General features: G+C 26.9%; 4 protein-coding genes across 6 annotated transcripts; 2 read left to right on the top strand and 2 right to left on the bottom strand.

Moving 5' to 3' along the window:
- Positions 1 to 7665: 7665 nt before the first annotated feature.
- LOC136092236 (uncharacterized) lies at positions 7666 to 10561 on the top strand. Its single transcript, XM_065820006.1, has 2 exons — positions 7666 to 8557; positions 9561 to 10561. Exon 2 carries the CDS (start codon positions 9645 to 9647, stop codon positions 10275 to 10277), a length of 633 nt encoding a protein of 210 aa, XP_065676078.1. The 5' UTR covers positions 7666 to 8557; positions 9561 to 9644; the 3' UTR covers positions 10278 to 10561.
- A 12553-nt stretch (positions 10562 to 23114) lies between these two features.
- Positions 23115 to 46207, bottom strand: LOC100215618 (uncharacterized). Of its 2 annotated transcripts, none has more exons than XM_065820284.1 (9): positions 46094 to 46207; positions 38512 to 38983; positions 32999 to 33238; positions 32559 to 32695; positions 32273 to 32490; positions 26333 to 26493; positions 26159 to 26222; positions 24007 to 24152; positions 23115 to 23684 (listed from the first exon to the last, which is right to left on the bottom strand). In XM_065820284.1, the coding sequence occupies exons 2-9, from the start codon at positions 38972 to 38974 to the stop codon at positions 23410 to 23412; spliced, it is 1704 nt and encodes a 567-aa protein (XP_065676356.1). In that variant the 5' UTR covers positions 38975 to 38983; positions 46094 to 46207; the 3' UTR covers positions 23115 to 23409. The 2 variants fall into 2 exon arrangements, with proteins under 2 accessions (XP_065676356.1, XP_065676357.1); XM_065820285.1 differs by having other exon boundaries at positions 46106 to 46207.
- A 1303-nt stretch (positions 46208 to 47510) lies between these two features.
- Positions 47511 to 52091, bottom strand: LOC136091481 (uncharacterized). 2 transcript variants are annotated; one of them, XM_065819101.1, is made up of 4 exons: positions 51312 to 52091; positions 51114 to 51231; positions 50593 to 50879; positions 47511 to 50192 (listed from the first exon to the last, which is right to left on the bottom strand). In XM_065819101.1, exons 2-4 carry the CDS (start codon positions 51171 to 51173, stop codon positions 49640 to 49642), a joined length of 900 nt encoding a protein of 299 aa, XP_065675173.1. In that variant the 5' UTR covers positions 51174 to 51231; positions 51312 to 52091; the 3' UTR covers positions 47511 to 49639. The 2 variants fall into 2 exon arrangements, with proteins under 2 accessions (XP_065675173.1, XP_065675174.1); XM_065819102.1 differs by having other exon boundaries at positions 51123 to 51231.
- Positions 52092 to 61259: 9168 nt separating this feature from the next.
- Positions 61260 to 66165, top strand: LOC101238201 (dolichyl-diphosphooligosaccharide--protein glycosyltransferase subunit dad1). Its single transcript, XM_065819789.1, has 2 exons — positions 61260 to 61576; positions 66013 to 66165. Exons 1-2 carry the CDS (start codon positions 61360 to 61362, stop codon positions 66141 to 66143), a joined length of 348 nt encoding a protein of 115 aa, XP_065675861.1. The 5' UTR covers positions 61260 to 61359; the 3' UTR covers positions 66144 to 66165.
- Positions 66166 to 72089: the final 5924 nt, after the last annotated feature.

Below are 72089 nucleotides of genomic sequence, written 5' to 3'. Positions count from 1 at the left end.
GGATTAATTTATTTTTTCGAAATAAATAGTAATAAAATAATAAATTAATTGATAACTGCTTTCTTTTTTTTAATATAATATCATTTAAATAATAATATGAGCAAAACAGTATGAGAAAATGGCTGCTCCGAAACACGATAATCTATTCGCAGACCCCAATGATTCAGAGACCGTTGTAAATACTTGTTATATATCAAAAAGTCATAACAATCATATTTACAATGTGATTCTATAGATGACATTTAGATTTTGGAGCTTCACAATTTAGATTTGCTCTAGGGCCCTGAGCGAGCTTGGAGCACCCTATATATGTGTTTGTGAAAATCATAAACATTGAGTAAGCAAAAGAAAAAAATATTATTGAAATACATAATCGTAAGATTAATTAGGTATAAATAATGCAAATATGCAAATTGTATAAAACTTTAAGAGAGTAAACAAAAATTTAGGTAAAAGTTATAATAGTACATAATATTGTTATTTATTACACAAACAATAATTAAAGATTGAAAAGTTCAATTGACTGAAAAAATATGAGAATTTTAAGATTTTTATTTGACAAAATCAACTTTTAGTCAATTAGTAGGAAGTTCATAGTCGATTAAATTGATTTTTAGTTTAGACAAAATCGACTAATTTCGACTTTCGACTAGTTGACTCTTTGTCGATTTAGTCGAAGTCAATAACAACACTAATTACTTTTGTAAAACAATAAAAAGTAGATGCTTTCCGAGTTGTTTTTTGAGTTTGTGTATAACATATTTCTAGTTTTTACTTCTCTCTGAGAGAAGTGAAAGCTAGAAAAAAATACTTTTTATTAAAGTGTATTTTTATTAAAATGTATATAAAGCTAGAAATAATGTATTTTGTGAATATTTTACATTGTAGCTGCAGCTACAATGTAAAATATTCACAACATACAAAGAATAAAATCTTTTTATAATTAAAAAATTTTATTGTATATTATTTTTGTAGAGTGTTTTAAAGAAACAAAGATTTTTTATGTGTAAAGGTTGCATACAAAGACAATTTTAGGGGAAGGGTGTGTGTGGGAAAGGGGTGTTTCACCCCCACAAAGAAGGTGACTTTCAAGTTATAGTCGATTGACGCCTCTTCCCCCCTCAATTTAATCGTAGAAACGTCACTGATTGTATATAAAATTTTAAAAAATATAAAAATTGTAAAATACTGTAAATATTCAATCAAGTCTTTTTATATATAGTTTTACAGTCTTTTGGAATTTGTAGGCCAATTTAATAGATAATAAAATATGCCCAATCACTTTTAGGGACGGGAGTGCAAATTATGTTTAGCCCTTAACAAAGCTTGCTATTGCAATGAATATCAGTATGCTTAGCAAATAACACAATAAGATAGTTATAGAAAATTTTGAAAAAAACTTATAATAGTTGCTGCTTACTAGGGAGTTTTGTCACGTGACATTTTATCGCGGAAAAAAATAGTATATACGTACATGTTGATGTTATTTTTTTTGAAAAAAGGTTGTACTACAATAATTTGTTTGGGGACGACGTTTTGGTTTAGAATTGATAAAGTTATTTAGTTTTAAATCTTTCAGTTTTGTTAAAATACAAGTAAGTTAAAATAATTCTTTCGTCCCCACGTAAAAACAAATTCTGCAACTATTTATTTATTAAGTGAATAAGTTTTTTTTTTTTTTTTTGTAGTCTTATTTTTTTGTTTTCTAAGTAAAGATTATTATAATTTCCCCCGTCTTTAGATGTTTTTGGTAAATTTGCCGTTTCTTCTTTTACTTGACTAAAGACTTTTGCACACGTTGAATTCAATATTTTATATAGCTGAGATTTTATTATAAATTTTTACTAAAGGTATTCTAAAGCGAGTTGGTTTTGTGTTGTTAATGTGGTTTTTGCTAACCATTTGGTAATTGAATCACAGCAGTTTATCAGTAAGTCTTATTTGTAACTTACAATTTTCTTTTTATACAATTTACTTAGTTTTTAAGTTTATATATATATATATATATATATATATATATATATATATATATATATATATATATATATATATATATATATATATATATATATATATATATATATATATATATATATATATATATATATATATTAGGTACGTGAGTAAAAAATTTCAAATTGTTTGAATACTATAATGTTATATATCATTAGAAAGAGGATTATTACAGTATTTTAAAGGTGAAAAAATTATCAAAATCGAACAATTGGTTCAAAAGTTATGACGGTTTAAGTAGCGATTTTTTCTATATATGGATTTGTTGAAGAAACTGTGGTCAAAATAATGTTTTTCTTCACTTAAATTGTCATAACTTTGCCAATTTTTATCGAAATACAAATATCTTGGTGTCAAAAGATAGGTGTAAGAGTGGGTTACAACTTTATGTTAAACTCTAACCACCGGGTGTATCGGATGGACAGAGGGGGCACCAAACCACCACCTCGCCCGTATAAAACTGGACACTTTTTTCAGAAATTTTTTTTTTTTAAATACATAAGCAATATAAATACACAAAAAAGTTATTTTAAATTTATAGTAAACCACCAAAATATACGAGAGGTGAATGTTAGCAATAGAGGTGGGTGTGGTGGCGATTGGTGTATCACACCCTACGATCAAAAACGACTTGTTTTTATAAATATTTATATCTTTACTATAATGAGTAAAATTAGTACACAATATAAAATTATGTTATACAATCTTACGTATAAAAGTGGTGTTTCTGTTACAAAGGGGTGTATGCCCACCACCTGCCTACCCCATCCCCCACCTCTCCACCCAACCTAAAAAAAAAAAAAAATTTTTTTCAAAATTTGAACAATAAATTTAAAAAATAAATTAAAAAATTGGAAATAAATTAAAAAATAAATTCATACCAGACAACCACCAAATATGGGAGGTTAATGTAAAACTCACAGTAGATATGTTGATGATGTTTTAGTACTATAATATCAAAAAATGTTTCAATTCTTGAAATATCTGATTGAATATTTAAAGTACAACAACAAAGAAGTAAAAAACATATTTCACTAGATTAAAAGATACATTAGTGGTGCATCCATGGTCATAAAAGAGTGGAGTTTAAAAGAGGGCGTATCCAAATATGTCATAAGAAAGAGGCATTCTAATGCCCTTTCCACTTCTTACCAAAAATTATTATTTAATTGGATATATATTACAAAAAAAATTATACAACTACTAATGTGGGGCTATAAGTCAATTGGCTGTAAAAAACATGTCATCTTTCTAACCAAGTATAGCAAAAACCTATAATAAAGTCTATTTGTGATTATTACATTAACAGAAGTAAGGACCATACAGTATAGTTAACGAGCTAGCCATTTTGTTTGGTTAACAAACAAATTTTCAGTTTCAAAATAAAAAATAAATAAAATATTAAAAAATAATAGTAATGATATAAAACTATTTTAAAGAAAATACAATATATTTTTGTCCTGGCTTTTAGTGAATGATTAAAATAATTAATTCCAAAAATGAAACTGTTTTAACCATTTTTAACGATAGACACCACGTGAAGGTAAGCCAGAGCCGTCTATCAAAAAATTTAACAAGTCACAACACTTGCTGTATTATTTAGGCAAGTCACAACACTTGCTGTATTATTTAGGCAAGTCACAACACTTGCTATGTAACTAGGCAAGTCACAACACTTGCTATATTATTTAGGCAAGTCACAACACTTGCTATATAATTTATGCAAGTACAACACTTGCTGTATTATTTAGGCAAGTCACAACACTTGCTATATAACTTAGGCAAGTCACAACACTTGCTATATTATTTAGGCAAGTCACAACACTTGCTATATAATTTATGCAAGTCACAACACTTGCTGTATTATTTAGGCAAGTCACAACACTTGCTGTATTATTTAGGCAAGTCACAACACTTGCTATATAATTTATACAAGTCACAACACTTGCTGTATTATTTATGCAAGTCACAACATTTGCAATACATTTTTGGCAAGTCACAACACTTGCAGTGTTATTAAATTAATTAAATTGTAACTCACCGGAAACAACATCAGCAGCAAGCTGGATCTTTTTCATGCAATAGTCAACAGCTTCATTATCAGTTTCATCATCTTTCCAGTAAGAAATGGTGTAAATGAAGTCATTTTTTCTTTTATTAACTTTTTTTACTCTGCCGCGATATAAAACACTTTTGCATGTCTTTGGATCCTACCATTCATGTTCTAGTTTCTTCCCAACAATTCTATCTGACATGACATCTTCTAAATCAAATAGTTGGTCATTGGATAAGTGCTTATATGAATTATATAATAATCTCTTCAAAATTTAATTTAGATAGGTCACGCTCTAACTTTCTTTTTTCTTTTTCATCCATTTTTTGGCGCTTGATTTTTTGTCTTTTGCAAATCTCATCTCCTACTTTGCATCGATAGAGTCGATTTGTAAATCTGTTTTTACGTGCTACATTAATTGACCATTTAACAATCTTTTCTCTTAAACTTAAATCTAGAGTGTCTAGATAGTCGACAGTCCTATTCTTTTTTGATCTAAGTTTGCAAGAGATATAGCAAGTTGTTGCATTAGTAGCCCGTACTTTTGCATCACTAAACATACCCATTAACTCTTCACTATCTATATTGTGAAGCCTTGCGCTAGCTGTTTCCTCTTTAAATGTCTCTGTCACAGTTAGTGAAAAATATCTACTATATTGTCTATTTAAAACATCTTTCACTGCAATAAGACAGGCCAAAGTCATTTTAAGAAGCTCTTCATCAACAGAGCATAAATTTGTTACTGATTCTAAAATATTTGGCTCTAGCGGTTGTTCAAAAAAATCTGTCTTTCTGCAAAACAAACCAGCTGGATTGGATTTGCATGTTTGAATTGTTTGTATAACACTTTTCACAACCTGGATACCATCAACATGATCAAAAGTTGCTTGCTCTGATGTAACATAAAACTTTTTCATCCAGGGTCCAGTAAGAAGTTTTCCAAATACTGCAAGTACACACATTTGTTTGATTGCAGTTGCACTACAAAATACTGTTCGAAGAGTTTCTTGTAAACGTTTACACTTTACTGTTCCAATTGTAAGATATTGTTTAAATTTACTGTGATGCTTCATTAAAATAAAGCAAGTATGGAAAAGAATGTGAAGTCTGTTTCCACGATACCTAGGAATGATACCTCGTGGTAAATCATTATTATCTAAAAAATTTACAAAACCTTGTGGATCGCCTTTAACATCTTTAAATCTCATTTTGTTTATAGCTAAAATAATCAAGGTTGCCATGCAGTCATTTCCAAACAATTTGCATTTCTCATTCTCTAGAGACTTCAATGCTGTACGGCATGATATGGCAATTGTATCAAGAGGGTGCAAATGGCAGTTCAGCTCATTTAGAGTTTTCCCCCAGGTTGCACATACTTTGCTTATGGTAAGATGATTAACAGTAACTCGGTCAGACATTGTGTTAGAAATATTATTAATAATTGAATTACAAGATTCGTTACAGCTGCACAAGTGAAAATGAGAATAAATAAAAGCCATATGATCGATGGCATTACATATATGGTTTTCATAATCATCAGCTGTCCCACCAGGTAGTTGCAAAGCAAGTTCATCTAAACAAATTAAATTAACTTTATTTTCACAAAGTAATATAAAAATTTGCATATAGTAAGTCATTTGTATATATATATATATATATATATATATATATATATATATATATATATATATATATATATATATATATATGTATATATATATATATATATATATATATATATATATATATATATATATATATATATATATATATATATATATATATATGTATATATATATAATAAAAATAACTACCGAGCTATTGAAAAAAGAAAGTAACTAACTGATGTTGTTGGCTGACGCCATTTCACAACTTAGAGCATCTAAAACAGCGAAAGAAATATTTAAGTTATACATAAAGGTTTAAATAATGGCCAAATAATAATTTAAAATTAATTTAATGAATTTATATAAAAATAACTTATTTATTAGTTATAAATTATAATCTAAAGGCTTTCCTTGTTAAATAAAGACAACGTTCAAACTTCAAATTAGATATGATTCATAACTAATTTGATTCATATATAAACTATATTATGAATATGATACAAAATACTATGTGAAACCTTTATTTTCTTTCTCCATTTTGTTTCTAAATGAAATATAAAATTTAAGTCTTATTTTATTATTTACTAAAAATCCTTTTAATAAAACAATTTTGTTTAAATTTACATATTTTTAAATCATATTTTCACTATAAAGTATCTAGGTTTATAATATCAATTTATGAAATAAGTTAAATATTGCTAATAATATTATTAATATGAATGTTATATATAAAAAAAATATATATATATACAAATAATCAATGGACCCCTCTGTCTCCCGCGCTAACAACAGGGAAAATGTAAATTAGGTAACAAAAGTGCAGCAAGAAATAGGGTGACTGCTACATAATATTTTTCAACGAAATTTGGCAGGTGCATAGATAAATGAATAACTTAAAAATAAAAATTGAATAGATAAAATATAGACTATATCCTGGACATTAATTTCACCACAGAAGTACAACTAAAACTTTGACATCAATAAACTCGGTAATATATCAATTGAGTATAATTAAAACCAAATTAATAATGAGCTTCAACTATTCTTCTTTCTAAAAATACTCTATGTTGATAACGAATACTAAAAAGTTATTTCAGAAAGCCTTCCTAAAGCACGCTAACTTTGAAGAGACTGCGATAATCGTGGCACAAAATTTTAGCACAATATTCGGTTCCTTAAAACGCAATTGTCACGTACCTATATATATATTTATATATATATATATATATATATATATATATATATATATATATATATATATATATATATATATACATACATACATATATATATACATATATATAATAAGTAAAAGACTTAAAATAATATATTTATATGTTTATATATTTTTTCGAATTGATGACTGGAAAATCTTTATTTATTTAGATAAAATGATAAATGAAAGTATTTATGATTGGTATTTGGCTTTAAAAGATACATCTTATGATGCAATATATTGTAGATATTGTGTGGATTTTAAAGTTGAACTGTTCTGCTGCAAGAAAGCTTTAGCCAAAAAGATAAATAGATTAGTTGACACCATCAGAAAATTAAAGAAACAACGAAAAAATAAAAAATTAGCATTGTTATTAGGTAAAGCCTTTTTTCCACCTGTGGCAAATTTTTCTGATAATACAGTGAATGCATCCGAAATTCTTAAAGAAACAATACTGATAAGCGAAAACAAAATGCTTAAAAAAGAAAATAAAATTTTAAAAAGGAAAATGGAATCTATGATGGATTTACAAATGGATTATTTTACACATCTAAAAGATTTTGAAGATATGTCAAACAATCTAAAAATACTTATTTCAAAAAACTCTCTAATAGAAGCTGAATTAAACTTTATTAAAAAGTGTTATTGTGAAAAAGAAGAAAAGCTTAATAATATCGAAAACAAATTAGAGCTATTAAAGTCAAAAAAAAAATCATTTAATGTTAGAAATTTGATTAAAAAAATAAAATATCATGATACTCAGCTAGAAATAAAAAAGAATAAAATAAATTCGTTAAAAAATGAAGAAAAAAAAATAATATTGCAATTAAAAAAATAAAATAACAGATATTAATTCAATTCATGAAAACTCAGACATAAACATTTCTGAATTAAAAAACGAAAAAATAAAGCTGCAAAAAAAAGTGAGTAATTTAAAAGTTATTTTGCAAAATAAAACCAACTATATTAATGACAACAATATGAAAGATGTTATAAGTTTAGAGAAGGAAGTTGTTTCGTTATATAGTAAGACAAACATTTTAAAAGAGGAGAATCTAGAATTTCAAAAATTGGTTTCTTTGCTGGATGATGACGAAGTAATAACATTTGAAGATGGCAGATACAGTGATGACATTCGAGAAACAATAATGAAACTTCTTTCAATGAACGTGAGTATGAATAGTGTCAACGAAGTCATAAAAGTAGTTTTAAACAAACTAGCCAAAAAGAACATATCTAGACTGCCATCAGCCGCTGTAAAATGTAGGTTAATGCAGGAAGCTTCAATTTTAGGTCAATTTCAAGTTGCGGAAGCAATGCTTGATAAATAAAAATTTTTTATTTATCAAATTATTGCGGAAGCAATAATTTGATAAATAAAAACTCTAATATAGGCAATTGTTTGCATGGTGATGGTACTCAGAAATACCATAAGCATTATCAAAACTTTTAAATTACTACAACTAGTGGGAAAACTTTATCTTTTGGTCTGTCAGAAGTGGTTGGCAAAGATGCAGCAACTGTTTTGCAAAACTTTACTAATATAGTAGATGACATTTGTGACGTTGTTAGCAACTCAGCTACTGAAAAAGAAATTAATTTTGCTAAACTAATAACATCAATAAAATCAACAATGTCTGATCTTTCTTCGGTTAATCCTCTTTTTAAGTCACAGTTAAAAACATTAAGGGAAAAACTTTTGCCTATTGCAGTTAGTAACTGGGATTTTCTTTCCTCAAACGTCAAAGACAATATGAAGGACATGAGTAATTTTTTCTGTAAACTTCATTTGCTTGCTAATTTTGCTTCTGAAACTGATAAAGTTTTAAATTCTTTTGAAAAAATTCTGCTTCAAAATGATTTTGAAACTGTTTTTGCTTTTAGTGGTAAAGAATGTGGTGCTGTATGGTTAGTTCGTACTACATGTAAGGCATTTCATTCAAGGGGTAGTGAGGAAGCTGGTGTTGCATCATGGTTTAATTCTTTTCTTTCCTCCCGTAACGATAAATCTTATTTTGTTCCATTTATTGGAAATCGATTTAATATTTTGTATTACAATGCAGCTGCCCTATACTATCATAAGGATTCTATAACAGAATTTCTTAATACTTGGCCTAACCCTAATAATTTATTAAAAGCAATTAAGGAAGATATCACAAATCTTGTATTCATTGCTGAAGTTTGTGCATTAGGTATTATTGACAAACTACTTACTGGTCCAATGTGGAGAATTATCAAATCACTTGATAGTATATTATTTTTAAACCCCTACCTACTTCGCTTGAAAGTTAGACTTTCATCTCTTTGAATCAATGCATCTTCTTTATTGTTTGCTAATGGAAAAATTTTTGAGGATACCAATCTTCTTCATCAAGATGTGGTTTACACCAAGCTGTTTGAATGCACTCAAAATGATGAGTTTGATTCTTTAACTGTTCAATCACTTGAAATTATTTTCCACTCAATTCTTGTTATTTTGGAACGTCAGTGTGCTGATCAATTACCAGGTGGTAAATATTGGAATCCATCTAATTCTGTTTCTGAAGCTGCTTCTAATGTCCCTGTCACTAATAAAGCTTCAGAAAGCGACTTTGCCATTTTGGATTTAATGGTTCGCACAAAACCCAATACAAATGTTCAAACTATCCAGGCTTTGACAATGTGGTCTCAGAACCAAACATTAGAATGGCTTAATAGTAAATCAGATGAAGAAAGAAAACAATTGCTTGAATATTCAAGAACTAAAGTAACATTAATGAAAAGCAAATATGATGAAAGAAAAGAAGCTCTTAAAAAAGATAAAGCTATGCACCTTCTAGCAAAGCAAGAAGAAAAAAATCGAGAAGAAATTAAACTACAACATAAAAAGGTTGCAGCTTGTAATAATTTGATAAATTTAAATGTAAGGGCATGGATATCATTAGAGGAAGCAGAGAAAACAGTTTCTAATATAGAAGAGCCATTGAAATCTAAAGTACTCCTTGCTCAACTTAATTTTTATCGCATAATCTTATGTGTTGAATGTGACAAAAAACATTTTTGTAAAACAAAAGTAGAAGGAAGCAAAAGAATAAACTTGTCTTCAGAGGAATTATATCAAAATCTTCTTATTGTTATTCAAGCAAATTTAACACCAAACAAACAATCTTTAAGTAATAATATAAGTAATAATTTAAAGCCTCGTACAATACGTGATGCAGCTGTTGAAAACAAAAAAAAAGAATTAATGGAAAAAATTCAGGATGCAAGACTAAACAAACTAATAGAGCAACAAAAAAAGCACTCCTTATCAAAATTTATTAACAATCCATCTGATTTTGTAGGTTTTTCTATACAACATCGTGTTAGAGAAGAAGATGCTTTTAAAGTATCTTGGGAACGTGCGTAAGTGGTTCAAATTGATCAATTAAACGGTAGAAGAACTACATACCTTGTTAAGTATGATAACGAACCTGATGAAGTATGGTCATTTCCTTTATTGATTGATTTTGAAAAAGGTGATCTTATTCTTTGTAGCTAGGGTTGCGAGGTAATTTTATTTAATGTAAATTTAGAATTATGTTACAGTATATATTAATCTTATTTCTTTTATTGTTATGTTCCAATAGTTTGTTTTTACTGCATTTGAGTTCAGTGGTTTTTATCTTTACAAATAGTATGAATCATATCTGAAATGTTTATCTGTACCAATTTTGTTTATTTGTTGTTGTTTATTTGCAGCTTAACTGCACATTTTTATTATTAAAAAAAAAAAAAAAAGCTTATGCAAAAATACTATTACTTTTACATTAACTGCTTATCAAGTAAAGGAAAGAATCCAGAAATGGAGGGCTAACCTTAGGCTAATTTACTATTACTTTTACATGAACTGCCTATCAAGTAAAGGAAAGAATCCAGAAATGGAGGGCTAACCTTAGGCAACATGACAGCTCACGGATGGAGTGCAAAGTCCTATGGCTTACCTTCTCGTTGGTGCACTTCGTTAAGTAAGTTAGACAATTTTGTCTAATTTATGAACGGAATAGCCAAGGCAAATTATGTATAAAATTGTTTGTTAACAATACACACACAGCCTACTCTGAACTTTGAATTGAAATTCGATAATTAAAATATTTTTTCTGAGTTCAAATAATTTGCAACATATAGTCAAATTTGGGTACATTAATAGTGCGATAATTTATTTCAAAGACAAAACGATTTAAAGCATCTATTAAAAAGTTTAAGACAAATAGATAGATAAGATAATCTGTATAAGTATTTCCATGTGTCTGTTAATCTATGTAATCTCAATTTCTATATACAAGAGGGGGGTAATAAAAGTGGATGGGGGGTTTAGTTAAGATTTAATGAACCGGGGGAGGGGAGGGTCAGAATTTACACTGAAAGTTTTATTACTTATCAGTAACTAGTATGTATTTTTTGATTTATTAAAGCTGATTTTCACTGATTTTTTTTTTAGTTTTTAGATATAATTTTTTTGTTAAACAAGTAAAAATTAATAAACGGGTGGGGGTCTTAATAAGCTTAGTGTGGGTGGCAAAGTTTCCCAAAAATAATAAATGCCCCCCCCCCCTTTTGTTAAGGACTCGAGAGTACTCAATCTAGTAAAGAGAATGACAATGAAATAGAAATATTCAAGGATTTTTTAATTCTTTGTTTTAAAAATTTTTAAAAAGTTAAAAACCCTAACCCCATTAAAAAATATAACATTTTTTATATTATGATAGGTGCTGAAAACAATAAATTAGTCGAATCAGTAGACTATAAGTGGTTAAATCTTTTTTTGAATCTATAACAATACTGAAATTATTAACAAGTATTTGACTAATTTCTTTTTTTGTTTGTGTAAAAATAAATTTTAGATTTATTTTTATTTTGTACGTATTTTGACGTTTTCGGCGTGTTTTATTTGGGTCCACGTTGTTCAATTGATAATTTATTAAAGAAAAATAAAATTAATTTAAGTTAATATCTATCATCAAAGTTTTGTTATGCTCAACGTATTATAAATTAAAACATTTGAAAATTTATTTTGTGTCAAAAAGTTTCAAAACATATTCAAAAATATTATACAGTTATTTGACTACTTCATGGTACGTCTGCGTTAACCCCCCAAAAAATTCTACTTAGGGGTCGTCCATAAAGTACGTACGCTCATAGGGGGGAGGGGGGGTCTTCAAAAAGCGTATGGGAGGGGGGGGTTCAATTTAAAAGTACGTACTTCGATTTTCTAATTTATCACAATTAACCAGCTAATCAATAGAAAAGTTACATTCTGACTAAAGATTCTAGTTTGCCAACATAAAAAGATGTATGGTATATGAAGTAGAGGGTATAGTTTTCCTCTATGCACACACATGTATGGGCGCCCTCAGAATTTTTTGATGTTCCAGATAGGACACTTTCACACATCGTGCAAACTCATAACTTAAGTTTGTTTATACCTATGCCAAATGAGGAGGCCTTGCAAAATATCGGGATGGCGGAGGCCTGTGAACAAAAAGCCTTAAAACGCTTACCCTCCCGACCCCCAAAATGAGAGGGGTGTAAATTTTGCATGGTTATAACTTTTAGATTTGGAAAAAAATTTGGATGGCCTCCGCCATCCAAATTTTTTGCAAGGCCACCTCATTTGGCATATTAACAAACTTAAGTTTGCACGTTGTGTGAAAGTGTTCTACCATCAAAAATCAAAACATCAAAAAATCCTGAGGGGGCCCATGCACACATGCCCGCCCTTATATACTGGCCCTGAGTAAGACCTGAGGGCCGTGGTTGATGGGACGGAGTCACCCCAAAAAAAACGTGTCAATGGCGTCTCAAAGACCGCTAGGTTTTGCTAAAATAAAAAGTTTCTTAAAATAGCAAAAGGGCACAAAATTTGCTGTTGCTCCCTCCCACTGGGTTTTACCCTTTGTTTTCAATATTACTGATCTCACCTTAGACTCGTTTTTTACTTACTAAAGAGGGATGCCTGAAAAAAACGTCCACCTTTAGTATAGTTTATTTACATTTGATTCGTTAAAAAAACAAAAAAAGTTTTCCTAGATTTCACCGAGAATCGAACCTGAATCTCCGTCGACTATTGCCGCCGCATAAACCTTTCGCCCAAATACACACTTGCAAATGCAAATTTTAAATTTATTTAAATTATTATTTGCATTTATACTTAAAGACGTTTTTAAAATGCGTAAGCAAAAAGCTTTGGGGTAGTATAAAGTATCTAAGGTACTCCTCCGTCTTTATTTTTTTTAATTAAACTTTTTAATTAAGAAAAAAAAAACAGGAGGGATGGGGGGGGGGGATATTTGAGGGGGGGGGGGTATTTGAGAAACGTACGTACTTTTAAGGGGGTGGGGTCATAAAAGTAATTTTTTTTACCCACCCCCTTAAAAGTACGCATGGCAACAGGGAGGAGGGGGGGTCAAATTTCAAAATTTTTGGCGTACGTACTTTATGGACGACCCCTTATGAATTGTTTAAATAATTTAGATTTACAATTTATTTTCTAATAAAATTTTATTATAAGTTAGTTTACGCAACTTTTACGCAAAAAAAAAAAAAAGATAAAAAAGGTTTTTTTTTTCGGTGCCAAAAATTGAATATCTTTTAATATTGAATAATTTTTATGAAATATTTTCTTAAAGTATCTCGATACTTTAAGAAAATATTTCATAAAAAGTCTATGAATTGAAAATATTAAAACGCGTATATCTTTGGAACTAAATAAGCTACAGAGGTGGTTGAAACCATTTTGAAAAGGAAATATATTAAGGAATATAATGCATTTAATATAAAAAATATTTACATTTGCTATAAATATTGCCTAAACTCCCTATGCTTACAGCTATAATAAAAAAAATAGCGAGAAAAGTGTTTTTCAAAGGGGGTTTTCTAAAATTATTATAACCTGTTTTACAATCTTTTACCAAAAAATTGTCCATAATAACTGCCTTAATAAAACAGAAAATTTTACCCAATAACTATAAAGTTGTTTTAGTTATAAAATTTTCCGGAAAATTTCCTGAGTTGAAAATTTCCGGGAAATTTTCAACCCTAGTAAAATGTTAAACTCTACAAGAGAAAATAAAAAACCGTCCTCAAGTACATCGAGTAGTGGTTGAGTTTCAAAATAAATTTGATAATGAAACTATTTTTCTAACATTACACTGTTACATTGATTTTCTAACATTACTCTGTTGATTAAAATATGACATTAAATAAAATTGTAATTAATCAATAATTTTTTTATAAAAATTAATTTTCAATTCATTTTTTTATAACAATTTGATGAGTAATAATTAAATAAGTTTAATATAATAATTAAAAGTAATAAATTAAATGAGCTAACCAGATTGAGTAAAAACTTGTTTTTTTTTTTGTTGTTGTTGTTAATTTATTTATATACAGAAGTCAGTTTCACTGACTTCTGTATATAAATAAATTAACAACAACAACAAACACTTAAGAAATGTACCTGACAAAGCTAGCAAAATAAAAAGAAGATAAAGACAAGATAGGGTCAAGTTATTTTTAACAATTTATATCGATTCATTTCAGCGTCACTTTAAACAATCAAAGTAATAAAATCTACATGTTTAAAATTAAAAATGCGACGAAATCACAAATAAATAAACTTGCACGTGAGTAAACAAAAAAATCAGTTGCACAGGCAACACAATATTGAATTATAAAAGATATTTTCGTTTTTGTGTTTCATTAATAAACTCATCTCATCAGAAATAAATGTTCAAGTTAATTAAATTCAATTTAAACCAAAATTAAAATTAAAGGAAGTCATAAATATTTTAACTATTGTAATATTTCACACCTTAGTGGAATTTTACACTTAAGTGAAATATGACGCTCTTGTGAAAAGAACTCATTAGAACCGCTTACCTCTAAATATATTTTTCAAGGGAGTTTTTTAATTATATTTTTTAAGCTCGAATTTTTTTAAAAGAAACTTATTTTCAAGTCTGCAATTCAATTTGGATTTTTTATTTATTAAACATTCTTATTTATTTCGAATTTCATTTTTGCTGGCATAATAAGCATATTTCGATAATATTATTATAAGCAGGTGCGGTTTTAAGGATGAACCAATCAATATAAAATCATTATTATTTTATCTTTCAATACCCATATGCAATTTGACAGCACGGTGTCTTTTAAACACTTTTAACTTTAAAGGATTGCTGATGCGCTGAAGAAAATCGACTAGCGACTAGTTAACGACATTCGTAACGATAAAGACAGCGATTTTGCCACGAGGATTGCCAGCTATTTAAGCTAGCAATTAGCTAGCTGTATAAGCATGCGACTAGCTAACGACAACTCGTAACGAATAAGACCGCGATTTGATTATGAGGATCGCTAGCCTGATAAGCTAGCGACTAGCTAGCCATATAAACTAGCAATAATTTGTAACAAAAAAGACAGCGATTTGGCCTCGCGGATTGCTAGCTACGAATTAGCGACCAATCATAACAATAAAAACAACTATTTTTCTAGCAGAATATGTAAGACAGCTATGTATGACATAGAAGTACATTTTAATAAGCATTTAAACAACATTACTTTTATAATTTTAATAAAAATGTTTAATTAAAAGATTATTATCCATAAGATTGCATCAAATAAAATACAAAATGTAAAAACTGTTTTAATAAAAAGATTGACATTTCTGTCTGATTTCAAGAATAGAAAACTGATTATTTTTTAAAAGTAAAGCTAAATAATTTTGCTTACATTAATTTTGTTAAACACTTTTTTTATGTTCATATTTTTAAAATTAATTATATAAATTAAAAATGTGTTTATATTAATGTTATTATATTTTTTTAAATTAGTATGTATTTTTTAGACTTGGATTTTATTTATATCATTTCAAGATATTTTCATATAACCTTTATAAAGAAGATAAGATATTCAAAATATGAAAATATTTTATTTCAATTAGTTTTTATAAATATTACCTGTTATAAAAATATCAATAAGGTGACACCTTTCTTAATGTTATGCTTTTTATTTTTAATAAATTGGGGTGTAGATGTATATAGTAGCTCTATTGGTTAAGGTTAAGATGATATATTTATTTAAGTTAATATATATATTTAAGTTGATATATTTATTTAAGTTGATATATTTATTTAAGAATAAATTACTCTATTGGTTTAAGATTAAGTTAAGGTGAGCTATCCACAACATATCTAATTTTAATCCACAACATATCTTAAGCTAGGCTGTTCAACAAGCTATGCAAATTACAGTGTGTGTAGATTTATTAAATAGAATTTACAAATTGAATGAAAATAGAACATGTATGATAAATTGATAGGACAGTAGTAATTTTTTATTTTTGCTTTTTTAGGTACTGGCAGGTACTGTACTCGACGACTAACTTTCCTGCAACGAAATCAAAAGAACCTTCAACTACAAACAATTTAAAATAATTTTCATAGCAGCATTTTCAAAGAAGAACTTTCCCTTTATTTTATTTTCTAATTAGATTACTTATATTTCCCATTTTCTTTAAATTATTGTTTAATTTTGCTGTTTTACAAAATTTTAAGTTGAAAAACTAAAATTTTGTAAAACAGCATATAGATTTTTATTTTTTTAATTATTAGTTTTTATTCAGAAGTACAATTATAATTGTAGTGTCCAATTTTTGTAATATTTTTTCTGTAAACATCAATTTGATATCATGTTATCGTTGTGAAAGTATAATCTCAAGATATAATTAAAAAAATGGTAGGATGAGGTAATAAACGTACGCTTTATTTTCTTATATATAAAATTCAAAATGTCTGTACCGATAGAAATCACTCGCAAAAACTTTTAATATTGATTGGCCTATTAATATTTAACTGTTATTTTTACATGGTTTCCACTCACTATGACTGTAAGTGTGAAAACGCGCGCAAACTGGCAATCCGGAGATTTTTGAACAAAAATTAAAGCGGTGGTTAGCCAGAACTATTACACAAGTCAATTGTATAAAATATTCTTAATTTTCTCATAAAAATATCTGCTTATTAAAAAATAATTGCTTAGAAAAAATAATTTCTCTTTCTTGATGAAAAGTATTGACCTTATGATTTTTTCAAAAGTTATACAATTATTGCAATAGGGGAGACCAGGGCTAGTTGCACGAAATAAACTACACAAACAAAATTATGCAGTCAAATTCATCAAATGTCAAAATTTTACTTAACAGCATAAAATCCGCTGTAACATTTTTTGAATCTAGTTACAATAAGACCAAACTAGATGAACACGTTACCACAGAACTATTTTTAGCAACTTCGGATATAACATTTAGATTACGGATCTGTTAGCGGAAAGAGTCAGAAAAAAAAAAGGTTTTTAGACGAAGTTGAAGCAAACAAAGTTTTTGTTTTGGATTCCAGAACAAATTTTAAGAAAAATTTCTTTGATATACTTTTCAGTCATGCTACTAAATCTATGAAATAGCGTTAAAGACTTTCGAACAACCATGTCAACGTTTCAGTTCTTATTTTAAATTCCGAATATTCTATACATGTGTGAAGATATATTAAGAGATAATTCTGATTTGTTGGAAGAAATTTTAACCGACAGAGACGAAAATGATATTTGGTGAAAAATTGATAACCCAACTTTGTTTTTTGGAAAAAAATACTGATGAAAAAAATCCACTAAATATTCTAACATTTATATTCGTATGTGATCTTGAAGAGCAACTCCCCAACACTTGAATTGCATTGAGAAACTTTCTGACAGTTACATTCACTGTCAAGGAAAAAGATCTTTTTTCCAAACTAAAGTTGATCAAAAACTATATATAATCAAACATCAGTTAAGAAAAACTGAACGGACTTTAGATTAATTTTATTGAAAGCAAAACATCTAAGTCATTAAATATGAGAGTAGCTGAGACTTGATTTTGCTCAAATGAAAACCAGATGAGTACCACTTCCAAAATAATAGAAATTGTTTAATTTAAGTTTCTATAAAGTTTCAAATATACAATACTTTTCAAGTATTGAATAGTTAATACATTTTAAACTTAAAAACTCAATTATGTTTTTATTCTTTATATGTATAAAAAGTAGTCAATAATGGATGAATTTAATAATAAATACCAGAAGTTAATATGAATTTGATTTTTTTTTTTAATTTAGAGTAACGATTTGTTTTCTAATTATAGTTACTTTGTATTATATACAAACTTGTATAGACATACTCGTATACACGTACTCGTATAGACATACTCGTATACTTCAATTTGAGATATAATATTATATACTTATATATACATTTAATTTTATATTATATACTTATATATACATACTCGTATAGACAACCTCGTTTAGACATACTCATATACACATATAGACATACTTATATACACATATATATAGACATACTTATAGACACTCCTATAGACATACTTATATACACATACTCGTATAAAAATACTTGTGTAGACATACTCATAGACTTTAATTTGAGACTTAAAGAGGTATTTTTTTAAGAAGGAAGTATTTTAGGAAGGAGGCGTGAACTTCCTTATTAAATGCTTTCCGCGAAGCTCTGTGACAAAACCGTTAGGTCTTCTTGGGACATCTAAAACAAAAATAAAATAAAATTTTTATACTTTTGCTTCCGTTTTTTTTTTTAGTTTAAATATAACACCTTACTCACTTGACCATTTTAAATAGTTGATTTTTTTAATACAAAAGTTTAAAATTCATAAACTTTTGTTCGGTGCAACTTTTGCCAATCAACACTGTGAGTATAGAAATTTTATTTAAGTCAAATTTTTTTCTCTGGCCTTTTTTAATATAGAGTATATATACGTATGTATGTATGAATGTATGTATGTATGTATGTATGTATGTATGTATGTATGTATGTATGTATGTATGTATGTATGTATGTATGTATGTATGTATGTATGTATGTATGTATGTATGTATGTATGTATGTATGTATATATATGTATGTATATAAATATATGTATGCATGTATGTATGTATATATATATATATATATATATATATATATATATATATATATATATATACATATATATATATATATATGTATGTATAAATATATGTATGCATGTATGTATGTATGTATATAAATATATATACTTACATATTTAATTACATACATACATACATGCATCTACATCTGCACGTATCTGCAACCAAAACTATTTTCAACTTATTAAATATATTTTTTGCTATGAATTCAGCCATAGAAACCATGGCCGAACATGGCAGAAAAAATATAAGCATAGTACTAGCAAAAAATACACCACTATTTCGACCATTAAACACACTTTTTTTGATTAAACATAAAAAGATTCAAATATGTTCAAGAAGATAAACAGAAATGCCAATTGATAGCCAATATATGTGTTAAAACTATAATTCAAATTTGTAATAGTATAAATTACCTTAAATAAAATGGCAACATAAAAAAAATATGTATGATTTATTTATATATTTGTTTGAGCGCCTAAAATATTGTCGAGAGTGACAAATTAAAATTAAAAAATATTGGTAACAATATTTTTTAACACATTTTTTGATTAACAGTCCTTATGTCTTTATGTAAATCGATATGTTACGTTCATTGAATGGTAGTTTTTTATAATTTTTACTTTTGACTTTTTTAGAAAAGCGCTGGAGCGCCTAAAGTATTGTTTAGAGTGACAAATCAAAATTACTATGCGGTGCTGCAACAAAAAAAAAAGAAAGAAAAGTCCGTGGCTAGAAAAAATCTTTAAATTCTATTTTAACAAAATTTTTGATATAAATATATACGGCCATAATCGAAGAAATTGAAAATATATTATGTTAAGGGGGGATTTGAATCTTCTCAAAACGGTACCGATGACAGCGCATTAAACCACTGCTTTATCGAATTTATGCATGTAATTGAAAAACAAACCATTTTATAAACTCTCATACCGATTGCAATTAATCATTACTTTTCAAGCGGATTCTCTAAACAAGTGCAGCTTTATTGCATAGGAATAAAGTTGCGCTTATATAAACACATATGTTATATGCAAATTTAACTTGGGGGTTGTCAATATATTACGTCATGCTTTAGGGGGGAAGGGGTTAGTGGTTTTGTGACGACTCATGCGGACTGTCAGGGTCTGGTGTCAAAAACGATCGAAACTTGCGTGACGTAGTTTATAGACGATCCCTTATATAACGTTTCATACGAGATCGTGTGTAATATGGTGATAGGCTTTTTATTATAAATGATATCTAATCGTAAATTTTGTTTTAAAAACTGAAGAAAACGGATAAAGAACAGTTTTAATCATTTAAATCTTGTCAAAATCTTTTTTAAATAACACTTTTAATGTTATTGTAAAAAGTTATGGAATATTTTATTAACAAAAAAGTCCAAAAATTTTATGCCTCCCCTCACCCCAAACGTGAGGACAATAATTTTTTTGTAACCCACTCAATTTGAATGGGGTTTAAACTTTATATGGTCATAATTTTTGAACGCTGAGAGATAATACTATGTAGCTTAAAGTTTATCGATGGAAATAAGTCTAGTTAAGAATAGTACAAAAAAAATTTTATTAGCTTGTTGCCCTAATGTTTAAGGAGGAAGGAGGGGAGGGGGGAGACGGGAGGGGTTAGAGATGAAATTTTGGGGCTAATTTGTTCCCAGCCTCCAATCATCACAACTTTTTGCAAAGCATCATTATTTGACATAAGTTTGACAAGAATAAAAACATACAAATGTTTGAAATGTGCTCCATGTTAGCTTTCTCAAACACCAAAAAATGCTGAATGAGATGTTTTGTACTCTAAGAATACCTACAAAATCTTTCATTACTGTTATAATATATAAGTTCTGTAAATATAAATCTAAAAAAGTTATTTTATGAAAAATACATGCATTCAAAAGTAATATTTATAATGTTTACACTGATAAAAGTTGTCTTTAAAAATATTTTGTATTTTTCACCAAAATTTAATTTTTTGAATATTTTTTTTTATATTATACAATTACATGTTTATTACTTTATTTATACATTTTATATATGAATATAGCTATTCTAATAAAAAAACTACGAAAATAATTTTGGCACAAAAAACTTGATTTTGTCCCACTGTGGTATGGCTCGAAAGTTAATAGAATTGGTATTGCCAGGTGATAATTTTGAGACACATTTAAATACATCTGAAAAATAGTTGATGCTATTTAAATTTTTTTTTCTATAGCTGCAGAAACTCTAGCTGAGGTATAAGCGGATAACTATTCACTATGTGCTGAGGTATAATCAGATTCACTATGTGCTGAGGTATAATTCACTATGTGCTGAGGTATAATTCACTATGTGCTGAGGTATAATCGATTCACTATGTGCTGAGGTATAATCGGATAACTATTCACTATGTGCTGAATATGTTGAACCTTCCCACCTGCTACCAATACCAATGCATAATTCATAAGTTAAGTGTGATGTTCAAGTTGCTGCAAAACCAAGACGAAGTTCCTGAAAAAAAACTTTCTTAAACGTTTTTTTACAGGTCAAGTTGTAGTCTAATGGTGCTGAAAGTTTTTTAATTCTTGAGCCAAAGTTAGCACAAAATATACCTAAATCTTAATTTTCTTCTTTAGCACAGCACTTGGGATATATAGGTTCAAATACTTCGATGTATGCTTCCTTTGATTTGAGCTGTTCATCAATTTTAAAACAAAAAATTGGTCAAAGAACTTGCAAATCCTTGAAATTATTGCAAAATAATACACAACATAAAATTTTTACATAAAGGTGCCTTTATGTAAAAACTTTATGTTAAAAATTTTTAAACGATGAGTTTGATGCTTGCATTTTTTTAGATTGAAATACTTTCCAAAAATTTATAACTTCCAGCTTTCTCAAGTTTCTTAGTTTATTCTATTTAGCCCATAAATTGCGTCATTCTTTAGGAGGGGAGGAAGGGGTTAATGGTTTTGTGACGATTCGTACGGGACTCGTTGCAAAAGAGTTACGAAGTTGTGACAAAGGGAAGGGAGAAGAGTCAAAAACGGTCACAAAAATTGCGCGACAAAATTTATGGACAACCCCTTATAAAAAAAAACACACTCTGCTTATTTGAGATCATGTGCCGATAATGCAACTTTGTTAAGTGACATATTTTATATTTAAGAAATTATGTTCTCATATTTTATTTATATTTCAGCTATAACTTTTATTTGTTAAATTTAAAGTTTAAATATATAGCAATAAAAACGTAATAAGCCGTAAAAGGCTTAGTAAAAATATTGTGGATATTTAGTACCAAACAAACAGGGACGTTTATTTGGCACTGTATTTTTTTTTTTTTGCGTTTAATTTTCGAAAGTAAACGCATGTTTTTTTTTACTAATTTTTAAATTCCTTTAGTAAAAATAACTTTAAAGTTGGCAAAATAATAATAATAATCTAATTTGGTATTTTTTTTAAGGGCAAGTACATTTCCACCGCCTCTCAAACTGTCATTTTATAGTGACGGTCGTAGTTTTCTTTTTTAAAAAAATTTTCTTTTTTAAAAAAAGTTCTTATTATATTCCAGCTGGTCTTTTATATTCAATTTCTCTTCCCCCTCCACCACCTAACACTCACAGTTTCAAATACTACTTACTAATATTGATAAAAACACAGTGAATTTGCCGAAAATAGATTGGCTGTAATTTATCAAACTTAAACCCAATATGTTATGTACAAGTATGACCTCGATGAAAAAACTTCATGGAAATTATACCTGTAAACTACTAACTAGATTACAGGTAATATAGTAATATAGCAGCTATATTATATAAGCTTAAATATACCGAATCTTTTGCTGTTCTGTAAAAGTTATTTCATTGCACATCTGTGTCATCAATATCTTTGTATTACGTTTCATATCTTAAACTAGTTTCATGAATTATTCTTTTGTTTATGTTAAAAAGATGTCAGATATTGTCAATAGTTAGGCAGGGCCGACGACACGGGTTCCAAAGTGAGAGGGCGTAATCTTCAATTTTTAAATAAAATCCTCTATATCTAGAAATTTCTCAAAACAAAAAAAAAAAGTCCTTTAAAAAAAAAGTGCGTGTGGGGTGGGCAATGCCGCCCTCCCGCTCCCCCGGTGTCGTCGGCTCTGTTAGGTGAGGTATAGTTAAGGTATAGTTGTCAGAACGGTATCAAATAAGCAATTCAAAATTTCATCAACTGATTTTAAATATCTTGTAAAAAAACATACTCTGCAACTATTTTGTAATGCTTTAAATAAAATACGTATATACAACATATACATATAAATATAACATATATATATAATACTTAATCACAATATACAGTAAATTTTAAAATAAGTTAAATGTGTAAAAACAATAAGTTAAATATAAAATATGCAAATTTTTTTACATTTAAAATTATGTAAAAAAAAAAAGAAAAAAAAAGGCGCCAAAATAAATGCCTTTAAATGCATGAACGCATAAATATTTAGCTACAAAAACTAACTGCGACAAATATCTCTTCCAAACACATAAGACTTCATCCAATCAAATATTACATAACAGCGCATTCGTAGACTGATGCATTTACTTGCATAGACTCCCTTCCACATCCAAAAAGCAGAATAACCTTTAAAATCGCCAATTTTAGGGGACTCTAAAACAGCTTGATTGTTTCCTACATAAACAAACGTTCCTAAGTGGTTATAAAGAAAGGGATCAGCAGACACAAATGAATCTTCATTATCTAACATTTCAGGTTCATTCAGCAGCTTTCCTGAGAGTATAAGTAAAAAAACAATAATTAACAAAACAAATCAAAGTAAATAATTAAGTATGCAAACTATAATTAATAAAATAAATAAATAATCAACGAACAATAAGGTAAATAATAAATCAACGAACAAGTATAATATATAACAAGTACTTAACCTTTAAATTTTAAACCTTTTTCCTAATATGATGACTTATTATAAAAGTAAATTCCTAATTTACTTAAGTACACTCCTTATTCTTACCTAAGTCTTCCTGATATTCTTACCTAAGTACACTCCTTCCTGATATTCTTACCTAAGTACACTCCTTTCTGATATTCTTACCTAAGTACATTCCTTCCTGATATGCCACCTGAGCTGTCGGTGCTAAAGAAGTTTTTTTTGAGTCCACAATTTTTGCTAGACTATGAAGATCTTTTAATGATATACTTCCTTCACTTTCAAGTTTCAAAACTTTAGAATTGTATAGCCTAAAAATTAAGTTAAGGGGATATGTTATTATTATTATCAATTAATAATAAATGTAGCGTAGCCAACTTACTTCTCAATATTTAGCCAATATTCGTAATAAAAATTTTAATTTTAATTAGTTTACCACTGTCCTTTTCTATGGAAAAAAGAGGGCATTGACAACATTAATAAACATTCATAATCTTTTGTCATATTTACTCAAAGTAAGACTTCAAGTAAAAATTATTTGTTTTTAGATTACACAGTTGGAATAAAATAAAATTTCTATTTTAATATAATTATATTTCTATTTTAATATAATAATAATAAAATAACTTTTACTTGAAATCTTACTTTGAGCAAATATGTCAAAAGATTATGAACGTTTATTAGGGTTGTCAATGCCCTCTTTTTTCCATAGAAGAATATCATAAAAAATAACAAATTTTTTTAACTGTATTACACCTTAGGAATGCTTAACATACTTCTGGATTTTATAAAATGTTACACTTAGTTTTCCATTGTATATATTTCTAGTAAAGTAGAAATGTACTCTCGAATCTTTAACAAAAGGGAGGGGGGCTTAAGACCTCCCGTTTATTAATTTTTACTTGTTATCAACAAAAACTTTATCTTGAAACTAAAAAAAAAAAAAAAAAAAAAAAAAAAAAAAATTCAGTGAAAATCGGCCTTAAAAACTACAAAATAATTATTTCAGTCACCAATAAAAACAAAAACTTTCAGTGTAAACAGGCTATAAAAATTTTTTATAAAAAATACTTATATTGTAACATAAAAAATTTCCCACCCCACACCCATTTTTATTAGATCTGGACTGAAATTTCCCCCCTCCCGCCTTGTATTAAGGACTCGAGAGTACTAGTCTACTTTCTGTGAACGAGTTTGTAGAAGATGGCAGAAATAATTGTAGAAAATTTTTTTTTAAGGAGTCAAACAAACCTTAGCAACGCTGGAAAGGTTGGAATGTTTTTTGAAAGGTTTTCATGTATCTGATTTAAATGCAACTATATATATATATATATATATATATATATATATATATATATATATATATATATATATATATATATATATCTGTTTGCTTCCTTTTCTTTTATATTTATTATATCTATTTGATATATATGTTGCTTTCCTTTTTTAATATTATACTTATTGTAACTATATTATTATAAATATAATGTGTAATAACAATATATGTAAAGATTTTTATAAATAACTATTATAGTAAACATCATGTTATAATTCATTCGTGATTAGCTAGCAATATAATTCATTCGTAATTAGCTAGCAATATAATTCATTCGTGATTAGCTAGCAATATAATTCATTCGTGATTAGCTAGCAATATAATTCATTCGTAATTAGCTAGCAATATAATTCATTCGTGATTAGCTAGCAATATAATTCATTCGTAATTAGCTAGCAATATAATTCATTCGTAATTAGCTAGCAATATAATTCATTCGTAATTAGCTAGCAATATAATTCATTCGTAATTAGCTAGCAATATAATTCATTCGTAATTAGCTAGCAATATAATTCATTCGTAATTAGCTAGCAATATAATTCATTCGTAATTAGCTAGCAATATAATTCATTCGTGATTAGCTAGCAATATAATTCATTCGTAATTAGCTAGCAATATAATTCATTCGTAATTAGCTAGCAATATAGTTCATTCGTAATTAGCTAGCAATATAATTCATTCGTAATTAGCTAGCAATATAATTCATTCGTAATTAGCTACCAATAAAAAAGCTAAAAGTTGAATATAAGAATAAATTAATTTTTGAAATAAATTGTAATATAAATAAAAAAATAATTTTTATTTGCTTTTTCTTTTTTAATATCATATCATGTAAATATTATTAGAACAAAACAATTGAGAGCAGGGCTACTCCAACGATAGGAGAATTTATTCTCAAGCCCCAATAAATAATAAAAAATTTAAAATACGTTAAAATTTTAATGATTCATAATTTATTTTAATAACAAAACATCTTACTTTTTAAGTTCTTTAAAATGGTAGCTAAGATGTGGATACTTTATTCTACCTTTTTCGATAAGTTCTAAGAAATTTTTTCATGTTAAAAATATATTAAACATTGTTTAAAAAAAATATGTTCTTTTAACTTATAAAATAAATTTTTTTAAAAAATATAAAAAAAATTTTTAATACCTTCAAACTGAGATAAACTTTTGTCACTTTTAATTTCAGTGTCATACAACATTTCAATATAATCTGATATTTTTGTATATTGTACCACAGCACAATCACCAAGAGCAAATACATTAGATGTGTTTTTAACTTTCAAATGACCATCTGTCAAAAGCCCCATTCTATTTCAAGAAATTTACTTAGTTTACTTTTATAACATAACTATATATATATTTTTTTGTTAATTCACCTCCTCAAGGCTGAGGGGGCCACTACAGACAAGGAGGCTACTTGTTTGTGGTATAACCCTTTCTCAACTCTATAACTCCAAAACATGAACCTTGACAAACAAAGCCACTGCGTGGAGAAACGAGTTGAGCGCGGTACTCCAGGGACGTGGTGGGGATTGAACTCAGAACCTCTTGCTTATGAAGAGAGTGCTCTACCACTACACCACTACCGCATTATATATATATATATATATATATATATATATATATATATATATATATATATATATATATATATATATATATATATATATATATATATATATAAACACACATATATATCTTATACTGCTGATGTAAGTGAGCAGTGTGACGCCATAATGAAATAGCCTGCTGCCGGGGGCTTGAGTACATACATCGACTGACAAATAGTCTGACTCGCAATGGAGTGCTGCTACATCGACTGAGGGTTTGGCATGGGGCAGCAATCTTTTCATTCATTACTCTTCATTTATTTTCTTCTTTTTCTAAAAAACCTGTATCGAATTAGATACAAAATAATTAGATAGCAAAAAAAGTGAGTTTATATATATATATATATATATATATATATATATATATATATATATATATATATATATATATATATATATATATACACATATATATATAAAATATATTTTACATATTTATATATAAGGTATATATAAATATATAAGATATATATATATATATATATATATAAATATATATATAAGATTTAAGTGACATCTTTAGCAGTATGTGTAATAATATTATAAGCATTCCTAACATCACATACGGTATCATACTATTTATTTCTTTTTTCACGTAATATTTCGGCTCATATAGTGAGAGCCATTATCAAACTGAAAAAACCGTTCAGGTTTTTTCAGTTTGGTAATGGCTCTCACTATATGAACCGAAATATTACCTGAAAAAAGAAATAAATAGTATGATACCGTATATGATGTTTTAATGCTTATTCCGAGGGTTGTATATATATATATATATATGTATATATATATATATATATATATATAATATATATATATATATATATATATATATATATATATATATATATATATATATATATGTATATATATATATATATATATATCTTATATTGTCTGTTTAGATAAGCAATCTGATATTATACTGATATAGCCTGTTGCAGTACAGACAAGGACTGACTAAATGGGTACATCAACTGAAAGTTTAGGTTGGGGAAGAAATCTTTTTTTTATTATTATTCTTAGTTTTTTATTTTATTTTTCTGAAGAAGCCATAGCAATCTACGAATCTATCGATTCTGAAGAAGCAATCTATTTTTAAATACTATCAACAAAGACAATATAATACTATTTACCTAAATTTCATTTAAGTAAATCCATCGGTAAATTACAATAAATTACTGGTAATTTGCCAGTTTTTTGTACGGATTGTTTCAATAACTATATTAATATTTATAAAATAAAAATATTTATGCTATTTGTGGGTCATTCTATTATATAGAAAACAAAAAATTTCTTAATTGAAATTTAAATAAAGTATATTTGAAATATCTTCATTGAAAGTTGAAAAAGGTGGGAAAAGAATACTTTAGTTGAGTTCTAAGTAGGGTAAACAAGTAATACTTTAATTGGGTGTTGGATAGAGGTTTATTAGGGTTTTTTTGTCCATAACATTGCATGTAGAAACATTGCAAAGTTAACTCTATTAACATTATGCAAGTTTGCTGAAAGGTTTATTTCAGAGGTGGATAGCATTGTGTTGTTACCTTTGTGTATGAAGTTGAAATAGCAAAAGTTTTGTTTTTGATATAAATTACTTTGATTGTGGTCAGAAACATGTAAATGAATCGAATGTGGATTAGAACAATCAAATTTGAATTGAATTCGAATTCTACATCATTACTAACCAATCTTTCTTAAATCAAAATGTTAACTTTAAATTTTACCATTACTACCAAATATGTAGGAAAATTTTATATTCATATCAAACGAAAAAAAGACACAACATAGTAGATGTTTAGAATTGTTTTGAATTTTTGGAAGAACACTAAAAATCTGAATGTAATAAAAAAGGAATTTGTACTTTTGACAAATAAATGTATGAGAAAAAACATTCAAATAGTTTTTGATTATTTGACGACCATTTATTAAAAAGCGTTGACCCTGAAAAAATATTTTTAGGTTCAACACTTTAAATCAAACAAAGGCTTCTTAAGCAATTGAATTAATCAAAATAACAATTAAATTACTGAAATTGATATTTAGTTATTATTTAATAGTAATTTTTTTTACTTCACCTTCTCAAGATGGTAGGGACCACTAAAGTTAAAGAGGTTACCATCTTTTAACCATTTAACTCTGAAATACTTGACAAACAAGGTTACTGTGCAAGGAAACAAATTGAGCAAGGTACTACCAAGAACATAGTGGTGATCAAAATTAAAACTTCTTGTTTACAAAGTGAGCACTGTATCACCAAACCAATATCATTTAAGTTAAACCTAAGTAACCTACTGTTAAGCTTAGTAATACTTTTTTTTAATTTAATTTTTTTTTTTGTTTCTTTTTAAATTTGAAATGTAAAAATTAAAATATTTTCAAATTTCACTTAAAAATTAAGAATAATTGATAACTACATAAAAATATATTTAATTACATAAAATTACTTGTTGATACATTTTTCGTACCTGAACAAAATTTATAAAACTAGCCAAGTTTCAATAAATTCATGTCCTTGCTAGCACACGAATATTTATCTACCAACTATAGCGTACTACCAACTATAGCGTACTACCAACTATAGCGTACTACCAACTATAGCGTACTACCAACAATACATCTTACTAAAGTTACTGGAAGAGAAAAGATGAAGATTGTAGACCAAGATAACGATTGACGGAAGACATAAAGGATTGCTAATTATATGAATCAGAAAAGCAAGATGAAGGAAGCGAATTCCAAAGAACAGATGTTTGAGGAAAAAAACTAGTCGAATAAGAGTTTTTGGAGCACTTAGGAACAGTCACGGAAAAAGGATGAGACTTAATTGAGTGATGAGTAACACGAAAATGAATTTTAGTAGATGACACAAGAGACGCTAGCTCTTTAGAGCAGTGTCCATTATAGTATTTGTAGAAAAGAGAAAAAGAAGCAACATTATGACGATGTGATAATGGTTGGAGGTTGGCTGCAAGAGCAGGTCCAACTATGTTTACAATGCATTTTTGCACCTTGTCTAAAGGAAAAAGGGCATCAATAGAAGATCCGCCCCAGATATGGCAGCAGTATTCCATTAAGGCTGGATTTGAGATATATAGAGATAAAGAATAGAATCTGAAGTAAGAAAGTGTTGAGCTCGATAAAGAGATGCAACCTTAGCAGATGCAACTGATTTGATATATGGTTTCCAAGAAAGATCATAAGTAAGAGTTAATCCTAGAAGATGAAGGGTAGATGACTCATCGAGTATATTACTGTTCATAAATATAGGAAGATCCAACTTATTGCAATAACGATTGGCTGAAAAAAATTGAGTTTTATGTGTATTGAAATTCACCAGCCACTGTGAGCCCCAAGCTATAGCAGAAGTGAGATCCCTTTCAAGCTCAAATGCCCCCTCCAAGCAATCAGAGAGTGTTGACTTCTTATCACAAGAATAAATGGTAGTTTTATCAGTGAACAATCCCACCTTAGATGTCAGAATATCTGGAATATTGTTAATGTAAATTAAAAAGAGTATAGGGCCAAGGATAGAACCTCGAGGAACCCCTGAACTTACAGAATAAGAAGAAGAGTGCTGTCCATCGAGGACAACTTTTATGCTACAATTGGAAAGGAAGGATTCAATAATCTTAAAGATGTTACCTGATACATCATAAGAAGAAAGCTTATGGAGAAGACCAGCATGCCAAACTTTATCAAAAGCTTATAGTTTATGGTACTTTATTCATGTTTAAATTTGTTGAAGAACTTGACTCAAAGCACAGATAGCAGGCCTTGTTAAGAAGCGTTACGCAGCTCGCATTTTGCTTGCGAAAAGGCGATTTGCCTACGCGTTCAGCAGTTTTGCGCTACACAAAAACTTATATCTTTTAGAATATTTAAATTATCTTTTGATTATCGTTAACGTGACGTTTATTCAGAAGAAATAAAGTCGTAAGTAAAAGCATTTAACCGCAATTGTAAACTAATAGATTTTTTTGTTAAAGAAACAGTTTGTTTCATAATTTTTTTTTTGTTATTAAAAATTAGTTAAAAAAAATAAAGTGTTTTAAGTTTTATCTTAAGGAATTAAATACATAAATTCCTTTTAAATATAAAAATTATTTTTAGTCATAATAGTTTAAAAAATGCACGATTTATTTTAATGTAAATATTTTATTAATAAGATATTTTGTTTATTGTTAATTAAATAACGTAAAGTTTTAATGACGTTCATTTAATTTATGAAAATAAATTACACAGGTCAACAAAAAAAAAATTTTTTTCTGGTGCCGAGCAAACAACTTGTTTTTTGTATAGCATTTCTCATTTTGATTTCAAATATGTAAAAAAAAGTTATTCAAAAGTATGTCAACCTAAGTCTCAAAAGAAGCGTATTGTCATAGAGATTTTAGAAAATATAAATATTTTTCCTTAAAATTTATTGACAAAAAAATTATGTAAAAAAATGCTAGACTCTTAAAAAAAAGTCAACAAATACACCAAAAATACACAAAATACTTATTTTTATTACAAATAAATAACATTTTTAAAATCTCTATGAAAATACGCTTCTTTTGAGACCCAGGTTGACTTACTTTTAAATAACTTTTTTTTCGACAATATTAGGGACTTTACCCTAAATACTTAAGATTTGAACCTAAATATCTTTACAACTTGACCTGATGGTAAAAAAAGAGTTGCATATTTGAAATCAAAATGAGAAATGCTATACAAAAAACAAATTGTTTGCTCGGCACCAGAAAAAAAATTTTTTTTTGTTGACCTGTGTTATGATCACGAATATGTTATCGGTAACTGATAAATAACAAAAAAAAAACTCTATTGTTTAAAAACATTATTAAAAAGAGTTCACAAATTAAATAAGAAAAAAAAATTTTTTTTTCAAACAAAAACTAAATTTTATTTTTTTCAAAATAAAATTTAGTTTATATTTGAAAAAAATAATAAAAATGATATTTTTAATAAGAACTTTAATTTTATTTGTAACTTTTGTTATAGTGAGAAAAAAAAAACTGTTTGTATGATTTTTAACGCGATAATAAAATAACTTTAATTACAATGCGCTACTTGTAAAGACGCTAGTGACGCAATATAACTTCTAACGATGCAAAATATATTTGCTGAGTTGAGTTACTTAAAAATGCGTTACGCGTTTTCGCTACGCAGCGAAATCTCGTAACAAGGCCTGAGATAGTACTCAAAACATTGCTTAATAGCCCAAGCAATTGCCTCTTTACTATTAATAAACCCTAAAAAGTAAGAAAGGGCTCCAAATGTGGCCTCCGCAATGCACACCAAAAGTACGAACAGGAACATCTATGCGCAACATGGCACTGTTAATACTTTATATATATCTTCAGCAAACATTCAGTTAACATATGTGTTTTTTTAGTATGAAGTCATCAGAGTTGGCTTTTTGCATTAAAAATTTGCATTAAAATTAAAAGAAATAAAAAACTATAAATTTTTACTTGTTGTTCTGCCCAGGAATTTGATTGATGACTTTTTTTGTTAACTCTCTTGGTGTGATCCCTCCACACCATACACATAACCCATAAGGCATTACACTATGTTTCTTAGTTTGTGAATCTTGCAAACTTATTTTAGTTTTTCCAATTTCTGTTACAAAAGTACTAGTAACCACATTGATACCTTGTTTCTTAAACAACTCTTCTGTATAACTACTTATCTGAATAAAAAGAAGAAATTGTGAAATCTTCTAAAATATTAATTCATATGACTCCAAATACAACTTACATCTTCAGAAAATGTGTAAAGCACCCTCTTTAAGCCATCAATAAGTGTTATTTGGGCTTTTTCAATTAAATGTTTTGGATAATATTTCTGGAGATCTTCTTTTACAAAGTCGTGCAATTGTGCTGAAAACTCAACACCTAAACCACAAAACAAAACAAAACAAAATAAATAAAACAAAACAAAAGAACATGAATAAAAGAACTATGTTAAAATGTTAACAATAACATAATTTGATCGATCAGTTTTTTATTTTAATTGTTCTGTCTTAATTATTTTTCAATCAAATTTTTTTGTCACAAATTAAAATTTAAATATTTAAATTTAATTTAAAAAGAAACTAAAGTGCATCAAAAATTAAGACAAAGTTTTTTTATTAAATCTGTTTAATGTTTAATTTATTATCTGTTATAATTATTTGAATGAGTAGAATAAAATAAAACCTGTTGGCCCAGCACCAACAACAACAAAATGCAAAAGCCGTTGTAATTCTTCATCTGAATGGCCAGGAATTGCAGCAGATTCGAATGAGTCCATAATATGTTTGCGAATGGCATGTGCATCATGAATTGATTTCAAAAAATGCGTGTTCTCTTTAACACCTTGAATGTTAAATGTAGCAGTTTCTGCTCCTATGGCTACCACAACATAATCATAATCCAAACAGAATTCTGATGATGTCACTTAAAAAATTGATTATTTATTACCAGATAGTTTAAAATTGGAGGTGATGTCAACAACACACAAATACAATAAAACACATAAATATTTATAACTTGGTTGCTTAAAAACCAAGTTTTATGTCAACAACGCACCAAAAAAAATTGACAACAAAAAACTCGCCTACTCAGCAAAAAAAAAAAAAAAAAAATTTAAGCTGTTAAATTTGTTTCTTTTTATTCCTTAATTTTTTTTTGTTCCTTTCACAACCCTTAAACTACTAATCTCAAAATTTTAAACTTTTATTAAAATGTATAGGTTTTTGTTAATTAATCACGTACATTACTAATGTACTACATTAGTGATGTCACTTAAAAAATCTCTTTTCTCCAGGAAAAAAAGACTTTTATTTAGCTCGCAGGATTTTTAAAGCGAATCACCATGGTTCAAATTTTTTTTAAAAGACAAAATAAAAAATTTTTATTTTGTATTTTAAAAATAAACTTTAACAAACGAAAAAAAATCTTAAAAAAAGCTTAAAATTTCTATGAACATCAAAACAGCGGGTGAATTTTTTTTTGCATATTTAAGGATAGAGATTCTATATTAATGTATAGATATGTTATTAATGTGCTCAGGTTAAGTCGACGCTTTAACACACATTAAAAAAAAACTTTCTTTCTCCCGGAAAAAAAGACTTTTATTTCCTTCAAAATTAATAATTGGGGCGAGTCCTAATAAACTGAGGATGGTCTAAAATAAAATTTAATAAAAATGAATAGAAACTTAATAAATAAAAAAAATTATTAAGCCCATTTTTTATTTTCTACCACCTACTAAAAACTATTGATATAAAAAGAATATAAGAACGGTCAGTGTGGAATAGAATTACCATATATATATATATATATATATATATATATATATATATATATATATATATATATATATATATATATATATATATATCAGGTCTTGTTACGAGATTTCACTGCGTAACGAAAACGCGTAACGTATTTCAAAGTAACTCAACTCAGCAAATATATATTGTATTGTTAAAAGTTATGTGTCACTGGCATCTTTTCAAGTACCGCATTGTAATTAAAGTTATTTTATTAACACGTTAAAAATCATACAAACAGTTTTCTTTTCCTCACTATAACAAAAGTTACAAATAAAATCTAAGATCCTATTTGAAAATTCATTTTCAGTACTTTTTTTCAAATATGAGCTAAATTTTTTTTGAAAAAAATATTTTTTTCATAAAACGTAACATAATATTTGTTTATTTTCTTATAATTTTACAGTTGGTTTTAGGTTATTTTATTAATTGTTAATAAATTTTTTCTAATTTATTTTGTGAACTCTTTTTAATAATGTTTTTAAACAATAAAGAGTTTTTTTTTATTATTTATCAGTTACTGATAACATACTTGTGATCATAATTTACTTTCATAAATTAAACAAACGCCATTAAAACTTTACATTATTGAATTAACAATAAACAAAATATCTTAATAATAAAATATTTACATTAAAATAAATCGTGCATTTTTTAAATTACTATAACAAAAAATAATTTTTATATTTGAAAGGAATTTATATATTTAATTCCTTAAGATAAAACTTAAAAGACTTTATTTTCTTTAACTAATTTTTAACAACAACAAAAAAATTATTAAACAAACCGTCTTTAACAAAAAATCTATTAGTTTACAACTGCGGTTAAATGCTTTTACTTATGACTTTATTTCTTCTGAATAAATGTCACATAAATGATATCAAAAGATAATTTGAATATTTTAAAAGATAAAAGTTTTTGCGTAACGCAAAACTGCTGAACACGTAGACAAATCGCCTTTTTGCAGGCAAAATGCAAGCTGCATTTTGCCTGCGAAAAGGCGATTTGCTTTATATATATATATATATATATATATATATATATATATATATATATATATATATATATATATATATATATATATATATATATATATATATATATATATATCAGGCTATTTGCTTTATATATATATCATATATTTGATATATATAGGCTTTGGAGTAAATGAGTGCACGAGCTATAAATGACCTGTCTAAACCCGTCTTCGTGAACTACGCGAGCCGCCTATCCAGAAAGTCTTGCACAAGCTTTTTTGAAAAATTAAAGTTATTATGTTTTAATGAAATTTTTTTTATTCATAAATTTTGTTGCTTCCTTATGCCAGGTATAGTAAAAATTTTAATTGTAATAATAAATATTTTTTTAGCGATAAAAAGACAGAAAAATAACTTCAAAAAAACAAAAAAAAACCTAATGTTTTTCTTTAAATAATTTTTTATATTAAAATAATTTATAATAAAATAATTTTTTTTTAATAATTTAGTAATTAAGTAAGTAATAAATAAAAAACAATATTCAAATGCTAAAATATAATCAATCGTTCTAAAAAATGACAATATATAAAAAACTGTTATACTTCATGTAGTATAAAAACAAATGCTCTTGATTATATAGTTATAAAAGTTTAATTACCAAAGTCTTTTTAAATGATTTGTCACTCTCCTACTTGTTAATAAAGCAATTGTAGAAATTTTTTATATACAATGACATTTTTATTCACAAAGAAGAGAAATCTCTTCTTCTTTGTGAATGAAAATGTCATCATCAAAATTTCTACAATCGCTTTATTAACAAGTAGGAGAGTCATTTAAAAAGACTTTGGTAATTTTAACTTCGAATAGTTGTATACTTGTAAAGTTGAGATAATAGTTTTTCGAAGTTACACTGCTTTTGCAGTTTTTATCTTTCGCTCAGAGTTATTAGTGTGCGCTCTACTTAGTGAGTTTTTGTTATTATGTTTTTGTTTTGGTTGTGTTTTTCGACTTTTATTTAGACTTTATTTCTTATTCTCCAGACTTATCAGTTGCATAACCAAACTAATAATTTGCAAGCAATGCAAAAAATGACAGAAAAACAACCTTTGCAACCATCACATTTTTTTATTCAAGCATCTTGACATTTGCTTAAAAAATTTGCAATGAACGTAGCAATTTTGCAAGATCTATTTGAGTATTAATATATTGTCTTATTAAAATAATAGAAAAAAATATAACATTTTTTATTGCGTTCCTTTAGTGGATTCATTTTTCTTGTGCTTTGTAAATTAAATTAAATTTTAAAAATTTAACCACGATATTTAAGCTATAAAGATATAGTGACAGTTATATTAAAATCTTTTTTTAAATAAACCTTGAAACAAAGAGTTCTATTCTTTTACAATTGTTTTTAACTGTTTAGACTAAAATTTTAATTATTACTATCTTTTCCGTTTAATTTACTATCATACTTTTTTATGAACTCTAATTGATTTTATATTCTTTTCAGAAATTAGGAGAAAATATATGTTATGTTGATGTGATATGTAAGTTAAAATTTGAGGTATTCTAATTTTTAATTTTTAAGAGACTTAGTACAAATGGATTTTTTCAAGATTCTGGTATATATACTTTTTAAATATATTTTTCTTATATATTATAGGCGTGTATAAAAAAAAGAATTATATGAATTAAAAAAAAAAAAAAAAACTTTTTTACATTTTTTTATGAAAAGAACAAATAGAAGGGTATTAAATGGAGTATTATTTTATAAATCAGGTTTATTGCTGTAAAATATATTTAAATGTATTAAATAGAGCACAAGTATAAAAATGAAAATAAAATATGAAGAAATCATATAGTATTATTTTTATCATACAAATAGAATATACATATATATAAATAAACTGCCGCCTTTTTCAAAAAAAACCAGGAAGTTAACGCGGAAACTAAACAACTGTGCATTAAAAACCAACAAGTTAAACAAATTTAAAGTATGACAAACTAGTCAATCAATTATGCAAAATGAGTGATTATACAGAAAAGAAATTGTCTTTATTATCTAAAAGTTCTTGTATCAGTTTACAAATTTCCAAAGAATACTGAAAACCTGGACTATTGTGTTAAATTCTTTTGCATCACATGTATATTATGCCTACTTTTTAACATACTAATTATTTATATTTTAACATAACACAAAATAATACGGAACAGTTATAGCTGTTTAAAATAACTTGCTCGATTTTTATTTTTCCATCAGAATATTCAAAAATTATTTTTTCCACCATTATTTTAGCATATCCTGAATGAAATAGTTTCATTTTTTAACTAGTAAAACAAAAAGATTTGCACGGGCATGGAGGCGGGCGTGGGCTATAGCCTGCAATTCCTGCCGAAGCCTGTACATATGTATTATACAGGTCATGGTAAGCCTTTTTACTCTGCAAACAGTATAATTTATGATTAAAGGTTTTTTGTAAGAAGTTAATTTATGATTAAAGGTTTTTTGTAAGAAGTTAATTTATGATTAAAGGTTTTTTGTAAGAAGTTAATTTCAAGTGGTTCCCGGAAGAATAAAAAGAAGCTGCATATTTTTCAAAATATGCAGTAAACTTTAACTTTTTAATTATTGTCAAAAAATTTTAACTTCAGTCCCCTTCATGATCTTAGAACAAATCATAGCTGAAAAAATAATTAATTATTTAAATTTCAGCTTGTGGTAAAAATACAAATTAAAAGAATGGAATATTTTTAAAAACATTCTGAATGTTTTTAAAAACATACCAAATTTGATTACATATTTGATGAATTGTCAGCTTAAACCAAACCCTCAGTCTGTGTAGCTGCACTTTCTTGTAGTAGCAGGCTGTAACAAAGTCAATTTAGCAGCACTCCCTTATAGCAGCAAGCTATAGGATAGTGGATGTAGCAATACTCCATGCTTGTTATTAAATATTTTATATATATATATTTTAAAAATAAATATATATATACATTTTTAAAAATAAATATTACACACACACATATATATATATATATATATATATATATATATATATATATATATATATATATATATATATATATATATATATATATATATATATATATATATATATAGAAGCCCTCGAAATTAGAGTTGGCATTTAGCAATGCCGACCCTAATTCAATCCTAGTTAAACTATTTACTAAAAATGAATTAAGGAATAAGTATAGAAATGGTCAGTGTGGAATAGACCAAGACCCATATTTTACAGGTCTGGACTGCTAATTGATGAGTGATAGTGACTAATTTAGCAAAGCTATTGAATGCCATTGTAAAATAAGGAATGAAACCATATAAATAAAATTAAAGTGAAAAAAAAATTTAAAAAACTAATAAAAAAAAATAATAGATAATCAATAATGTGTTTCTTACCAGACTTATCATGACAAGTAACTTTTTTATTCTCAATGTCAATGCTTGTGCACTCAGCTTCATAAAATTTTCCTGTATTCTTATATCTTTTTGTAAGAAGCTTTCGAACAGGTTCAATAATGCTATTTGATTGCACATTTCCAACTGTAACTCCAGTTAACAATGGAGTAAAAACAAAATAATTAGTTGGCGAGACAACTGAAATATCATATAAACCGGGCTTAAGAGATTTCAACAAACTCATAGCACCCCAACCTGAACCAAGAATAACAAGTTTTTTTTTGGGAGGTTCTTCTTCAATAGCAAGGACAACACAAACTGCAAAACCTACAGTGGCAAATGAGCCAACTTTAATCAGACCATAGACTCTTGTCCAATTAGTGGTTTTTTCTGAATATGTAAAAGATTTTCGTGTAATTCCTAATTTGTGACGTGCACGCAGTAATGTTCTTGATAGTAACATCTTTATTCACTTCAGAAAAAAAAAAACTTAAAAAACTAAGCTCAATGATTCCAACTAAAAACATAGGAACTCAAATTAAGAGAAAGAATTATACCTAAAATGCAATATTATAATTTATTTAATTTTAAAAATGTCCTAAAACTAAAAAAAAAATAAGGAACTAATTTTCTTTTAATATCTTAATATAACTAAAAAACTGAACAAAAAATAGCAACTTAACACAGTTTTAAAACACTATAATTATATAGTAAACAGCATTGTATATAGACTGATTTTTTTAAATGCTTTTTTTTAACAAATGTTTATAATTAAATAATAAAAAACAAAACTGAAGTTACCATAGTAACAACTTCAATTATAATTAAATTACAAATTGAAAAAAACCAAAAACATTTACACATGTGGGTTCAACACCAATTAGTGAAACTATATTAAAAGATTTCAATACCTGAGCAAATAAATCAGAAAAATAGGATCAATAAATAAATCCTACTTACATAGAGATAATCTAGACCGGACACACATACACTTCCTGATCATACATCTACTTTTATTTATAAAAGAAAATAAAATACATATTATGTGGACATAGTCATTTATCATTAGCTAGATAATGGTTGTTTATCATTAGCTAGATAAATTAAAGTGCTAATTATTTTAAACTGAATAAAATAATTTTCCTTTTTTTTTTTTTTTTTCTAATTTGAATTCAACTTTAAATTATTAAAATTGAATTCAAATTAATAAATTAAAATTTAAAATTTGCAAAACATATAAACCTTAAAATACGAATTCTTCAAAAAATCAGACAAAAGATTTTGATGGATAAATTAAAAAAAACAACTGAAAAAGAGCTAAATTTGTTTAGTTTATTTTAAAAAAGTGAGAAAAAGATGTTTTTAATTGTCAATAATCTTTCACTGAAACATGAACAAAAAAGCTCTAGGTCTTAAGCAAATTCTTCAATGATTCTTTTACAAATAATTTTCATTTAGATTCTGCTTTATAAATTTTCTTCCTTCCTGATTTCTTTTTTCTTTTTTTTTAAATTTCCAGTTTCTACATATTCTTCCTGAAATTTTTCACGCTCTTTTAAATATTCCAATTTTGCCTCAGAATAAAGATCAGGTTTTTCTAATCTAAAGAATTTAAAACTTTATGGACAAATTCTTTAAATTTTTTTTCCAAAATAAAATTTTGAATTTAAATATTTATAAATATTTTATTCATACTCATTGCTAATGCAATTTCTGAGAGCTTGGACTTCGCCTTTACAAGACCACATTAAAGAAAACACTCTTCCTTTAGAGCATGCATCAAAAGCTAAAACATTTTTTGAAAAAAATAATAACAAAAAATTTCATAATTAATATTACAATATCATTTTTTATATAAAAGTAGTGGGAAAAAAACTATAAAATCGAAATATTCACCCTTCATATAATCTTGACATAAAACTTTTGCTTTTTTTTTCATTAAGTTTGGAATAAGAACCTCAGATTCAACTTTGCGAAGCTTTTCACCTGAAGCCCATGGTGCAACAAATCTCTGACTATTTTGTTCCATACTAAGTATTTTTACAAAACTTATTTTGTTTGTAGTTATTTTTGTAATGATTTGTCTAGCTTTAAAGTACAGTATAAAAAAAAACAAAAAAACAATATAGAATAAAAACATTTTAAAAACAAGTAGCATACATATACAACATAAACTCTTTTTATTTATTTCTATTAACTACCAAATTTAACAGTGGTTATTTGCATTTTTGTTTAGGAGCGATTTTTTTATTGTTTTTTTTTCTTTCAAAAAATGTTAATCACCTGAAAAATCTCAGGATTTAAAGCAGACAAGTAGTTTGAATGCTTTTTTATGCAAATCATTATTAAGCAACAAGAGAAATAAGAACAATTTCATAAAACATTAGTATTGGTAGTAAACAGTGCTCTTAGTAAAAAATATTAGCAGGTAATATAATTATTTTAACAAATTAGATTCTACACTTTAAAAAGATTCTATAATAAAAGAATTCTTCAAATTTGTTTTTAGATTATGCTTACTAAAATCATTGAAATGAATTTAATTAGATTAATAGAAATAAGAAAAATAGGAAAATTTGTAAAAGTGGGGTGATTGAATTAAAGCAAAAAAAAAATTTTCTCTACCTAGAGCTCGATGGCATATATGAAAAATCCTTATAATAGCTTTTTATATTTAGTACAGATTATTAAACATAATTATCATACTTTATGAGCAGCTATCAGGATAAGTTACTCTAACTTTACTTCAAAAAGTACGAATTTTGAATTGAATTTTCAGTTTTAATATAATGAGATTCATAGATTCACATTACAGATTTTTTGTTATATTTTGTTTTACAATTGTGCTGAGCAAATATATTTTGTTGTTCTATTGTACTAAACAAACATATTTTGTTGTTCTATTGTGCTGAACAAACATATTTTGTTGTTCTATTATGCTGAACAAATATTTTGTTGTTCAGTTGTGCTGAAAAAATATATTTTGTTGTTCAGTTGTGCTGAACAAATATATTTTTCATTAAGTGTTTGTTACATTTAAGAGTTTAATGTTGCAATGTAGTTTATAAATTAGGGAAATTTATATGACAAAAAAAATTAAAGAGGTCATTCTGAAAGTGATAAAGATTCATCATTTACCAGATTTTTTCATTTTGAAAGTGAATAATTTTATTGGCTATGTTTTAAAGTGATAAATTTTTTTAACAATTTATTTTAATTCCTATATCTCATATTTTAAGTAAAAACCAAATATGGCACAATATGTTAATCAAAAGCAGTCACAGTTTTCAAATTGACGAAATACCTTACTTTGGGCCGGCAAACCAATATTTATTGAATATTATTCAAAACTGATTTTATCGTTTAAATTGATACAAAGTATCAATTTAAATGATAAAATCAAATATACAGGGTGTTAACCAGAAATAAATTTGATACAGCATTTTGACGATATTGGGAATTTGTCAAAATATTTCCCAATCCTACCCCCCTCCCACCTAGGATCAAAATGTGTTCCAGTAATGTGTGGGGTCCTCTTTTTATAAATTTTTTCTTCTTCTACTCCACTGCAGCGCTGCATACATTGATTGGACAGCATCAAAAATAAAATAAAATACCGTCTGTAACATTAATTGAAGATAAATATGAAATCAACACAAAATTAGACCTAGTTTCACAACAATACGACAAATAAAGCTCTGATTGCCAAAGATATATTAAAAATGATATATTTTTATATTATAAAATAGTCAGTGTATATTCATTAATTATTATTAAGAACAATAGTTTTGATTTATTTTAATCTTAATATATTATTGCCGCTTTCATTTTAAGAGTATTCTTTTGAATATATATTTCTTTTTCAATGGTGGGTATTAAATGGCGATTTTTAAAGTAATATAGGGATTTAAGTACAAAAATACAAAATGTCAGCAGTAACAATAACAAATGTGGTTTAATTACAAAAAAAAATGATCGAAAGTATCTGACGTAGGTGGCTTCTCAATACTTTTGTTGACAAAGCACATATACTACTTGAAGAAGAGTTTGCAGTAAGACTTAATAAGTTATTTAACTTTTCAGCCAAAAAAGGCAAAATTTAAAAAAAAATGGCATTTGTGGGTGTTAAACCAAACAAGTTAGTTAAGTTTTTAGATTGGACTCAATACAATAGAAAAAATTATTTGCAAATTTTGAGAAATGAATTTTACAAGTAATTTTCCGAAAAAATCCCAAAAACCGCTAGGAAAATTCTAATTCTCAAGAAATTTTTTCCAAAAGACATTTTTGCAGTTAAGCAATCGCATAGTTATACCAATAACAGCAATTTTATTTCAAGATATAAACAATTTTTTTTATTTTATTTAGGTACCCAAAAAGTCCTTATGGTCTTATCACGGAGCACCCCAGAAGAGCATTCAATAGAACATTCACGCATCCTTCCTAACTAATGTCTCAAAACTTGCCCATAGGTGAGGTACGAACCCTGGATTCTTAAATTCTTAGAGAAGTGCGCTAACACTGCACCATGACTGCTAATTAATAAATTAAAGTTTTTTACGTTATTTTTCTATTAGTTTTAAATAATAATTCATTTTCACTAATATTCAAAACTACTATTAAACTTTAATTTGGCAAAATTTATTTGGAGAATGAGATTTTTCACCTTTAAATTGGGAATTTAACTCTTTTGAACATTTGGGAATACCGCATTTGCCCCAACCAAACCCTCAGTCGATGTAGCAGCACTCCCTTGCGGGTCAGGCTATTTGTCAGTCGATGTAGCAGCACTCCCTTGCGAGTCAGGCTATTTGTCAGTCGATGTAGCAGCACTCCCTTGCGAGTCAGGCTATTTGTCAGTCGATGTAGCAGCACTCCCTTGCGAGTCAGGCTATAAGATAGTCGATGTAGCAACACTCCGCGCATGATTTACAGTAAAAAAAATAAAAATAAAAACATTTTATTAAAAAAAATAAAAATAAAAACATTTTATTAAAAAAAATAAAAATAAAAACATTTTATTAAAAAAAATAAAAATAAAAACATTTTATTAAAAAAAATTAAAATAAAAACATTGTTTACATTGTTAAAAACATTCAAAATGTTTTAAAAACATTCAGAATGTTTTTAAAAACATTCTGGTCAATTAAATTTGCGTTTTTGTGGTTTTTTTAAAAAACGATTAATTTGTAATTAAATTAATGGTTTTTACTTTCGTCCAACACGGAAATGTTGGACCAAAGTTAAAAGTAATTAAAAGTGACGTATATGTTGGCGTAAGAATCACTTTTTTCCTTCCGCTCTTCCCAAAGCCAACAAACTATAGATCTATATATATATATATATATATATATATATATATATATATATATATATAGATATATATATATATCTATATCTATATATGCGGTATATATATATGCGGTAGTGGTGTAGTGGTAAGAGCGCTCGCTTTGTAAGCGAGAGGTTCGGAGTTCGACTCCCACCACGTCCCTGGAAGTACCGCGCTCAACTTAGTTTCTCCGCGCAGCGGCCTTGCTCGGCAAGGTTCGTGTTTCGGAGTTAAAGAGTTGAGAGAGGGTTGCACCACAAATAACAACTAAAAAAAAAATAAAAAACACAAAAAAATGAGTAGCCTCCTCGACTGTAGTGGCCCCCTCGGGCCTTGGGGAGGTGAATAATCTAAAAAAAAAAAAAATATATATATATATATATATATATATATATATATACTATGTTAGTGTATTCTACAAATAGAGTGCTCAATATTCTTAAAAATCAGAGCAATAATAAATTATGCGGTAGTGGTGTAGTGGTAGAGAGCTCGCTTCATAAACAAGAGGTTCCGAGTTTGATCCCCACCACATTCCTGGTAGTATTGCGCTCAACTTGTTTCTCCGCACAGCAGCCTTGTTTTTTTATATATATATTTATATTTATATATATATATATATATATATATATATATATATATATATATATATATATATATATATATTTATATATATGCATACCTTATATTTGACACTTACGTACTCCAAATATGGCAAAAAATGACTCCTAATAACTCTTTGTGTTTAAAGTTGACAAAATTCTGTAAATATTACGTAAAAACAATTAAAATAGTTGAGTTAACTAAATAATGTCATCTTTTAAAAAACCCATTTTAACAGGAAAACCCAACTTAACAGACTAGGATGTTTTTTGTTTTAATAATTCAGAACGTTTTTATTTATATTTTTTCATTATTTCATTTGTTTTTCATTTTTGTTTCATCAACTAATTTATATAGGGATAAGCACAAACAAGTGAACACACATTGATTGATTTAAATCATTCATTAATTTTGAATGATTTTAAATCATTCAATATATGTTCACTTTCATTCAAGAACATGCAAGGAGTGTACATATATCGACTGACTTAAATAGGTAGAATATATAGGTAGAGCACATACATAGACTGACTTAAATAGGTATAAAAAGCAAGAAGTGTACACACATCAACTAACACAAATAATTAAAATATGCAAGGAGTGTGGCTACATCAACTGAGAGTTTAAAATTTTTTTATTAAAAAAAAATTTAAAAAAAAATTATACCCTCAGTTGTTCTAGCCACATCAACTGAGGCTTTACAATTTTTAATAATAAAATATTACATATATATTACATTATTTATTAATAAAATATTACATATATTTGTATTACTTTATCAATGATTGACAGCAGACCAATTTGTGAATTAAATTAAATTTAACTATTTAATTAAAGGCTTTAATTAAATAGTTAAATATAATTTAATTTACTACTTGGTCTGCTGCCAATCATTGATAAAGTAATAAATATATGTAATATTTTATTAATAAATAATATATTGTCAAAATTTAAAATAAAAGTCATAATTTAAATAAAACCCGTTAAAATATTTCATTAAAGCATTACATTAATGTCTTTTAAATAATGTAATTATAATAATAATGGCATTAATGTAGTGGCATAATAAATAAATGTCATTGTTTAAAGGACATTATAAAATAGTAACTGTTTATATGGCAAAATTATATCTCTTCGTATACCTTAGTCGACTAACTTATTTCATACTAGCCCTATAATTTTGTTGATTTTTTTTTTTTTAAACTCACAATAAAAAATATTTATAAATATTTTAAAGCATCAATAAAACAGGCTTTTTTTTCTATCATAAATATGCGTTGCATTAATAACATCTGCTAAATTTACTTAAGTTAGAGTAAAAAACAACAACTTTATTTTTGAGTATGAAAGTTAATTAAACTAAACTCGATAAAAATATGTAAAAAAAAAAAAAAAAAAGTGCGATAAAACCCCGTACGAAATTGCGACACGCAGCAGAAAAACAAAAAAAGTGCTATTTAAATGTTTTAAGGTTGCGGTGTATTTGACCTAAAAAGCTAAGGCTGCATTAAAATATAATCATAAGAAGTAGATCTATTTCCAATGAATATGATCAAAATTCTTATGCCTAATTTTTGAACTTTAGCACTTAATTGGTTAAGTTCTCGAAAGAGAACATGGAGAATCTTAAAAAACAAAAAAAATTACCTAAAGTCGTACCGTTATTAAAATCCTCGTTTGTGAATATTTTAAAACATGTCTTTAAACTTTTAGATGCAGCGATTATTTTTAAAACCTCAATGCATTTAATCAGCCAATTCATTCAAACGAAAATGAACAATTCATATTAAAAAGTTATAGGTTCAAAGGTTTTCACGCGTATTGCACGTGTTTTTTTTTTTGTTTTGTTTTTTTTGCGTATTTCACAGCCATCCTACTTTGATATAAAATGAAATAAATTTATCTGAAAATACATATAAATTTAGTGCTGTAAAGCTTTAATTTTTATATCCTCTACGTTTTGCCAATGCATAATTATTGCTCGAGAATGTTTATTAAAGCCTAGAACATAAATTTTTTTAAAAGGGTTTTCGAAATAGTTATGTTTTATTTTAATATATTTTTTTAAATTGAATTTGTTCCACCAGTAAATTTATTTGATTAATAAGGAATAGACCAGTGGGTAATCCTCAATGCCCAGGATTCAGAGATAATATTTTAACAATTAAAAAAAATAAATCCTTTATAACTTTAAAAAAATCTAAATTGATTTAACGCTAAAGTTATTTTTAAAACAGAAGTAGGAGGTCTTATAAGACGTAATTAAGGTCATTTTAAAGATATTGCGGTCAGTCAGTTATTAGTTTAAACATAAGTGATTTTTCCGTAAAATATCTGGTCTGCAGAATGTTTATTAAAATTTTTGTTTGCGCGAGGTCTTATTTTTGTCTCCACAAATGTGGAGCGCAAGCAATCTTTCAAAATTAATTTAAAACTAAAAAAGCCTATCAAGATAATAGTATACTATTATCTTTTCAAATATAATTTTAAGTAAAAATATATTTACATAAAATTGCTTCACGCATTTACACATAATTCGGATATATAGTTCGAGTCGAGCACTAACAATTAGTGCTCTGTTTGTCTTTTAGTGATCAAGTGGCGACGACTTGGGCAAGTCTAAAATACAAAAAAAATTCCAAATTTTGACATTTTTTGGACACATTCAGAAGGGGGCCAATAACGCCGGCGGCCCTCACGTTCTTCTCCGATTGTTTTTCGATGATCTTTTTAGGACCCAGATTTTTTTTTAGTTTTTTTTTTACTTATAATCACTATTTTTTACTGTTAATAAAGTGTTAAGTGTGAATTGGGGCTTTTAGCATGCTACCAACAGATTGCTTATAGGTGATGTTAAAGGTGGCACTTGGAAAAACAATATCAAGCGCAGCTTGGGCCGCAGCCTCGACGTTCAAAGTGTTCTTTCGTTAGTTTGTTTATGAACAATACTTTGATATATTTATATATAACAATAATTTTTCCGTATATGTAAATATTTATTTAAATTATATGTATTTATATATATGTATATTATTATATTTATTATGAATATAAATTTAATATATTTTATATAAAGTTTCATAAATAACTTTTTCTTTTTATTAAAGTACAATAAATACAAGTAATTTCTATATACGAACAATAGCTTATTTATCTAAAATGAAAATAAACAAAAAGATTAAAAAAAAACGATAAAAACGCAACTTCAAAATTCAAGTTAAGATAAAAAAAAAGAAAAGAAAAAAAATACGACTCGAAACATAAAAAACAAAACAAAAGTTGTTAAGAATTTAGAAACTTCTTAAAACCCCTCAAAAATAATAATACTAAATAAAACAGTCGATAAGATGTTTACAACAATAATATATAATAGAGGTTTATAAATATGTAAGTACGAAGTGAGTATACAAACAAATAAAAATACTAATTACTTAAATTACTTAAAAGCACGTTTAGGAATATATAATAGTAAAAGTAGAGAAGTAAGGTATAGTAACCTAAACTAAGAGAAGGAAAGTATGAGATAAAGTTAATTAGTAGAGTGAAAAAGTTTAAAGAAAAATACTTATGATGCATCATAAAATGATACATAAAATAATACTTTCATGCTTTTTAGTTGAAGAGATAAGAGACATTTTATTTTCAACTGAAAAGCATGAAAAAATGTATTATTATTAGTGAAAAAGTTTTTTCAATGTTTTCAAAAATAATAACTTCGTCTTGTTGTTAATTTTATCTACAACTTTTATTTTATATGCAGGTATTAATTTATTGGCATTTGGCAAACAAATTTCTTCCCAGCAAATTTTAACATACTCAAGTTCTTTTATTAATGTTTTTGTTCTAAAATGGTGTAGAACTTTTTTACTTATTGTAACATTTTCAAAGTCATAAAATGTCACACCGATATTTGTTTCACACCAATAAATATTTGGTTCAATAAGAAAATCAGCTATTTTTTGTAGCATCGCCTGATACTCATTTGGGTAATTTCTTATTATTTCAAATGTTATAGTTGTATTGGACTTTGGTTGAACAAACTTGTATAATTTTGAAATGGACGATTCTATTAAAGAAACCTCATTAAAGTTATTTAAGTCGTTGGATACTTGCATCCTTATTAACGCATTAGAAATAACATGGCACGGTTGACGGTTTGATGTGGTGTTTTTGATAAAATTAAATAGTCGCTCTTCCTTTTCAGTGTTTGCAGCTCTACCAGAAATAATTCTTAATTGGTCAGGAGTATGTGCAACCAAGCAATGGAAATATTTACCATAAAATTTTCTAACTGTTAAAATGTTTAAATTTTCTCCAAGGTTCGATATAATCAACATTACATGCTTAAATATCACTAAATACATTTTTAATATAAGTTTGTTGGTGCGCTCAGATTCTGGTTTGTATAATATTTCTTGAATTTGGCACATTGTAATAAAAATATCTGTCAATGGATTTTGTTGAAATTTCTGCTGACAATATATTGATGTTTTTATTATGCATGATCATAATAAAAACAGCTCTTTTTACATCTTTTCCTTCAAATGAAAGTTCAATAATGGATTCAATTTCTGTTTTTGCTTTTTTATCGAAATGGTGGGGTAGTTCTCTAAGAAGATTTTTTATATGGTTAAAAACATCATGAAGAGGTTCCATTAGTAATTCATATTTTGATAAACCATTTTTTGGTAAACTGATATCAGGCTGATAAAATATAAGACTTGGAACTCTTTGAATACCATGCATGGTTTTTGTTAATTTTAAGTCCAATATTTGTTTTGATTCATTTTTGGTAAAGTATACATTTTGCTGATTCAATTCAACTATTATTTCTTTTTTTGTTAAATATGAATAAAGTTTTTTTACTTTATCGTTACTTTTTTTCCTTGACTGTTCCGTAAGAAGGACTTTTTCTTGTCGATCTTGTAAATTCATGCAAGCTCTATCTAATGAACCGGAATAATTAGAATGCTCAACGACATTAATGTCACAAATCCAGCATACATAATTACCTCCTTTTTGCTGACCTGCTTCAAATTGAGCTGAAGGACCATCACCTTTAAAAAATCTCATTTCATCATAAATTTCAATTTCACTAATCTTAATAGGGTCTTTCATTTCGATAATATCATTTATTCTTTGTTCTGAATAAACAAGCATTTCATCAGTAGCTGAACATCTCCCAAAGATATATCATATAGGAGCTTCAACAACCGCTTGAATATTTATGGTTTTATTATACTTTTGTTGATATTCTTCAGATGTATAATGAATTGCAGGATCAAATAAAGTTGAAATTGTCATTAAGACGTGACTATGATTGCATATAGTTGAAGTATCATGCCATAACATAAGATGTCTTTTTCGTTCAAGTTTTTTTAATTTAATTTTCAAGTTATTGATTTCTTCGTCTTGGTCATTTTCTTCCATTTCATTAATCCTTTTTAGATAGCTAATAATTGTTGTATGCAACATTTTTTCATACTCTTCATCAGTTTTAACCCTCATATAAATCCAATGATTTTTTGTTATGCTATCTCTAATTACTTTTAGTGGATGTACTCTGCCATCTATAGAAAATGTTTCAGTTTGTATTTCATTGTTTCTTACAACAAGTTTAGAGAAAGTTTGTGGAGCAATAAGCTCTCCTAATGAATATTTATTTTCTGATACAAGCAAATTCAGTTTTGCTGCAACCTGAGCATTTGTTTCTTCTTGGGGAAAGTAAACATTCAAATCTGTTAGCCTAAACAAAATAAAAATTCCAAGTTGGTATATGCATAGATACTTAATTACATTTTTTGTAACAATACTTGTAAAAGTTCTTGTTTTTAATTTTAATTACTAGGTAAACTATTCAAAATATTTATTTGTGAATTTGTAAAATTTTACATTTGTTTTCAATTAACTAAAATAAAATAGGAATATTAAAAAATAAAAAAAACATCTGTAAAATATAAAAATTTAAAAATATAATAAAATATTTAAATTATTATAAAAATATACAATATATTTATTTATATATATATTTAAATTATTATTTCTTATTAATATATATATTTAAATTATTATAAAACTTGAAAAATTAAACTTCAAACAATTAAAGCAGATAAAACAAATATAAATAATTGTAAATATAACTTCACCGCCTTTTTTTTCTTAGAATTATAACTGGACTTTTTTCTCCACTTCTTCTTTTCAGCTCAGATAAACTTGTTAGATTGACATCGTTCTCCTTTAGAAATTCTTTAACAATCTGCCCACCATTTTTTGGTATCTTACTTTCACTATCAATGATATTATATTTTCTTGCAAGATCAGAGTAGTTAATTTTTTCCCCAGTTTGATAAACCTTTACCTCCTCAAGACATGAATTCAGGTGGTCTTTATATGCATGTGATGATCCAATATGTTTATAAGGTTTTTTTACACCCTATTGTAAAAAAAAATACATTTAAATTTGTAACTTTATATTTACATTTTCATTTACATTTATATAATGAAAGAAAAAATGAAGTTTTTATAAAAATTGAATCATCAACTGAAGAACTTATATAAGAATAAATTATTTGTATGTATTTATTTGTCCCCCCCCACACACACACACACACACACACACACACACGCACACACACACACACACACAATAAATATAAAAAATGTTTACTGTATCTACTTTTTCTTTTAATTCATAAGATCGCTGCTCTGCTTGTTTAAATGTTTCCATACTAGTAATAAGACGACGGTTATTTCTTGTCCTAAGTGAAATGTTTTTGCCATATGTTCTAAATATTTAATAATATATAAAAAATATCATGTCAAAAATTGTTGGTGGTATTAACATTTTAAAAATATTCATATCTACCTTATAACTGATGTTTCTTTCCATTGATTTTCAATATCTATCACAGTGTTTTAAATTATATGCTTTCTTTGCTTGGACATTTCTTCTGTGGACTTATTTTTTATTTTAAGTATTTTTGAATGAGTTTTTGTAAAAGTAGTTTGAAAGGTGTTTTGATAGTCTTTATCCAACTGTGTTACAATTGTATTTGTAATGTCATTTAACGTAAGCTCTTTATCATAAAGTTTATGTTTTAGAAGACCTTTTTTGGCTGCAATAGATTGATATGATTTGCTGCGATTCGGGAATTGAGATAAGTAATACTTAAACTTAATTTCATTTTGACATCCAAGACAATCTTTTATTCTATGATCTGTTTTTTGTTTTACAGTTAAACAACCCTATCTTTCCAACGAAATTTCTTGCATGACCTCTGTTTTAATTGATGGAGAAGTTTTTCCTAAAAGGCGAATATTTTTTATGATTTGCTTGTATTTTGAAACAAATAAACTATATGACAGTACAAAGTTATTATTATTTCCAATTTGAAACTGGTTTTGGAACTGGTTATACTGATACTTATACTTTCTTGAAGTGTATATTTGTGTACTTTCGTCGGATTCCCTGTCTATCTTTATGTTGAAAGCATTATAGGCGGCTATTTTCGCAAACCCACAAGTTAGAGGATGTAATATAGATGCCATTGTAAAATTCTATGTATATTGACTAAGTATCTTGATGAATTATTGTAAATCACATATACTATGTTACAATTAGGTAATGTTACGGGCGATATATTTTTAATAAAAATTCCGGTATATTTTAAAATGTTAACTTTAACAGTATACCGATTCCATTATAACAATTTGCAGACTTATGGAATCTCAAGTTATTGAATCCTATTTTTAAGTTTAGTCTTCGCTAGATGGGGAAATAACTTTACTTATTGCAAAGACATTTAAATGATACAAAATTTATCTAGAAAATAGAAGAAAAAGAGCTACAACTGCTAGCATTTCAGTTTTTTGAGTAGTCTCACTTAATAAGTAGAGAACATCATAATTTTTAGTGAAAAAATCACGTTTTTTAAGAAATTATTGGATTTAAACACATGGTAAAAGTTCTAGCTCTTTTGATAGACAATGATAATTAAATTTTAGATACTTTGTAGTTTAATTGAAGACATTTTGACGCAAACAGACTGAGCGAAATTGCATTAAAGTTCAAATTTCGACTTTATAAAAACTATAGTTTCTGTAAATTAAAAAAAATATGTACATATTTTTTTTTTTTAACATAAGCAGAAATAGTTTTATTAAAAAAATATAAAGTTTCATTTATTTCATTTCATTTACCGCATAAGCAAAAGATTGTCAAAGTTAAGAATTTTTGAGAAATTGTTAATGTAAATTTTACTGACTCGCCTTAACTACACTGAGTAAGCTTTTCTCTTTTACGCGGCGGTTTTCACTAAACTTAATTCTCGCTACTTTGATTTTTAATTTAACTTAAGGCTATGCGAGGGAAAGCTTTTGATCATTTTTGTTTTGTTTATTAGTGAAATTTAGCGTTGCATAATTTATAGACAATCTCATATAGTATACAAATATATATATATATATATATATATATATATATATATATATATATATATATATATATATATATATATATATATATATATATATATATATATATATATATAACGCTTACTTTTCTTATCACAGAGCACCGCGGATGAGAATTTAAAAGGAAGAAAATCATATATATATATATATATATATATATATATATATATATATATATATATATATGTATATATATATATATGTATATATATATATATGTATATATATATATATATATATATATATATATATATATATATATATATATATATATATATATATGTATATATATATATATATATATATATATATATATATATATATATATATATATATATATATATATATATATATATATATATATATATATATATATGTATATATATATATATATTCAAGTAAGTTTCACCAACCGATGGTTGGTGAAACTTACTTGAAATATTTAATAAACTTTTTGTCTCCGTAAACACAATGTTTGATACTTTCAAAGTTTTTATGATTACATTCCAATTCTTCAACGTTGGTATATGCTCGAAAGTAATATTGGAAAATAATATTGTTAAAATTGTATATATTTTTTTAAATTTATATAGGTGCCCCAAGATGTCCTTGATGTCTTATTACAGAGCACCGCGGATGAGCATTTAAAAGGAAGGTCATGGCTCCTTCCAAACAGATGTCTTAAAACTTGCCCAGAGGTTGGGTTTGAACTAGAGATCCTTTGTTTCTGATAAGACATCAAGGACATCTTGGGGCACCTATATAAATTTAAAAAAATATATACAATTTTAACAATATTATTTTCCAATATTACTTTCGAGCATATACCAACGTTGAAGAATTGGAATGTAATCATAAAAACTTTGAAAGTATCAAACATTGTGTTTACGGAGAGGTTGGGTTTGAACTAGAGATCCTTTGTTTCTGAGGCAAATGCGCTATCGCCGAGCCACGGCTGCTTAATATCAAAAATTATTTTAATTTGTAACCTATTTAAATCAAAGTTTGTTTGTTAATATTAGGCGATGTGAAATTATTTTATAAATAATAAAGGCAAAATGGCCAGAAATTGGTCAGTTTACCTATTTGCTTTTATATTCCTGTATATATATATATATATATATATATATATATATATATATATATATATATATATATATATATATATATATATATATATATATATATATATATATATATATATATATATATATATATTGTTCTATTTAACAAATTTACAATTACTGCTTACTCTTCTATAGTGTGCGACGCTGACCAGATATCTTTTGTTATAAGTTACATTGATTGTAATAAAAGTCTTTGTAAAAATGTTCTACGATCTATTAAATTTAAATTAGGTATAACTGGTCTTTCCCTAAGCCTAATCTTTGCATTTGATGATCTATATTAACTGTTGTATATTAAAAATATTTAAATAACTAAAAAATAAAATTTTGGATAATTGCCTTTAAAACCTTGGAAAAATTCCAGAATTGAGGATAAACTTCTAGCAAAATAATTAAAGTAAAAAGTTAAGAAATGAAGGGCAACCTTAGACAACATAACAAATATCAAATGTGGTGCTATGGATTATTTTTTTGCTGGTGCTCTTCGTTAAGTGAGTGTAATATAAAAAGTGATGTAAATGTCAAAAGACATCATTTTTGATAAATTTATTTACATAGACAAGCTTAAATCAATGAGTAATAAGTAGACAAACTTTTTTGCCCCAATGCACAGTGACTCAGGACAATAAAAATCAAATAAAATTTGACATATATCTTATATAAATAATATTATATTTTAAAATAATAATTTTTGGTCAAAAATTTCAAATTTGTTGACAAAATTTTTTTTACGCACGGCTTCGACGCGCATAATGCGCACTTATGTGCTTATGCGCGCGCTAAAGTTGGCTCAACGCGTACAGCATTTTTCTTAAAGTTTTAGAATCTTAAAGATAAATACATTATCTAGATACATTACTCTACTTGATATTTTTATAAAAATAGTTTATAAAGGATGTTGATTCATAGAGAAAAAAACTGTATCTTACTACATTTATTTTATTATTTACATTACAAATTAATTAATAACTTCATCTGATAACAGTTTTCCTCAATAGCTCTTATGTTTTCTAAAAGATGTGCTTGATACTTTTGGATCTGATCTTACTAGAAGGTAGTGCATCTGATTAATCATTGTGTTTAACCTTGATATTTTGCTGTGTGCGTAAGTCCAGAATTTCTTATCTGTTGATTTTAACTCTCCAGCGCATCTTCCGAATATACCCCGATTGGCAAATGCAATTTATGTGAAATAGAAAAACTATACAGTAGCAGTTTATGTACAGCAGGAGGCATAACATACCAGTCATACAAACTCACTATGCATTTAGCTGTTTCAGTGCAGTATATCTTATTCATTAATACTAATAGGATATCCACAAGATATGGTTATGAGAATATTATGCAATCTTTTAATTATATCACAATCAACTTTAGTAAAATAAAAAAAACTTCACTATTTTTAAATAAACTGGTTTTAGTAATACTGGTATTACTAAAACCAGTTTTAGGCATGTCAACTTATAGGCTTAACCTCTGAAGAGTACCTGAATCTCTTTTTTTCTTAATTTTTCCTCAATTGTTTTTGGCTTATACTTTTTAATTTCCATTTCATAACTCAAATGAAGAATAAACTCCAAGCATTTAATCCAGCAATGCAAAGTTGAAATTCCGAGCCCCAAGACTGACTCATTCTCAGTTTTTGCATTTAATAAATCAATATTGTTCATTTCGTTAAGTTTAACATTGCACTCAATGCAGGATTGAGTGGATTTTGTCTTTGTAAGTGCGTTAACTACTTTATTATCAAACTTTGTAAGATCAATCCTATAGCTGATATTAAAGGTCACCATTCTTCCTACAATATTAAAAACTCTGCAAAACCTCCTAAAGTATTTATTTGATTTTTTAGATTTGATTCTTTTTCTTTGAATAAAATTGGACTCTCTTTTTATATATTGTAGATGAAGAGGTCTACAAAACTGACAACTTGAAAAATTTATTTTTTTCCAAATTTCGCCATCTTCTACTTTGAGCAATAAAGGTAAAAAAGCTGTACTGAAAAGATTTTCTTAACTCTTAAGTTCAATACTTGTGTTGCTTGTCTAGTATTACTGTTTATAAATACTTTGGCATGATGCTCCATCAAAATAAATCTTTCCATATAAAACTCCAAATATATCGTTACCTTGACTACAATTTGGCATATTAATCATTTCAGTTATTCTACTCACAGTGTGATCTAACATGCTTTGAAGAGTACTTTTTGCAAAAATTTCAGGAAAATGTATATTTTCAGGATAGCATTTCCATTTTTCCACGAAAATATTGTGCAAGATTGGATAAATATGTACATTGTGAGCTGAGTTTCTGATCATTTGATATTTTTAATTGCTGAGATCAGAGTTCATTTTTAATGCAAGAGCATTCTCTATATTCATATTAGCGGGAAAAGTTTTATCCAAGGTTTCACCAACCTTTTCGATCTCTAAAACATTAGACATATTGTTTTTTAAAATAGAGGCCTTTTTTTTTTTTCAGGACCATTTGCATTTTTTGCACAAGCCAAAAATAGAGCTTCATGGTATTTATTGGCTAGTTCTTTTATCTTTTCCCTTTTGCTTTGCTCTTCAAGAACACTTCATTGTTTATGGGGCCTTCCAAAACCAAAATGGCTATTTTTATTATTCATAAGATTTCTTTGAAGCCAAAGATTTTCTTTTTGTATAAATGTACCATAATTTTGGCCACATTGTTTTAGTTTATTCTTCAACTTTAAAATTAATATAACTAAAGCAACCTTTACTTTATTTAAACTTTCTTTGCGAATTTCTTCAGTACTTTTTATTTCATTAAGTAAATCCTTCCATAATCTTAATTTATCCACTCCTAATTCACGTATATTTGTGATAAGATCTAATCTTTTCATTGTTATTGTTTTTAAGAACCATCAATGTAATAAAACTAATATATCAGAAACATTTTAAATTACTTTATATATTTTTTTACTTTACACTGTTTAAAATTTTATTTTGTTATGGCTTTAACAATTATCACATTGTTACATCCTGTAAAAACACTATATTACTAAATTAACTTTATATCACTGGAAATACTAAAGTTGTTGGGTTAAGCTTTTTAAAACGTGTTGTATTTATAGAATAATAAATCGTTCTTCAAAATTAACAATAAATATTTTAACAAACTTCTAAATAGTATATAATGACAAAAGCACGTTTTTTAAAACTATATTTAATATTTATGATTTAAAAACTATATTAGAGCGAGTAATATCAGTAAAAAATTTAAATTTATGTTTCCTGTAATTTTCATTTGTTTTGATATAACAAAATAGTTTTAAAAATTGCGGAAAAATTTTTTAAGTGTTCATTAACATTTGTATTTCTTTAATATCTTCCAATAACGCGGGAGACTTTATATTTTAAAAGTAGAAATGTTGATTGTAGAAAACTGGAAAAAAAAAACTTTTTTGGAACTTGGTGGAAAATTTTTTTAGCTGATTTATAAACCAAAAAAATATAATTACTTGCTACTTTTTTTTTGAAAAGTCTTTAAATTTAAATAAATCCGACTTCTTCAAAATAAATATACACTTTTAATTAAATTAAAAATACTCTATTTTGGTTAAATAAAAATCTCACATTTTTATATTTCTTTGAAAATAATATCAAATTTTTTCACTTCTTTTAACAATAAAATACAAAATAAAAGTTTTATGAAAAAACTACTTTTACTTTTGAAATAAAAAAATAGTGTAATTTAAAATTATTTAAAAAAGGGCACTTTATTTATAAAAAAATTGTGAGAGATTTATTGCCATTTTTTTGTTGTTTTGAATCACTGAGCGATGTGTCGGGATGCCATCGCGGTGGCAAGAGGAGATTGTGTTAATTCCCCCCTTCTTCCCCAACTTAATATCTCTAAACTTTTCTAGTGAACTTCTATTGATCTTTTCCAGCAAACTTTCATGTTTACATATAAAAATAGAAGTTTAGTAAATTTGCTTCAGCCTATTTTTTTTTGGAAGTTGTAATTTTTTTCACAAATCGTTTATAAATATTTTAAATAATTCAATTAAAACAATTATAAACAATAAATACGATAAATACAAATTAGGCAGAGAAAGATAAAAATTTGTAATATAACATTTATTTTAAATATTTCGTTTTATAAGTACAAAGTCAAGGTAAGCTCAGAAACACTTTTTTAGTAAATTTTACTTACAATAAAATAATCTCAAGAAATCTCAAGAGAGATAAATTCACTGATATTAAGTTAGGTAACTATTCAGTCAAGAACCGAAACACTTTATTTGTGTTTCAGAATAGCCTATTTAGTTTGGATATTTAGTTTTATTAAAATAGAATTTATAACTTACATTTTCGGGTACTTTTCCAAGAAAAAATATATAGCTATATTACACAATTTTACTATTTTAATACATGTCATACTTTTTAAATTTAATTTATAAGGATATTATAGTATATTTTTAGATTAGTAACTGAAAATTTTTAAATGTGGAGGTCATTGGTCCACTACCAACGAATTTCAAAACAAACAAAAAATAATTAGGATTATTGCCAATCCATTCTTTAAAAAGCATTCGACGCATACTTGTCCGCTTGACTTGAGTCTTCAAAGCTAAATTAAAAAAAAAAAAGAAAGATAATCAATATAGGGAATTTAATAGAACAGCTAAAACGTGATTTAACAGGAAAAAAATTTAATGAAATCATTAGGTTAAAAGACTATTTACAAATTTACAGTGCCTTTAAATATGAAAAACATAACCAGAAAAATCAGAAATAAACTTAGCTTTCATAACACCAAGCTCAAAACATATTATCAACTACTGATAAATTTACACAATTAAAATTAGGTACTCTTACCAAAAGTGTATTATCTAAAACCTTCAACTACAATAAAACCCAAACAAATCTATATGGTTTCTACAATTCACATTAACATTGGAAAATGGATAAAGTCATACAAAACCCCCTGCCTTTTTGAGCTCTTTTTTTCCTTGAGAAGAACACTGATGACAACCATTATAACCATTAAACTGCCAGCTACAAAAAATCATAGCTCTTGAAATTATATCAGGAGAAAAAATAGATACCTGAAAAAAATACAAACATTATTTATTAAGAGTATACAAGTAGTGGATAGATTTGTAAAAGTATCAACAAAAGGAAACGAAAATAATTGCACATTTGGTTATTTAAAACCAGACGAGAGACAAAAAAAAAAAAAAAAAAGAAAAGATACTTATTTGCAACCAATATGAAAATATATGAAGACACTACCAGAGGGCACAAGGCCCGTTTTGACGATTTAACGGGAATTCCATCAGTATTAACAAGAAGTCTAATTTATGCCCATTCTCTTCGAGATCTGCTGAATCTACTAAATTGTTATCACGAATATTTTAAGGCTGTTTACATATGTTTAAAATATGAAAACAACTGCATTTCTAAAGAAGATACAATGATGATAAACATTTTAAACAATTTGAACAATAGTTATTAGAACGTAAAGTAACAACACAAATGTCAAACAAAACCACTCTTGTTTTTGATTAATTATTTTTCCTACCGTCATTAACATTATTAATTCTTTCATTACCACACAGTACTTTGTTGATGTCAGCAAAAAATTGTTTAGTGATAAAAGTTGCAAAAAATTAAGAAAAATAAAAATAATTGTGTCAAAAATGGCTCTAAGGTTTTGTAAAGCAAACTGAAATCTTCAATCTTCTTGTTAATTACTTCGTTTTCTGGTTCATCTAAACCATGCAACTAATTTATAAAATTATCGTCAATAGAATAATTGTTGTCAGAAGTGCCTTCTGGGAATACTTTTTTCTCCTGATTGCCATAGCAACTAGTTATAAGCGTCAGAAAAGCAGAGATAAACAAGGTATAGCTAAAATGTCCAATAAAATTTAATAAAATTTGCTAAATAAAGTTATCATTAGAAATAGATAGAATTTTAAAAATCTATGTTGCACAGGGAACGTGACCTATTTCTAGGTGTCTTTTTTTCACTGCTACTTTTATAATAACTTTTCACTGAAAGCGTTTAATTTGATAAAGCCAAGATTAGTGTTCGTCAACAAATACTTCTACAAACGTTATAAAATTAAAATTTTTTTTTTTTGTAATATAATCAATTTAAGAAAAGCCTAAACTAAGTTCCTTTATGCTGTCGTGTATACAACATTTTTCTAACTTTTACATGGTAGAGATTTACGTATTAATTTACTGATGTTGTTTAGAATATTTCTTAGGTTTGCAAATAGTTTTAAAACAATTTTAATTTAATTTTTAAGTGCTTTTAGCAATAGTTTTAGTTTTACCTAAAGTCTAAAAATTTTTTTCCCGAAATCAATGCTCCTTCGTTTGAAATTAAGATTAAAGTTTCTAGAATTTTCCAGGTCAGTTCAGGTTTATGATTAACACGATCATCCTGCTACTGGTAATATATAATCAACTGCTACCTGCTCTATGTCCTGCTTTGTAGGTTTCACTTCTTTAGCGCTTGTTTGGTTAAAAATTGTGTATCGACAAAAATACTTATCTCTTGGCAGTTATTGTCAAGCTACTGTGTTGTAGAAGACCTCCTACGCAAAGGCTTTAGTATTTTTGTTAACCAGATTTTGTGATAACCCTAACCCTGACGGATTCAGGTTCCAAACGAACTCTGGATATATTTTTGCGTCACGATAGGAAGGAGGTGTGAACGCGGTGCTCTATGACAAGACTTCTTCAAGAGGTCTTGTTGGGGCACCTAAATAACAAAATTAAAAAAAAAAAAAATTCTTTGTGACAGTCCTTGGGCTGATGTCTTTCGTTTCTCCGCTGATAAATGTGCCTGCTACGTAATCTGTGGATCCAGGCAGGTATGAAAGTTTTTTTTACCTTCCCATCGGTTACGAGTCAAATCTCATTCTACTCTATGTTTTTTACCTTCTTGTGCAGCATACCCAATTGAAACCATTTTTTTCATCATTTTTCAAGAACAGATGAGTTCTTGTATATATATAGTTATATATATATATAGTTGTATATATATAGTTAATGCGATATATAGATGAATAGTTAGGAAATATTCCTCAAATTCTTATTAAGATAAGTTTCTTATATAAAATTAACTTAACGTAATAAAAAGTTCCTTATAAACGTTTCTTGTAATAAAAAAATAAAAAAACGGTTGCTGTATCCGCGATTAATTACGGAATTTATAGTATTCTTGACAAACCAAGCGCAGTAACGTTCTGAAATAGACGTGGCAGTAGAAGCGTTACCGATTGTCAACTTTACACTAGCATATAGTTTGACATCGATAAATAACATGAGTGCTGCTACAGATCTTTTTAGGGTTTTAAGAAAGTTGTACGATGCATACAATGAAAAAACACCTCAGAAACTTAAGATCATAGATTCATTTTTAGTTTATGTTATGCTGACTGGAATTGTTCAGTTCGTTTATTGCTGTCTTGTTGGAACATTTCCATTTAATTCTTTTTTATCTGGTTTTATAGCTTGTGTTGGAACTTTTGTTCTCGGTGGTAAGTATCTATATCAATTTACTATGTTAAATCAACAGTGTTTGTTATTTACTATTCAATTGAATAAGTTAGATCTTCTTGAACTTGAAAACAAAGAATAATGAAAAAAAAAAGTTGCTTTAGTATAAACGCATGTTATAATATAATTATAGATACACTAAAGTTTAAATTTTACTTCTTTTTCTTTGTCTTAAAAGCTGTCTATATTGAATTCTAAATTTTAAAAATAATTTGATCACACCTGATTATGAAATGATTTTATGAATGATGATGTATGAAATGATTTTAGAGTTGGATTTAAGTGCATTTACATGCATCTACATTTTAAAATTTGTTTACAAAATATATTGCAACAGTGCCAATTTAAATCTGCTGAAGTAAATGTGCTTATATATATATATATATACATATATATATATATAAATATATATATATGTATATATATATATATATATATATATATATATATATATATATATATATATATATATATATATGTATATATTTATATATATATATATATATAAATATATATATATATATATATATATATATATATATATATATATATATATATATATATATATATATGTTTATGTATATATATTTTTATGTATACATATCTTTATCTACTTTTTATCTATTTTATCAAAAAGATGTTTACTTTGCTTGCATGAGAAACTCGAAATTTTTCATTCAAAAACCCAGAATATATATATATATGTGTGTGTGTTTGTGTTTGTGTGTGTGTGTGTGTGTGTGTGTGTGTGTGTGTGTGTGTGTGTGTGTGTGTGTATACATACATTGTTATTTTAGGTGAAAAATTGCCAACTACTTCTATGTTTTATGGTGAAACCTTTGTGTCAAAATTTTTTTGCCAACCTTTTTCAGATTAAGGTGGTAGGCCTATGAAAAACTTTTTTCAAACATCAAAGTTATATTTACAATAAAACTAAGCAATTGTTAGCAATAATTATGAAACTAAACATAAAATCAAAAAAATATATAAAATGCCTCGCTTGCCTCAAAATTTTATTAAAATGTGTGAAAAAAACACAAACTTCAAAACACATTTTCTCAATTTCAAAATGATAATAAATCAAAACTCCAAATTTGATATGGTAGTTCTACATATGTATAAAGTTCATTTGTCATAGGATTTTTAAATTTGCCTCCCTAGTTCAGATTATATTGACTTTTAAACTTGAATATATATTTTTATGAAAAATTTCTGGCAGATAAAACCACATTGTAGTGCCCCCAAAAAAATTTTTTAAAAATCTTATGACAAATGAATTCTAAATAAATGAAGAACATATATTGAAATTTTCAGCTTTAATTGCTTTTAATTGGTTTTAATTGCTTAATTTAAACTGGAGATGTTTTAAAATTAAAAAAAAAACTAAAAATCTCAAAATGAGAAAAATCAAATTAAAAATCAAAATTTATGTCTATAAACACTCCCTAAAAGCTACCAGAGCTCTATGAATCTGTTTTTTCAGTATCTAAGTATCCTTTATGAGAAGATCTAGGTTTTTTTCTTTGCTTTTTGCATATTGAAGTTGATTTACAATTCGCTTTTGGTCCTTTAAAACCAGTTTTGGAATAGCCACTGATCCTAACAATCCGAAGTAACTTAAAACAGATTTTACCCCATCTCCATTATAATGAACTATTGCAGAGTTTATAGAAAGTTCAAATGTTCTTCTACTTACGAAAATGTTTTTAGGATAACGAGTCCATAAAATTGAATGAAATGCTTTATTTGAATTTTAGGTTTGACTGTGTAAACATTTTCTTAGCAAATTGTCATCAGATAAATCTTTAAAAATAGTTTTTATTATATTATGAATAAAGATAGGTAAGTTGATTTTGTTAGTGTGAGTATTTGTACCTTTAAGCTTGTCTAGTTACCACTTGCACCAGGAATATTCATCCTTAGGACACATAGAATGACAAATGCTATTATCACTGAAATTTGTGCTGTGCCACAAAACTGCTCCTACTGCTTTTTTCATTGCATAAATGTTGTTAGTGTTATTTCTAATTGCAATACCATAATAATTCTGCATTGAGTTAATTGCACTATTAGTCAAATATCCTTTTCCATGTAGGGATTTCTTTGTTCCTTTATACTTCTGTACAATTTTTTGCGAGAGTGTACCAAGTTGCTTCTGCACCTGCCCAATTCATTCCAATTTTAATGGTTGAATATTATAATTTTTATATGGACTAGATTCTTCAACTTCTTTAAAAGAGGAAGTATCACCATCCTCTAGGTATTCATGATAAATCAAATTGTATTTTTAACTGATCGAGAAAAGATTTCCAATGCACCAGCTGCTTCCATTGCACCATATGACTTTGTATGGTTAATGTGACATATGTGATCTGCTTTCCATCTGATGTATGCTGGTGATCCTCTATGTTTTTTCCACATTAAACAACCTTTACAATGCTTAGAAAAAGCTTTAGTATCTATAATTTTGTTATTGACAACAGCGGTTACAACACCATTTAGTGTAAAACCCCGCTTTTGCCAAGAGCCATCAATTGTTACTCTTTGTTTTGTTGGAATATTTAATGTTTTGTCTTCTTTTTTTGCTTTTAATAGTATTAAAAGCAGCCTTCTCATATGCTGTTTAAATTTCATTGTTGTTAAATTTAGAGAATAGTGTTTTAGATAAAGAAAACATATTCATGCATTGAGAAAATGTTTCCATTGCAGTAATACCTTTACTGATTTCAGGAAAATCAATTATTGCTCTTGCATTTGCTTTGTAGATTTTAGGACCTTGACCATGGTTTTGTTTAATACATTCTTTTGATGTATAAACAGATTTATACCATTCGCATGACTCCCATAAAATTTCTAAATTATGGGCAAATCCTTTTCTCTTCTTTCTGTTATCACTGAGAGTTATTTTTTTATGGCCACATTTAGGACATACTAACAAAAGTTGAAATAAACTTTTAAGTATAGAAATTAATAAATAAAAAGTAATTATCTTCCTGTCTTATTACTTCACTATTGGTATTGAGATTAGTTTGATCTATAAATAGCCTCTTTTTACTTATGCTAGGTGTAACTTTTTCTGGTGAAATGTTTGAAAGATTTATTCGTGAATATTTATTTACAGGAGGCTTCTTTCTTTTTTGTGATAAATTTTGCTTGTTGCTTTTTTCAGAAGAAATTAAATTATACACAAGTACAACTTGTTTGATTTAAATCAAGAGTTGAAAGATTCATAAATAATGATTTTATACCATAACTGATATAAACAGTTTAATATGACAATTATTATATAAAAAAATGTGACTTAAAAGCATGACTAAACATACTGTAGATCTATATTATATTGGAAAAAGAAGCTTCACAAGATTTGTCATTTGGGCCATCTAATATGGGTAAAAAAAGGTTTTAACTTTTTGTTGCTATGGCGTTGTTAAGGAAAATAAACAAACTAGCTAATAAAATGTTATTTTAAACCCTTTTAGTTTGATCAAACCTGAACAAGTCATATATCAGCAGATAGAGTATAAATTTTTACATAAATACAATATATTACCTATTTTTTCAATTTTTGATCAAAAATATTAATTTTTCATAGGCCTACCACCTTAAGGTTGACAAATTGTCAACCTTTTTTTTCCTAATTCTGAGGGCTGATACATACAGGGTGTAAGAATATTGTTATTGTAGCAGGGAATATTGGGATTTTTATTGATATTGGCCTTTTACTTCAAAAAAAAAAAGTCATTAAATTTTGGCAATTCGGAAGTATATTTTTTGCCATTAGGTTAACACCAGGTTAGGCTAGCACCCTGGTATGTTGTCTTAAAGGTGACAGAATCTTTTATAAATAGTTTGTAAATGAATGTAATCGATATTTTGATCTCCTTAATTTCTTTTTAAGTTAGCTAACTATTTTTGACATTAAATATGTTCACAGGGGATAACTTTTGAACTGATTTTTAATCAAAAGCGATTTTTTGATTTTGGTATTTTATAAATTTACATAGAGTAATAGTGCAATAGTTTGATTAAATTTTGGTTCCAAATTTTTGATTCAAATCATTAAAAGTTTTTATTTAGATATTTTTTAAATTTTATTTTAACTTTTAACTATGTAAATTTTATTTTAAGTTTTTATCAGTTTTTATTATTGTTATAAGTTTTTATCTAGACACTTTATTTATAAATTTACATTAAAGCTTTACATTTCTTTTTTATTTAAACCGCTAACTAAAAGCAAAATTACACAATTAAAGATAAACTTTTAAAAAAATTAAAATTCCTCAAGTAATATTGTGTAAGTAATATCAGTGTAATATTGTTTTATGGCTAGCTGTTAAATTAAAATAGATTTTATGTAATGTAAAATGTAATAACATATGTAGTTATTACATATATTTAAATTTGTATTTTGATTTAGTGTGTTTGCGAGTCCAGACTAACCCACGAAACAAATCTGAATTCAAAGGAATTTCCGCGGAACGTGCCTTTGCTGACTTTATTTTCGCTAATGTTGTTCTGCATCTTGTTGTCATAAATTTTATTGGTTAAAATGAAGAATTTTTTGTGTAAAGATGTGATTTTTTTTTACCTTTTTTATTTTTATTATTAGATGAGTTCACATAAGGTTATTTTGTGATAAATTTGAGATAAATATGTTAAATTATTAAATATGGCGTTGTTACCTGTATCATCTTATCATTTTTCGATCTTGCTAAATAAGTTGTAAGAGTCAATAACAAGGTAATCATGCGGCGAGGTGCTAATATTGAAATTTGCTAGTCGTCTTTATAATGTGCTTGATAAAAACTAGCTGCAAATTTAAGTAGATCTTTTGATCATTTTTACATCTTTCTATCTATAGGGGGATATATTAAAAAACAACTAGTTCGCAATCAACTTAACTTTATCTGCAACAGCAATTGCTCGTCTTTCCAATTTTTGTTGTAAGCATTAAAATCAATTAAGATTTACAATTGGACAAGTGCAAGTATGCTTGTTAATATTGTTTCTTATACGCACAGTGTCTGGGAATGTATATTATCTAATTTGTATAAATTGTCTCTTTCAAAACAAGCGGTTTGCCAATTAACTCAAAGAAAATTTTTTATGATTCAAAGATAAAAAAAACAAACTCAATTCTATATTTTTAGAAGAGTTTTACCTTCATTATCTCAATTTATAATCACTCTCTATTGTGTTATTGATTATCAGGGCTAAAATCACTTTTAAAAGGTGTTGGTGATATCATCGAAACTAATATCTTTTAAAAGGTCACCCAATAAAGACAATAGCAGTTAAAAATGATAGCATAAGTCTTTAATTTTATTTGACAAAATTAACTTGTAAACGAATGTTCATTACTATAGGTAAAGTTTGATTGGTACAAATAAAGATGATCATTTGTTTAGCCGAAGTTTTTTTAAAAACATTAATTATGCAACACATGGCTGACTTGAATTACACGGCCTGATTTGTTGCATTTGCCATAAAAATTAAGAGATCAGTTTTTTTACGGCTTATGTATATAAGCTAAAGTTCCCTTTACTGTTAAGATCCTGTTTGCGCTGAGTTTTATTCTTATTTTATTGAAAAAATGAAGTAATAGTTAGACAGTTTTTTTAATTACTGTATTTTTCGCTAACTTCAGTTTATTCCAATAACACAGAATACTGAAATAGGCTTTCAGCTATATCAACATGTTACTAAAATATCCTTACATGTTGCTAAAATCCACAACTCTCTTATTAGAAATTAAAGATGGATTTTCTTAGTAACATTCACACTGCAATCAATGTTTTGCGTAGTAAACAATCATGTCGCATGCTTCAAGCATGCAGCAATTAAAATGCAACAAATTAGGCCATTTAATTACAGTATGCCAAGAAATATCAGACATACCAACTGCTTTTGAGTCAATGCCTGTTAAAAAATACTTAATTTTTCATTGTCTTATAAACGCTACCATGTTTCTTTAACTAAATGGTTTTGCAGTGATAAAAATTACAAATTAAAAAACTGTGGAATGTTAAAAAAATCATAGACAAATTGTATACAATTTTTGTATAAAATTTAATTTCTTAATTTTTTACGGAAAATGCAACAAATTAGGCCGTGTAATTTAAGTAGGCCATGTACAACAGTAAAATGATTTTTATATATTTTAAAACAAACTTAAACGATTTTCAAATAGTTCTATTTTAATGTGCCAAGTGTCAAGTACTTTGGCGAGAAAATATTATTTTAAATCAATTTTTATTTGCGGGGTTAAAAATTCAAACTATCTAAGGGGGTGTTCGCATGGATAAAAATCATCCCACCTAACCGGGATAGAAAAACTATGGAGACCTTGTCTCTCATATAATTTAAAACTCATATAATTTTAGCATTGCGTTCGTATGTAAAATTATTCACCCCGCCAAGGCGAATTTTTTTATGGCCACATTCAAGACATACTAACAAAAGTTGAAATAAACTTTTAAGTATAGAAATTAATAAATAAAAAGTAATTATCTTCCTGTCTTATTACTTCACTATTGGTATTGAGATTAGTTTGATCTATTAATAGCCTCTTTTTACTTATGCTAGGTGTAACTTTTTCTGTTGAAATGTTTGAAAGATTTATTCTTGAATATTTGTTTACAGGAGGCTTCTTTCTTTTTCGTGAAAAATTTTGCTTGTTGCTTTTTCCAGAAGAAATCAAATTATACACAAGTACAACTTGTTTGATTTAAATCAAGAGTTGAAAGATTCATAAATAATGATTTTATACCACAACTGATATAAACAGTTTAATATGACAATTATTATATAAGAAAATGTGACTTAAAAGCATGACCAAAAATACCGTATATTTATATTGGAAAAAGAATATTATATTGGAAAAAGAAGCTTCACAAGATTTGTCATTTGGGCCATCTAATATGGGTAAAAAAAGGTTTTAACTTTTTGTTGCAATGGCGTTGTTAAGGCAAATAAACAAACTAGCTAATAAAATGTTATTTTAAACCCTTTTAGTTTGGCACAAGTGCGAACTGGCATAAGTGCTCGGGGTGAAAATTCTTTATATGAACACAAGGTGAAAACCATCCCGGGTAGACGGAAAGCTTTGTTACAAAACTGAAATAGCATTTATGTAATTTTTAAATTTAATTCGTTCTACTATATATGTTTAAAAAACTTTAACATTTGTCTTTTAAGGCGAAAGTTTATTTTTGTGCACCTTTACTATATAAATTTATTAAATATATATAGTAAAATATGTAGTAAAAGTGCACCAAAAAAACTACTATATATGTTTAAAAAACTTTTAAAAGTAAAAAGTTATCAAATAATTTTTTGTAAATCGAAATTTTCTTTTTTAATTTTTAATTTAAAAGTTGAAGCAAATGATTATTTGTAAACAAACATCACGTGACCTTAAAAATGTTCTGCTTGAGCGAGGTGTTTTTTTCCTTATAAACATCCCCGCCAATCCGAGTACCTCGTCTCAGAAAAACTTTTTAAAAACCGTTATAAAATTTTGAAATGTTAAAAAAATTATTTAATGTTAAACTAATAAATAATATATAATTGTTATTTAACTTAAGAAATTTCAAACCACAGAAAAAGCAAAGTAAAAAAGGGAACAATGTAAACCAAAGTAACTGTAAACAATGTAAAAGGAGCAAAGTAAAGCTAAGTAAATGTAAACAATGTAAATAGTGCGCACGCAGCTTGCCGTAAATTAGAGCTAATTAAAAAATAAAATAAAAAATATTTCCGCTAGGTAATTTTTAAAATATTCAGTTTAAAATATACGGAGATTTTCCGATGCTTCAAAAACATACTTAAAATATTTAATAAACTTTTTGTCTCTGTATAGTCAATTTTTTGTATTTTCAAAGTTTTTATCATAGTATTTAAATTCATTCTTAAACGATTGTAAATCACTCGAACTGGAAGTAATATTGAAAAATAATAATTTTAAAAGTTTATAATATCAATAATTCTTTTAATTTGTGAATTTCTTTATACAATCAGAATTAAGTTTAAATAGCCAGAAATATGTCTTTTTGCTAGCATCTGAAAAATTGATACCTAAGCACATGTTAACTTTTTTTTTTTTTTTAATTTTATACAAGATGAATTCCACGAAAATCGTAACCTTAACTTGATTTTATAAACTAATTTTTTACAGTAAATTTATGGTTTAATTAGCTTTAATGTGTATCTAATCACAAGAAAATATTAAATAAATGAATAAATAAGTTCGCTAATTAATGTTTATGGTAATTAGTGAAACCGAGGCATGTTTACAAATTGCCTGGGAATTTTTGTAGAAAATGCAACTACAATATATCTTTAATTATTTAATGTTATAAAATACATCAACATGTAAGAATGGTATCATTTTAAAGAAGAAATGTTGTACAGTAAATATGTAAAGTTAGTTTTTAGAAACTATTAAGTAAATTTAAAAATTTTATTGAATTTAAATCGATATCGTATTTCATTGATTTTCTGTGATTCCGTCACGAAATAATTACAAAACTTTATTTTATTATTGTTTCTGGCAAACATCAAAGTAAATAACTACATATTATCTTAATAATTAAAATTTGGAATAAATTGTATGAATATTGGATATATTGTTTATGTGAATGAATATTTAATGTGCGTGACGGAATCACATAACATCGTGACGGAATCACGCAATCTCGTGACGGAATCACACACTTTTAACTTCAATTTTACATGCTTAATTTGTAGGGAGTTTTCTAATGTTTTACCTTTATATCATTTGCCAATAAATATATGTACTATTAGGATTGTTCTTTACAACTATGCTGCATCAATTTTCTATTGTAGATATAATTTATTAATTATTAATTAAAACATTATGCCACCAAAGAGTGCTGCCGAAAGACAGCGAATGCACCGTGCAAAAGTTAAAGAAAATTCTGCTATGCTCGAAGCCGCTAGAGCAAAGGACTGTTTACGAAAGAAGAGACGGCGCTCAGAAATGAACGACGAAGAGGCAGCTGATTTTAAAAAGCGAGTAAAGCTGGCCACTCGTAAATGGTGTGTTAATAAGTCTCTTTCCTTGGCTACACCTCTTACTGCAATCAAAAATGAACTTCCTTACAAGTCGTTATTGTCCTTTGGAAAAGCAAGAAGGAGAGTCGAAAACATATCAGACTTTTAAATCTGAATTTCAAAATTTCATTATCGGAAATTCCAAGTTTGCCTCGATGCGTCCAAAGAACATACTTTTAACCAGTGATATGCCACAAAATGTATGCGGATGCAAATACCATAGCAACATTATTTTGTTACTGAACTGTTTACATCGTCAATATCCACAATTATTTCCGACGTATTCAGATGAATTTGTATCAAATTGTGTATGTAATTCACAGCAAGAAGCTTGCAAGTTTAACAAATGCGGTTTGTGCAAAGATTTTCGTCTTTTTACTGAAAACTTCATCAGTAAACTTGAGAATACAGATGATTCAGTGACCTGGTATCTGTGGAATCAGGACAAAGATTGTTATTTAGTAAAAGAGTTGCAGGAAGGTAGTGTTCAAGATGCAATTGATGTGATCTTATCTCAGCTTATTGCCTTTCTACAACATGTTTACATAAAACGTCAACAAGCGATATCTTGCGAATCACAGAAAGCTGACGCACAGTTGCCTGACAGTACATCTTGTATCTTGCAGATGGATTTCGCAGAAAACTATACTGCAACCTTTCAGGACGGGATCCAGTCAGTACACTGAAAACAAAAACAAATAACTGTGTACACGATTATGAAAAGTAAATTTGTATTTATTCTGTCTTTAAAATTAAAGGAAGTTTCTGATCTACAGCTACAGTGGAATTACTTTGCAACCAGTCATGGCAAAGGGCAAATGTTGTGCTAGGTGGCAATGCGAAGCGAATTGCTCATCGTTAAGTGTTATCCAGAAAGTTCGTAATACGAGATATTTTATCATTTGCTGCTGCTGTTAAATCTGTACAGAGCAATATAAATGTTACTGTCATTTCACCTAATGAAATTGAAACCAAATGCAATTAGCTGAATTCTGATCTTTTGTGGAGTGATGTACGGGCTGTTCCAGGTACACAAACTGTTCATTGTGTTATTCCGCAACAAAACAGCGTTAAGTGTAAGATGTACACAAATGCTGTGAATGTAAAACAGCATGTTATGATTAAAATTTCAACAGAAACGATCACTCCAGCTTCAACTTCTATAACACCTAGCATGGATTTTATTTCTCCGCCACCGACTGTGAATGCTGGTTCTACGCCACCGACTGTGGATGCTGTCAGTATTATTCCAAAAGCTTCGATTTCAAGACAATATTTCCGGTAATTTACTAAATAATAATATAGTAAAATATAGTTATATTTTTTGGTAATTTCATCGCCTTAAATTAAAGTCGCACTAACAAGTACTCATAGATATAAAAAACATAAATTTATATCTGGAAAGAACTTTTTAGATCG

This window comes from Hydra vulgaris, chromosome 15 (assembly GCF_038396675.1).
Source record: "Hydra vulgaris chromosome 15, alternate assembly HydraT2T_AEP".
Taxonomy (NCBI): domain Eukaryota; kingdom Metazoa; phylum Cnidaria; class Hydrozoa; order Anthoathecata; family Hydridae; genus Hydra; species Hydra vulgaris.
The sequence above is the reverse complement of the archived record's forward strand: the minus strand, read 5'-3'. Positions and strand labels throughout refer to the sequence as shown.

Coding starts and splice junctions, on each gene's coding strand:
- LOC136092236 (XM_065820006.1), top strand. CDS start 9,645: ATGAAAAGCAAATATGATGAAAGAAAAGAAGCTCTTAAAAAAGATAAA.
- LOC100215618 (XM_065820284.1), bottom strand. CDS start 38,974: ATGTTACTATCAAGAACATTACTGCGTGCACGTCACAAATTAGGAATT. Junction 33,239..38,511: donor TACTTGTCATGATAAGTCTG/GTAAGAAACACA, acceptor CAATTTTTTAAG/TGACATCATCAGAATTCTGT. Junction 23,685..24,006: donor TCAGGAAGGAATGTACTTAG/GTAAGAATATCA, acceptor TTATACTCTCAG/GAAAGCTGCTGAATGAACCT.
- LOC136091481 (XM_065819101.1), bottom strand. CDS start 51,173: ATGGAAACATTTAAACAAGCAGAGCAGCGATCTTATGAATTAAAAGAA. Junction 50,880..51,113: donor TAAAAGAAAAAGTAGATACA/GTAAACATTTTT, acceptor TTTTTACAATAG/GGTGTAAAAAAACCTTATAA. Junction 50,193..50,592: donor ATTCTAAGAAAAAAAAGGCG/GTGAAGTTATAT, acceptor TATTTTGTTTAG/GCTAACAGATTTGAATGTTT.
- LOC101238201 (XM_065819789.1), top strand. CDS start 61,360: ATGAGTGCTGCTACAGATCTTTTTAGGGTTTTAAGAAAGTTGTACGAT. Junction 61,577..66,012: donor TGGAACTTTTGTTCTCGGTG/GTAAGTATCTAT, acceptor ATTTTGATTTAG/TGTGTTTGCGAGTCCAGACT.